This window comes from Lynx canadensis, chromosome C1 (assembly GCF_007474595.2).
Source record: "Lynx canadensis isolate LIC74 chromosome C1, mLynCan4.pri.v2, whole genome shotgun sequence".
NCBI classification, from domain to species: Eukaryota; Metazoa; Chordata; class Mammalia; order Carnivora; family Felidae; genus Lynx; species Lynx canadensis.
In genome coordinates, this window is record NC_044310.1 from 85,234,574 (window position 1) to 85,286,696 (window position 52,123).

Consider the following 52,123-nt stretch of genomic DNA (forward strand, 5'->3'; position numbering starts at 1 on the left):
TGAAGGACCCTGCAATGCAGACCTTTCTTACATCTTCAGCTCTAAATGTCTCCAGCTCTGGATACAGCAGCATCCTCGAGAAAACAGACATAAACACAGATGTTTGCAAAGGCTGAGAGGCAACTGGAGAATCCAGTTTGAGTTGAAACGTAGGCTTTCTTCAATCTCCATGTTTTGCCGTATTCGGGGCTCCAGTCCTCAACCCGCACATTTCCTACCACGCCCCAGGGTGCCTCCGGGGCCACCAGCCCTTCTCGGGAGAGCGTGGGATTTGACTGAATGGGCTTGGCACCGCCTCTTTTAAGCACCGCGTGGCGCGCACGCGCACTGCCGCTGGGCAGGGAGATCCCGGGTTCTGGACACTGAGTGCCGGGGTTCGTTTCCGCTGCCTCCGGTTTTCCGAGAGCGGGCGCTGCTTTCGCGCTTCCGCTAGGCCCCCGCGGCCCCCGGCGGGGACGGGGGTTTCGGAGCTGCGGTGCCGGAGCGAGCGTCTCTTCTTCCTCCCACTCGGGCGGAGGCTTTGTCGCTGCGGGCCGGGCCCCAGGACGCTCCCAATGGCCGGGCAGCGGGTGGAGGTGGATGGCGGGATCATGGAAGGGGTGAGTACGGGGCCCGAGGCAAGGCCGGTGGCGCTGCAACCCAGGCTGGGAAGGAGAGCGTTCTTGTCTGATGTTCTCGCTCTCCTCTCCCACCCGCACCCTTGGCAGGGCGGCCAGATCCTGAGGGTGTCTACAGCCCTGAGCTGTCTTTTGGGCCTCCCCTTGCGGGTGCAGAAGATTCGAGCCGGCCGCAGTACGCCAGGCCTCAGGTAAATCGGGGGCGCTGGGGGGCGGAGCCGCGGGACTGGGAGATGCGGGTGGGCGGGCGCAGGGCTGGGGACTGGCGGTGTGGCTGGAGGGGCGGAGGGGCTGAAGGGGCAGAGGGGCTGAAGGGGGGGAGGGGCTGGGGGGCGGGCTGCAGTCCTTGAGGTCTGGGGTTTGATCGGACTTTGGCGCTGGGGAATCGGGAGCCCGGGTGGTGATGCTTGGAAGATCCTCGTCCTAAGGTTGAGGAATGTGTAGCCGGGCCTCAGGGTCCCGGGGGGAGCATGCTCAGGCCTGGACGGGTAGCCATAACCAGGGCTGTGCAATCTGGAAAGCCTCAAGGGGCAAGTTGGGAAAATAGGCCATGTTTTCTCCATATGGCTAGAGTTCTCTCGCTTCCTGATGCGTTATCTTTTAAAATGTTTTCCCGCGTCATCGGGCATTCCGAGTACCTGGAGAACTTGCAGCAGCCAGCCGGCAAGGTGGATCAGGGCAGAACAGCCTGCGTGGCCAGAGAAAATCCCACTTTTTAACCTGCTTATTTTAGAATCATAGCTCAGGAAAGGGCCCTGAGATGTTATTCTAGCTTTCCTTAAGACCTCTAAGAAGCTATGAATACAGCCAGAATTATTAGTTGTGGACAGGGAAAAACCTTAACATTTGACCTTGTTTCTTCCGTCTTGGGAAGCTAGGCGTGCCACTAGCTAAATTTCAGGTATGTGCTCCTGTTAGAAGGGGACCCAGGTTGACGCCAAACTGATTCCTTTGGGCATTGTAATAATAGATCAGCAATCTCTTAGAGTGTTATTTTATCCACATTTCATTTTGAAATTATTAAAAGGCAATTATTGATATATGTGCACATTCATTCCCTTAGTCACAGCAGTCGTTTGCAGCAGTGAATTTATTAGTTTGCTAGAGCTGCCATGACAAAATACCAGACTGGGTGGCCTAAACAACAGAAATTTATTTTTCTCATGGTTCTGGAGCCTGCAGGTCCAAGATCAAGGTGGTGGCAGGGGTGGTTTCCTGGTTTCCGGGAAGATTCTTTTCAGGTTTCTCTCCTTGGCTTGGAGATGGCCTCTCTCTTGCTGCCTCTTCACGTGGGCATCCTATGGGCATGTGTACCTCTGCTGTCTTTGTATGTGGTAATCTCCTCTTTTTATAAACATACCACAGAGAATAGATTAGGGCTTACCCTAACTCTTTTTAATTTTTTTAAGATTTTATTTTTAAGTAATCCCTATACCCATCATGGGGCTCAAACTTACAACCCTGAGATCAAGAGTCACATACTGTACTATCTGAACCAGCCAGGAGCCCCCAGATTGTCTCTCTTTAACATAATCATCTCTTTAAAGGCCCTGACTCCAACTACACTCACATTCTGAGGCAGTAGGGGTTAGGGCTTCAACAGAAGAATTTTGGAAGAACATAATTCAGCCTGTAACAGGTACTATAGATTATTGATGACATGCAAGTGAGATTGGTGGCATTTAGTTTTATCAGTTTTCCTCTTTGCACACTTCTCATTCGCAACAATGTATCAGCATATGTGTTTTAGCTAAAATAAGTGGTCTGGAAGGACCCCTAAAAGATGCCTACTAGCAGGCAGTCTAGCTAGGTACATAAAAACCCAAAAGAAGCTCTGACACTGAAGATAATGGCACTTGTTGTGGTTAGACCTTGCTCTTTTCTTGCCATTGCAGTTTTATAAATGGGTCATAAGATGTGGGGATATAGGCAGTTTGAATGCACACGTTTTGATGCAGTATTATGACCTGAAGGCCTCAACACTTATCTGGACTGGAAATGATTCGAGATTTGTGTGATGGGCAGCTGGAGGGGGCAGAAATCGGCTCAACAGAAATAATGTTTACACCGGAGAAGATTAAAGGTGGAGTCCACACAGCAGATACCAAGACAGCAGGGTATGTGTCACTTATATTCCAGTTAAATATGGGCTTTGGAGCTAGACCTGGATTCACATGCAGGTACTACCACTTACTAGACAAGTTGCTTAACCTTTGAGCTTTTGTTTCCCCACGTTTAAAAAATATTTTTTTAATGTTTATTTTTGAGACAGAGAGCACGAGCAGGGGAGGGATGGAGAGAGAGGGAGACACAGAATCCGAAGCAAGCTCCAGGCTCTGAGCTGTCCAGCACAGAGCCTGATGTGGGGCTTGAACTCACTAACCGCGAGATCATGACCTGAGCCGAAGTTGGACGCTTAACCAACTGAGCCCCCCAGGCGTCCGTTTTCCCCACATTTTAAATGGAGAAAACAGTAACCTTCCAGGGTTACACTTTATGTAGTTTTGGATAGCTGTTATTATATCTAGAATTTTCTTATGTGCATAGTATAGCATATTTGTTTCTTTTTATTATTTAGAAACTGAATATCTGAAAACGACTAAGTTTTTATGCATTGTAGTAATAGTAGTTTTTGCATTGTATGTAGCATATTTAGTTCTTGGCTTACAGCTAATTATGAGTCATATTCTACTTTTAGTCTAAGTATTTTTGTTGTCTTTTTTTTTTAATGTTTATTTATTTTTGAGGCAGAGGGAGACAGAGTGTGAGTGGGGGAGGGGTATAGAGAGAGGAGACACAGAATCTGAAACTGGCTCCAGGCTCTGAGCTGTCAGCACAGAGCCCAATGCAGGGCTCCAACCCATGAACTGTGAGATGATGACCTGAGCCGAAGTCGGACGCTTAACCAACTGAGCCACCCAGGCACCCCTTGTTGTCTTTTAATAGATAACTTATGCTAAGCTACCTTGTTTAGAAATTTGTAGGTTTGATCTTGGGTTTTTTTCCCCCTTTGCAAAAGTAGATATTTAACAATTAAATTGAGCCTTTATCCTTTTCCAGGAATTCTTCCTTTTATCGACAAAACATAGAGAGCACTTTTTGTGTTTTCTGAGTTATTTGGCTGATTGCTGTTGTAAACCATATCTTTTTACCAAAATCCTATCCATTCACTAGGAAATTGGATAAAATAGGAACTAGTAATGGAAACCTGATGCCAGTTTGTTTCAGAAACTGTTTTAATAGATTTTGATTATTTTAGTTTATGAAAATATTTAGTGATAATTGATACTTGAGTAATGCTGTGAATAGACCTCTGTGAAAAGGGACCTGCTGCCAGGCCCAAGGCAAGGTTTGCCAAATGAGAACTTTCTAAGGGGATTAAGGAATTTTGAGGTATCTTTCTTTATAGTCTGCATATTATTTTGGGTATTATCCTGTACAAAAAAGGGAAAGGGGATTGTATTTAACCAACTATCTAAAAATGAACTAAAACAGAATTGTAAAATTTTGAAGCTGCAAGAGGGAAATTAGAAACCATGTATTTCCAATCCTTCCTCCACTTAGTGAATGAGAGAATGGTATTAAGTGATTTACGCAAGGTGATGGAGTCAGAGACACAACTAGAATTAGAATGTAGGCCTTTTGACTTCTAATCTAATAGACTGTAAGAGAGATGAGTTTAAAGTTGTGAATACAGCTCAGTTTAGGAGACTAAAACCAGCTTTTTCCTGGCAAGAAAACTTACCTTACTTCTTCACTTTCTAACATTTTTATCCTTAACTGTGATTACAGTACCATGTGTTTTCTCTACTGTCTACCTTTGTTTTTGCAATTTCCTATTCCTAAAATTAAGATTTTCTGTACTATTCTTAGAATCTGATTTTATCAGGGGAGTAGGGAGAACATTTAAATGTTGGGTTCCTCAGAGGGAATAAACACTGAGAAGTTTAGTAGTTTTAACCTTACAGTTTATTGTAAACTAAACATTTTCTAGTTTTTTCACTTGCTTCTAGGCTTAACTCCTTGAGAACAGGGATCATATTGTATACATTTTCTCTTATGATATCTACCACATTATGCAGTCAGTAAATTTTTACTAAATTAGTGAAATGCATTGTCACTTATAGAAACTGTTTATTTCAGTACATATGCATTGTTACTATAAGAAAGTTAAGTCTTTTTGTATTAGAGCCTATGTCTAATCTATGCTTCATCTATGTCTATCTATGCTATATATGAATGTGACAGCTCATTTAGAAAATCTGACCAAGTGTTTCATTTTATAAAATATATTCTATAATTATGTCTCATGACTTCTCACATTATTTTATTAGAATGAGCAAACAGAGGTGAGTTACAGCAAAGATTATTTCCTTTAAACTTATTTCCATGTAAAATATTCAGCTGTCAGTCTTTGTGAAATGTTATCCTATCATATCATAAACTCCATAATGGTAGGATCTGTATCTTAACTTGATATTTGGAACAATGCCTTGTGCATGGTAGAGATTCAAATTAAATTATTTAAGTATTTCTAGACCTTGACTTTGTGTGTGTGACTGTCACTGTATGAATGTTATTACAATTTAATTGACCCTATTTCCTCTGGTGTGTTTTTAGACTTTGCATTAAATGCATTTTCATAAATTGTACTTTCAAGAATCCTTTTATGAAAATGTTATAAAAATTGGGGCACCTGGGTGGCTCAGTCGGTTGAGTGTCTGACTTTGGCTCAGGTCATGATCTCACAGTTTGTGAGTTGAGCCCTGCATCAGGCTCTGTGCTGACAGCTTAGAGCCTGGAGCCTGCTTCGAATTCTGTGTCTCCTTCTCTCTCTGCTCCTCCCCCGCTCATGCTCTGTCTCTCTCTCTCCTTCAAAAAAATAAATAAAAACATTTAAAAAAAATTTTAAAAATGTTATAAAAATGGTGTCATTTAAAAAAACAATCTTTTTTTACTTTGTAAATTAAAGAAAGATCATACAACTAATGTTTGATTCAAACCCAGATTTGCTGATCATTCAAGGCCAGTTCCTTCTCCTATAAAATACTGTCTTTCTTTAAGATTCAGGATTTTATCATTCAGTTCCTGGGGTGGTGGTGTTTTTTTTTTTAAAGTAAGTTCTATACCCAGCGTGGGGCTCCAACTCATAACCCCAAGATCAAGAGTTGTTGCATGCTGTACTGACTGAGCCAGCCAGGTGCACCGCCCCCCTCTTTTTTTAATGGGGTATTTTTTAACTTTAGACTTGGGTATACACCTGCCTTCCCAGTTGTCTGTGCCTCAGTGAATGGTGCTGTGTAGTAATACCATGATCTTAAGACTTTGAAAAGAAAATTCATTGAAGCCTGTTTTGTGTTCTCCTTAGGAGTGTGTGCCTCTTGATGCAGGTCTCAATGCCCTGTGTTCTCTTTGCTGCTTCTCCATCAGAACTTCGTTTAAAAGGTGGAACTAATGCTGAAATGGCACCACAGATTGATTACACAGCCATGGTAAGGGCTTGTGTTGTTATTGATGAACTAAAGATGATCTCATGTATTCTTCTGAATTTCCATTCTCTATTGAAATATATCCTGAGTGGTTTCTGTGTATGCCTGTTTATTTCTTTATGGTGTGTAGTTCTGTTGTGGGAGAAGGTAAGAGATTGTGTTTACTTTAGATTTTGTGTTGTATCTTGGAACAGTGCTCATAGTGAATTCTTTTAAAACCTCAAGTGTAATTGTTGCGTGAATTACATTACTTATTATATAAATCAGTCATTTTATAAATACAGGAATTATGTTTTGGAAGAAAAACTTCAAAACAAAAATTAAACATGCGTTTGACAAGAATTGAGGAGGATGCGGAGAAATTGGAACCCTCGCACAGTATTAGTGGGAATGCAAAATGGTGCAGACATTATGGAAGACAGTGTGGAGGTTCCTCAAAAAATTAAAAACAAAACTACCATATAATCCAGATATCCCACCTTTGAGTGGGATTATCTTTAGGATCTTGAAGAGATATTAGCATTTCCGTGTTCATTGCAGCACTATTCATAATAGCTAAGATGAGAAAACAACCTAAATGTCTGTTGATGGATGAATAGATAAAGAAAATGTGGCTTATACATACAGTGGAATACTATTCACCTTAAAAAAGACATTCTAGAATATGTGACAACATGAATGAACCTTGAGGACATTATGCTAAGTGAAATAACCAGTCACATGAAGACAAATACTGGCATGATTCCACTTGTATAAGGTATCTAAAGTAATCAAATTCATAAAATCAAAGAGTAGAATAGGGTAGAGGGAAGAGGGCAATGGGGAGTTACTAATCAAGAGGCATAAAATTTCAGTTAAGCGAGATGAATAAGCTCTAGAGAGCTGTACAACATGTACCTATAGTCAACAATAGGATATACTGCATTTAAAAATTTGTTAAGAGGTAGATCCATGTTAATTAGATAAACTATAAAAAATTAAATACCATGTTTTGACTATAAATTTTCAAAATGATGACACTCAGTGTTGGCATACTTAGTAGGAGAGAGAAGTGGTATCATCTTTCTTTTCCTCCAGGTTTATCGAGGTGTAATTATTTATAGTAAAATACACCTTTTTAGTGTAAAGTTCTGTGATTTTTGACATATGGTTGTGAACCAGCCACCACAATCAAGATACAGAATTACCGTAAGAAATTACCTCAGACCCCTTTGTAATCAGTCCCTATGCCCCAGTTCTTGGCAACTACTCATCTATCTTCTGTCTTGGTTTTGTCTTTTTTTCAAAACACCGTATGTAGGAGTAATACTGTATGTAGCCTTTTGAGCCTGTTTTTTTTCCCCCCACTTACCATAATTTGTTTGAGATTCATCAATGTCACTTGTTTTAGCAATAAAAGAGAAGTAGTATTCTATTATACGGATGTCCCAGTTTCTTCATCCATTCATCTGTTGAAGGACATTTGGGGTGTTTCCAGTTTCTGGCAATAGGAATAAAGTCTGTATAAACTTTTACATACAGGTTTTTTCGGTGAATATAAGTTTTCATTTCTTTTGGGTAATTACCAAGGAGGGGTGTTGCTGGTAATAGTAAGTATAGATCTAATTTTATGACAGATTGCCAAATTGTTTTGGCTTCCAAAGTGGCTGCATTGTTCTGCATTTTCACCAGCACTGTATAAGAGTTTCAACTATTCTGCGTCTTCACAGAACTTGATATTTAATTTAATTTTTTTGCCATTTTAATAGATGGTATAATCTTTTGGAATTCAATTTAATAGGGTGTATAATGAAAGTTAATCTCTCTTCACCTAATAATTCCACTTCAAGGAAATGACCCTAATTAAATGTTACAGAATGCAGCCAAAGATAAATGAGCAGAGCATTATATACTATAATCATCATTATATAATATATATAATTATGCAAGTGAACACTTGGGGAATGGCTCAGTAAATTATGCTAGAATTCCATACAGTTATTCAAATACTGTTTAGGAAGAATTTTATGATGTCAGGAAAAGGCTTTTGTTTATAATGTTAAATGGAAAAAATGAGGATAAAACCTTGAATATGCAGTGAAATTTCAAAGTATAAAAAAATTGAGAAAGCAGAATGGAATGCTGTTTATCAATATCCCCTAATTTCTTATGTATTATATTGCAAAGGATTAGTTAGGAAATACTGTCCTGTGGAGTAAAATAACCACTGGGATCAAGGATCGTGAGTTCTGGTATTTTTTTCATTAGATAGACTTGCACAACCCTGATTAATTAAATGTTAAAATTTTAATTTTAATTTACATGTCAGTTATTTTATTTGAGAAATAGAACTACCCTACACATTTTTATATCAGTGTTTATCTGTAATACCTTCTTGTCAGCTCAGTGCAGAGCACTTTTGTTTAATAATACTGTTTAATACTTGTTGAATCAGTGAATATTTGTGGTTAACGTAACAATAAACTGATTTTCCAGGTTTTCAAACCAATTGTGGAAAAATTTGGTTTCCAATTTAATTGTGATATTAAAATGAGGTAAGTTACTTATTTGTTAGCCCTTTGACCCACTATTTGTGCTAAAGATGGTGGGAAGCTTAGACCTTAGAGAATTATTCTGGAACCCACTACTTCTTGTAGAAAATAATTATGTTTTATGGCTTAAAAACAGTAAGCAGCAGGCGCATGGGGACTTGAAAGCAGATATATATGGTATTTACTTGTTTCTTCGGAGAAATATTTTCAAGGGAATTGCTACACTGAAGGACCTTCATACCTAGTGTTGTTCATGTTCAGCACAGATTGAATACTTTCTATGCGCAGACAACTGGACTAGGCACTGCAGGGTCATAAAAGGGATTCTTCCCACGGTGCAATCAGAATTGTTTCCCTAAGAAGCACATTGGACTTTCAGGTTATTTCCCTTCAAGGCTTCCCTTCTGCCACATAATAACAAGGCCAGATTTCTTGGTGTGGCATTTAAGTGTGCTGCAGTCCTGTTGCAGTTGGCCTTTCTAACTTCATTCCACCTTCTCCATGTGTTCTTTTTTCTTTTTTTGGAAGACAGAGAGAGAGTGAGCATGAGTGGGGGCAGGAGGTAGGGGCAGAAAGAAAGAGAGAAAAAATCTTAAGCAGGCTCCAACGCTCAGGATGAGCCTGACTCACAGCTTGATCCCATGACCCTGGGATTATGACCTGAGCTGAGATCAAGAGTTGGACACTCAACCAGCTAAGCCACCCAGGTGCCCCTGTCCTCCATGTATTCTAACATATGATTGCTTACTGTTCTTTAAACTTACTTTGTGCCTTGGGCTTTCATGTCTTTGTTCATGTTTTTCCTTCCCTGCTCTCCTAAAAACTGGAAATCCTATATTTTTTTCAAAATTTAACCTGTAATTTCTTGTGTGAATTGTCCATGAGTGTGTCTCAGTTGGAATTCATATTTGCATCCCTCTTGTAGTCTTTTTTACAGCCTGACTTGTGTTCCAGTAAGTTGTATGTAGAGCCATCTCTCTACCAGATGAGGGAGCTCCTTGCAAATAGGAGCAGTTACTCTCATCTGTATGTTCCCATCCTCTTCTATAGAATAAGTGACACTAAATATTTGAGTTAAAATTTTGTTTGTGTTGACTTAATATTCATCGTATTTTATTGAGTATCTCCTACGTATCAGACATTGTTTTAGGCACTGGAATATTGCAGGAAGAAAATAGACAAACTCCTGCCATCAAGGAGTTTATATTCTAAAACAGCACTGTCAAAAAGAATTTCTCTTCATTGATGGGTATGTTCCCTATCTGTTCAGTAAGGTAGCCACTAGCCACATAAGACTGTTGAGCATTTGAAATGTGGCTAGTGCAACTGGGAAGCTGAGTTTTAAATTTAATTTAAATTTAAATAGTCACATGTAGTTTGTGGCTACCATATTGGACAGCACAGATATAAAATGTTGCTTGGAAATTTCAAACATGAGTTGTATGTTTGGATATAATTCATGTGTTATTTTATTTTAAATGTTGAGCTATATTTTTGTCATATAATAAGTTTATGTGAGTATTTGTCACACTCTTTGTAGGGGCTACTACCCAAAAGGGGGTGGTGAAGTGATTGTCCGAATGTCACCTGTTAGACAGTTGAACCCAATAAATTTAACGGACCGTGGCTCTGTGACTAAGATATATGGAAGAGCTTTTGTTGCTGGTGTTTTGCCATTTAAAGTAAGTTGTCTAGAAGTGTATGTGGGTCTTGGTAAGCATTATATCATCTAAATTTTGAAATTATTGAAAGTACTTAATATTTTTTTTTTACGATTTTATTTTTAAGTAATTTCTACACCCAGCATGGGGCTAAAACTTAGAACCCTGAGATCAAGAGTCACATGCTCTATGAACTGAACAGGCCAGGCACCCCAAAAGCACTTAATTTTTTTAATGTTTTATTTATTTTTGGAGAGAGAGCGCAAGCGAGCATGTGAGCAGTGGAGGGGCAGAGAGAGAGTGGGGGACAGAGGTTCTGAAGTGGGCTCTTTTCTGACAGCTGATAGCAGCAAGCCCGATGTGGGGCTTGAACTCATGAACCGCGAGATCATGACCTGAGCTGAAGTCAGATGCTTGACCGACTAAGCCACCCAGGTGCCTCAGAGCACTTAATTTTTTAATAAATCTTTTAATTAAAACTTTCCCCTGAACTTATGTGTTACACTTGAAGATCAAGCTTTTTCTTAATCCCTGTAAGAGATATTCATTACTGTATGTGTCTTTGAAGGCTTGAAAACAACTGTCAAAATAATCCTTATTTTATTCTCTTTTTCTGTCTTGCCAAAATAGGTGGCAAAAGATATGGCGGCGGCAGCTGTAAGATGCATCAGAAAGGAGATTAGGGATCTGTATGTTAACATCCAGCCTGTTCAGGAACCTAAAGACCAAGCCTTTGGCAATGGAAATGGGATAATGTAAGACAATGTACTTTTTCCTGGATACTGATTGAGAGCTCTGAAGTAATTATCCTGTTTAAATTAAATATTTGTAGTTCTTTTGTTTAAGTTTTACAGTTTTAAAAAGGCACATTTTTAAGGATAGTCCTACCCAAACCAGTAGTGTGATGAATTAAGATGATTATTTTATTCTGGATTTTTTTTCCTGAGGATGGTTTGCCTTTTATTACATTGTAAGAGCCCTTTTGCTGTTAACATTTCTCTTAACATTTAAGAGAACTTAAATGTTTAAGCTAATCAGAAGTTAGCCTTTGAAGCTGATCCTGAGAGAAATATTTCTAGTTGTTTTTCTGTACTTCAAATGTGAAGTCCATGTACATGTAAATATTAGATATGGCAAAGTTCTGTTTAGAAAAAATTATAGGGGTGCCTGGGTGGCTCAGTTGGTTAAGTGTCCCAACTTCGGCTCAGGTCATGATCTCGTGGTTTGTGGGTTCGAGCCCCGCGTCAGGCTCTGTGCTGACAGCTCACAGCCTGGATCCTGCTTCAGATTCTGTGTCTCTCCATCTCTTGGCCCCTCCCCTGTTCATGCTCTGTGTCTCTTTGTCTCTCAATAATAAATAAACGTTAAAACAAATTTAAAAGAAAACATTATATTATTTAATTACAAGTTGTTGATTTAATATAAAAATGCTATTTTTTTAAGTTATTTTTTCATGAAATTATTTATTTTGAGGGAGAGAGTATGCACGCATGCACGTGTGCAAGTGGGGAAGGGACAAAGAGAAAGGGAGAGAGAATCCCAAGCAGGCTCTGTGCTGTTAGTGCAGAGCCTGATGCAGGGCTCGACCTGAGCTGAAATCAAGAGTCGGACACTTAACTGACTGAGCCACCCAGGTGCCCCTAAAGATTTCATTGTTAAGTAATCTTTACACCGAACTTGGAGTTCGAACTCACAACTCTGAGATTAAGAGTTGCATGCTCCACTGACTGTACCCCAAATTTAAGACTGCTTTAATTGAGTTTTTGAAGTATCAGAGTATCTCTTATGGATAGAAAGTCTCTTTTTTGGAGTTTCTACTAAAGGTTTTAAATGCAGATTTAAACATTCTGCATTTGATACTACTATCTAAAAACTGTAAAATGAAACCAAAAATTTCTGTAGAAATACAGTTTTTTTTTATTATTGAAGTATAGTTGACACACAATGTTACATTAGTTTCAGGTATACAACGTAGTGATTTGACAATATATTATGTTTTATTCACAACAAGGGTAGCTTCCATCTGTCACCTTATAGTGCCATTACAATACCACTGACCGTATTCCCTTTGCTGTGGCTTTTATCCCTGTGACTTATTCATTCTGCAACTGGAAGCCTGTATCTCTCGCTTCTCTTCACCCATTTTGCCCATCCTCCTATCCCTTCCCCTCTAGCAACCATCCATTTGGTCTCTGTATTTATGGGTCTTTTGTGCTTTTTGTTTGTTTTGTAGATTCCACATGTAAGTGAAATCATGTGGTATTTGTCTTTCTTCATCTGACTTATTTCACTTAGCATAATACCCTCTAGGTCCATCCATGTTGTTGCAAATGGCAAGATCTCATTCCTTTTTATGGTTGAGTAATATTCCATTGTGTATACCACATCTTCTTTGCCCATTCATCTATTGATGGACACTTGAGTTGCTATTGGCTACTGTAATTATTGATAGGTATATAATTATTGCCATTTTGTTCATTGTTTTCTGGTTGTTTTTGTAGTTCTTCTCCCTTTCTTCTTCTTTTGCTTCTCTTGGGAGTGATGACTTTTGGTAGTGTTCTTCCTCCTTATTTTCTGTGTATCAAAAGTTCTAGTTTTGTGGTTCATATATAACATCCTAAGGATATAGCAGTCTACGTTAAGTTGGTCACTTACATTCAAACACGTAGGAAGACCTTTTCACTTTAGATAATAATAAAACACTTTATAGTATAGTAGAAATGGTATCATTTAGTGTGAATGATGTAACTTCAAGGAGACCCATTCCTTACCTGTGAATGGATTAGAATCTAGTGTGACTTTTGTCAGATGAGCTGAAGGGTACTAATGCCGTGATGAAGATGGAGAGTGCTAATCATCCTGCTCTCTGTGTGGAGAATTTCACTTTTGCAGTTTACTAAGTAGATCTGATTCTACATATTTAATAACCAATATTCCCCTGGTTGTATTTGTGTGTAATTTTAGAATATTTATTGCATAGATAGTAATCCTTTTTTTTTTTTTTCCTATTTAGCATTATTGCTGAGACATCTACTGGCTGTTTGTTTGCTGGATCATCGCTTGGTAAACGAGGTACAGATAAATGAAGTGGGTTCACAGTTCCCAGTGCTAGTGTAAAAATTTTTAATTACCTGTCAGGATTAGAACATTATAGCATGATAGATGACAAGTATAAAAGGATATGATTAACTGGTTCTGTTTTAGAGTCAGTTAAATTTTTAGTATTTCTCCTAACTTTATACTTTGAAAAATTTCAAACTGATAAGAAAGTTGAATGACTAATTAGCATCCATACACTGTTCTCCTAGATTTACCAGTAGTCAACTGTTAGCTACAAGTTGTGTATGTTTCTGAACTATTTCAGTGTAAGTAGGAGATACCATATCTCTCCCCTAATACTGCATCATGCATGTCCAAAGAACAATACCTGTCTAATCATGATACCATTTTTACGCCCAAAGAATTTGTCTTTTATATTCAACCTAGTCACTTGCCTCCAAAATACTTTTTAGAGCAGTGGGGGATTTTTTTTTTTTTTTTTTGGAGCACTCCCAGCAATTGGTCATCATTTCTGTTTAGTTTCTTTTCTACTACAGAAAATATCACCTTTTTTTTTCCCCTTTCATGATATTGACGTTTTGAAAAGTCCAGGCCATTTTCTCACAATTTGGACTTGTCTGATTGTCTCATGATTAGATATATTCAGATGAAACATTTTTAGTAGGAATATTGCATAGGTGGCTATGTACATTCCATTGTATCACAACAGGGTTAGTGATAAGGTCAGTTTGTCCTTTATTGGTAAAGGTGACTGTGATCATTTGGTTAAATAGTATCCTCCAGGTATGTCTGCTATAAATTCTTTCTCTTTTTATAAGTAGTAAGTCATGTGGGATAATACTTTGATACCATCTGATTATCTTATTCCTATACAACTTTCATCCAGTGGCTTTAGTGTCCATTGATGATTTTTCCCTGCATCAGTTATTACATTGGTAATTTCAAAAAACAGTATTTTTGTGAAAGGGAAGTGTAGTTAAGATTGAGCATATTTGGAAGAAGAGAGGTGTGTATACTTCTGACTGTTAATATTTGAAGTTACTTTTGCCATCGAGGCAAGGCGACTTCTAGTTGAATTTCTTGATGTTTGTTTGGTACTTGATTGCTTTATTCCTACTTTGTAGATCTTTAAAAGATGCTTACCCTTGCTGTGCTGTTTTACCACATTATTATTGCTGAATACAAAAAAATTCAGATAATCTTATTCTGCTCATTTAGTAGATGTAGATACTAGTTGGGTATCAAATCTTAACAACGTAATAGAATAAATAAAATTAATGTCTCCAGTTGATCTGGCTTAAATGAATTCTATTTAAAACTGTGCTATTTAAACTATGGTTGGTGGACAAGTAACATATCAGCATCATCTGAGAGTTTGTTAGAAAAACACATTTTGGGACTTATTCCATACCTATCAAATTAGAATCTCTGGAAGTTGAGCCCAAGGATATATTTTAACAAGCTCACTGCATATTTCTGAAGTACAATGAAGTTTGGGAAGTAGTGATCAAAAATACGTATTTAGAGTACACTAATTACTTGTTAGGGACAGTGAAGAATCAGTGTGGATAGTGAGCTACTGCATACAGGATCTATGGGGACTTGAGCAAGCAAAGATAATGCCAAATATAAAGCAGAGACTGGGAGCCCATGTAAGTAATAAGTGTTTGGCAGACATTGGGTAGAATATGAGTTCATTGGGCACCAAGATGTGCCAAGTACTATGTGCTAGGGTCATAGATATCTGAGCCACTGTCCTGTTTCCTGGCTTAGTCTGGTAGAGGAGACAGACCATGGTATTCCCAGGGCATCATAGGAACACAGGGGAAGAACAGCTAATACTCCTGTGGGGGCTGGTTGACCCCAAATCTGGCTTCTTGCATTCAACAATCCTCTAGTATGTTCTGTAGATAAGTAGAAATTACCCAGATGAAAAAGTGAGCTAAGGAGGAAGGACAAAGGACAGTGCTGACAAAAACAAGTGTTCTGTGTTTGGGCAACTACAACTATGTATGATGAGTGTAGGGTCTGGAGCAGGGAACTGGAGATGAAGTTAGAGAGGTTGACAGAGGCCAGATTTTGAAGGACTTTGTTGACAGGTCATATAAAGGAATTTGGGTTTCGTCATGAAGACATAAAGATTAAAAAAAAATTTTTTAAGTTTATTTTCACAGAGAGAGAGGGGGAAGGCAAGGGCGGGGCAGAGAGAGAGAGAGAGAGAGAGAGAGAGAGAGAGAATCCCAAGTAGTCTTTGCATTGTCAGCACAGAGCCTGACATGGGGCTTGAACCCACAAACCGTGAGATCGTGGCCTGAGCCAAAAGCAAGAATTGGGTGTTTAACTGACTGAGCTACCCAGGCACCCTGAAAGCATTAAAGATTTTAAGGAGAAATGTAATATCAGATCTTTAGAAAGGTAATTCTGATAGCTATGTGGTTGATTACAGGAAAACCTTATTGGAGGCAGAAAGACAAGACTGTTGCAGCTATTTAGGTCAGAAATGATGAGGGCCTATACAAAGGGATTCAGTGATTGGGGGTAGAGAGGTGAGTACTGATGCAAGAATATTAGGAGGGGGAATAGATATGGCCAGTTGGATACGGGAAGTGAGGAAGGCAATGTGAAGAATGACGTTCTAGATTTCTACCTTGGGTACCTAGAAACATTTCAACTTGCGACATAGGAGGTAGAGTTAGTTTGCCAAGGTAGATGATAGTTTTAGGTATATCGCACTGAGATAGTTTTAGGTATATCGCAATGTAAATCAATCATTACTTTGTTATTAGCAATACTTAGAATTAACTTTGCTGACCAGCCCTGAAAAAATTGCTCATATTCCAACAACACTTTTCTTACTTTGTCATTTGAGACCACTTTTACTTTGAAGTTGTCTTTGGACAACACAGTTTCAGAATGCACAGTATTTATTTTTAGAATTATAATGGTAGGAGGGAATAGATGATAGAGCAATATACTTGCTCTGATTGGCTTCTGCTGGTGCTCTCCCTTGTTTCCTGTCAGGCACAGATGTCAAATGAGATGGGATTAGCAAATGTAAAAGCAGCTTGGGGTCTTGTCTCTTAGTCTAGATAGTATATATATTAAGGATATCAGAGAGAATGTCAGCTTCCGTTATCCCCTTTCATTTCTTATTTAAATTAACTAGAAAATTATCAGACCCTGAATCCTAACATCTAAGAGTTATTACCAGAAGTAACATTGGCTAGTTGTCCATGACATCATCTGTGGTAGAAGCAGTAACCTGTAACTGATGAGTCATGTTTGTCACTATTTCAGCCACTAAAACTATTTTGATCTTAGTTTACTTATCTATTGAGTGAGAGAATTAGCCTGGAGAGTCTCTCGAGTCCTAGCTTATACTGTAGAATTTAGTACCTACTTATCCTCTGGTTCTCTAATATGGAAGTGTATTTTTATGTTGTCTTAGCAAAGGAAACAGTTCCTGTTACTTAGTACGGGACACACATAGTAGGTACTCAGTATTAACTGTTATTATTAATAGCTTATTTTGAACCAGTCATGGTATTATATGCTTTGTAAGTATTATCTCTAATTTCTTTAACAAGTTTTACAACTTAGGTATTACCATCTCCATTTCCATTTTCATTTCCATTTGGAAGAAGCAACCTAGTTTACCCAAGAAGTTGAGATTCACACCACATGTTCCAAGCTACTTCATTCAGTCATGTACTTGACTGATTGGTGTTGTAAAGATAGTTAATTTATTATATTATAATGACTGCTGTAATGAGAAACAGTTAAAATTTTGAAAATTCCACTTTTCTGGGAACTCTTACCAAGGTATACATATAATCAAATGAATTTCCAAATATAAAATAGGAGCAAAAATTAACCACATTCCCATTCCTTGAAAGACATTTTTATTTGTAGCCGGGGCTTCTTTTAGTTTAAAGTAAATACTTTAAAAGCATCATTTGACATTCCACTGCTTCTGACACACTTATTTTGTATTCAGCATTGTATGAAGATTTGGGGCATGTGTGGAGAAGCAGGGAGTGGGGTGTGGGGATAAGTATTCTGTCTTATTTTCAAAATAAGGTAATGCCTATTTAAATATTAAAGGAATAAAATTTTACGATAGTTGATATGAGAATTTTTATTAGCTTTTCCTTACATGAAACATAATTCTCTGACTTCTAAAAAATACCCTTTAATTCTAATGGATTGTTTACAGACTAATTATAACATGTATAAATTGCAAATTTCAAATTTTGACAGGCATAGCGTTATAGGATTATAGCTTTTTTTTAATGAAAAAAATGTTTTTATTTATTTTTGAGAAAGAGAGAGAGAGAGTATGAACAGGGGAGGGGCAGAGAAAGAGGGAGACACATAATCCAAAGCAGGCTCCAGGCTCTGAGCTGGCAGCACAGAGCCTAACGTGGGGCTCAAACCCATGAGCTGAAGTCAATTTCAACCGACTGAACTCAACCGACTCAACTGACTGAGCCACCCAGGTGCTCCCATAATTAATACTTTTAAAATAGGGCCAAATACAGCCTGGTTTTTCCTCCACTAGGTTCATTTAAAGATATAAACCATTTGCATGTGCTAAGCTCTCAGAAGATTAAATATATTTAAAAATCTTGGGTGAGTTGGTTGGGTGAGTTCAGAGTAGGCGCCTAAAAAAAGTTATACCAGTGCTAACTGAGATATATTAATTCAACTCTTTGATTCTTAGTAATTGATGTGCTTTGTTGTGTGTTTTTACATTGTGTCTGTTGTAGGTGTAAATGCAGATAAGGTTGGAATTGAAGCTGCTGAAATGCTGTTAGCAAATCTTAGACATGGTGGTGCTGTGGATGAGTATCTGCAAGACCAGGTAACGATGCTTTTAGGATAAAACCTTTGAATCTATTAGATTTGAGTATTGGATAATTAGATTGAATATACATTTTATTTTATTTATTTATTTATTGAGTTTTAAAAATTTGTTTAAGTAATTACTACACCTCATGTGGGGCTTGAACTCTTGACCCTGAGATCAGGCGTCTCATGCTTCTCCAGCTGAGCCAGCCAGGTGCCCCAGACTGAATATAAATTTTATCACTTGGGAATGCAAGCTGGTGCAGCCAGTCTGCACAGTATGGAGGTTCCTCAAAAAAGTAAAAATAGAACTACTCTACGACCCAGCAATTGCACTACTAGGCATTTATGCACGGGATATGGGTGTGCTGTTTCGAAGGGACACACGCACCCCAATGTTTATAGCAACACTGTCAACAATAGCTGAAGTATGGAAAGAGCCCAAATGTCCATCGATGGATGAATGGATGAAGAAGATGTAGTGTGTGTGTATGTATATATATATATATATATATATATATATATATATATATACAGTGAAGTATTACTCAGCAATCAAAAAGAATGAAATCTTGCCATTTGCAACTACGTGGATGGAACTGGAGTGTATTATGCTAAGTGAAATTGGTCAGTCAGAGAAAGTTAAAAATCATATGACTTCACTCATATGAGGACTTTAAGAAACAAAACAGATGAACATAAGGGAAGGGAAGCAAAAATAATATAAAAACAGGGAGGGGGACAAAAACATAAGAGACTCTTAAATATGGAGAACAAACAGAGGGTTACTTGGAGGGAGGGGGGGTGAGCTAAATGGGTAAGGGGCACTAAGGAATCTACTCCTGAAATCATTGTTGCAGTATATGCTAACTAATTTGGATGTAAATTTTAAAAAATAAAAAAAAATTTTATCACTGACTTTGAGAGACTGGCATGTCCTAGTTCAATCAGTTTTTAAATATTTTTCTGGAATTTATATTCCTCAGATTTCAGTTTTCATCTTGACCTGGCCATGGCATTTGGTACAGTTGGTCATTCTTTCCTTCTCTAAATTCTTTGCTCACTTGGTTTCTGAAGTACTGTTTTCTTTTCATCTCCCTGACCATGTATTCTAGTCTTTTGGTAGTTTGTTACTGCTGTTTTCATCTTCTCAACTTCTAAGTTTTAGAGAATCCCTAGGCTCAGGCTCATGCCTCTTTCCTTCATCTGTATTCACTGGCTCAGTTGTTTTGTCCAGTCTCATAGCTTATGTCCCACCTGTGCACAGACAACTCCCAAATTTATATCACCTAGTTCAGTCCTTTCTCCTTAACTCTATCCCTTGTGCCTGTCAGCATCTCCACTTGGATGTGTCATAGACCTCTTAAACTTAACACATTTATTCATATGGAGAAATGCTGGTGAATATTTCCAAGTAAGATCTTTTTATGGTCCCCTGTCTTGATAGATTTTCTTTTTCTGTACCATACTTTTCTCTCCTTAATCTCAAACCATCAATCTGCATTTAGAAATGTATTCTTTAGGATTTCTTAACTGGTTTCTTTCCTTTGTTGTTGGTTTTTTTTTTTTTTTTTTTTTTAGATTTTATTTTTTAAGTAACTACACTCAGTGTGCAGCTCAAGCTTACAACCCCAGATCAAGAGTCTCATGCTTCACCAACTGAGCCATCCAGGTGCCCCTTAACTAGTTTTTGTTTTTATTTTTATGTTTCTTTTTTCTTTTTATTTCTTTCTTTTTTTTTTTTTTTTTTTTGAGAGAGAGAGAGAACAGGGGCAGAGAGAGAAGGGGGAGAAGATCTGAGGCAGACTCTGTGCTGACAGCAGAGAGCCCAATGCAGGGCTCAAACTCATGAACCATGAGATCATGACCTGACCCGAAGTTGGATGCTTAACTGACTGAACCACCTAGGTACCTCTCCTTAACTAGTTTCTTATTTCCCTTATTTCTAGTCTCTCCTTTTTTGCCCAAGTGTACTCTATACTCTAAGGAATTCTGTATTAGTGTATTTGTTTACCCACTAAAATGTAATTTTAGGGGCCGCTGGGTGGCTCAGTCGGTTAAGTGTCCGACTTGATTTCAGCAGCAGGGCCTCCTTGGGATTCTGTCTCTCCCTCGCCTCCTCCCCTCCCCCTCACGTGCATGCTCTCTCTCTCTCTCTCTCTCTCTCAAATAAATAAACTTAAAAAAAGTTGTAATTTTAGACAATGGAAGAAGCTTGTCATATTATATATTCCACCTTGTAGAGACAGTTGGTCTGATATATTAACTTTTAACTCTCTGTTTTATTCTTAAACACAAATTTTAGAAAGGCTGTATTGACAACTGCTACTGAGCATTTCTGTACCACAACACAGACTGTGGGTGACAGAGGTTTTCTGTCATCTTCTTAGGACTTCTGGAAACCTAAAGAAGTAGAAATGCTTTGAGCTATTTTGATTTCTAGTAGTATTTTCATATGGTAAGCAGTAGAATTTTAACTCCAAATATTAGTAAATGTGTGAAAATTTTCTTCTTTGTTCTTTTTTTAATAGCTGATCATTTTCATGGCATTAGCCTGTGGAGTTTCCAGAATAAAAACAGGACCAGTTACACTCCATACACAAACGGCTATACATTTTGCTGAACAACTAGCAAAGGTGAGTATTCCTTTAGAAAGAGTAATTGATTTTTATCATAGCCAGTTTTGGGTCAGATTGTAATAAACAGGATACTTGCTATTCCTCACCTAGTACTTCTTGTGTGGCAGACACTGAGCTGAGTCAGCAGTTGCCCTGAATCATCTTACTCTGCATAACCGTTTTATTTTTTAAAGTTTATTTATCTTGAGAGAGAGAGAGCATGTGTGCGTGCAAATGGGAGAGGGGCAGAGAGAGAGGGAGACAGAATCCCAAGCAGGCTCTGCACCACCAGCACAGAGCCCGATGAAGGGCTTGAACACACTAACCATGAGATCATAACCCTAGCCTAAATCAAGAGTTGAATGCTCAACCCACTGAGCCACCTAGGCGCCCCAGCTCTGCATAACCATGTTAGGTTGCTGTTTATTTTTATTCCCATTTTGCATGTGAGTAAAGTGCGGTAAAGGGATTAAATTAACTGCTCAAGCCCACATAGTTTGTTAGTGGCAGAGCTGGGCTGTGAACAGACCTGGGAAAGCACACGGCAAAGCGCATGTGTATTGCTGCCTTATAGGGTAAAAATACTTCCATGAGAACTATGAAATCAAATCATAAGGAATTCATGGTTGGCCAGAAACTTAAATATTTACATGAAATTTTACATGTTTCATTTTCTTTTGATTCTACGGTAGAATAGAATATTTGCTGAAATTTTAACACCAGTCCCCTAAACTTTTATAAGAGTAGATTTATAATTTTTTAGTGAAACAGGGTTTATTAGTATATAAGCTCATATTAATACCTTTTCTGCAGGATTCTTAATTTTAAAAAAATGACTAAATTTGTATGTTTTATCTGAAACTAATGTAATTTCCTTATAGCAAATTTGGAAAATAAGGGGAAAAAAACCTACCTATAGTCCCTTTTGCCAACAACCACTGTTGACATTTAGGTATTTTCCTCTTAAAAGTGTTTCTCTTTTCATTTTTTTTTTTTTTGCATTTACCGCATATAGCTTCATTTCTTGCCTTTTTCAGTAATTGCATGTTCCTGTTTTGCTATAGTCTTTATAATGTAATTTAATAAAGTGATCTATAATTTATAACTCAGAATTTTATGAAGGAAGGTGACCTTAAGTAGTTTTAAAAATTATAAAAATAATGCACATTATTAAAAAAAATAGCTATTATAGAAGGGTAGCAAGCACAAAGTTGGGAGTTGCCCTGCTTCTAACCGTTTATTTGTATGATTTTTAATAACATACACCTTTTTTCTTGTTATTAGAAAGCATAGATAGATTTTGATTCAGTTGTAGGAAAAGGATAATAGGAATTGAAGGTAAATTATATTTCATGTCAAGAGATAGTTAACTGTACTTTTTATTATTCCATTTATGCTGTGTTATCATTTTTTCTTTGTAAACTATGATCTCCTTGATGGCAGGGACTAAGTTGCATTCATATAGTCCTCACTTTTTATAGTACTTTGCATATAGTGGACACTAACATGTTATTTGAAGTGAATACATAGCGGAGAGTGCTGTGAATTGGAATTTATAGCTCTGGTTTCTTGTTCTGCTTTGTGGTGTCTTACTGAGTGACTTGGGGCAAGCTGCTTTTTCTTTCTGTGCCTCAGTGCAGATAATTCATCTGTAAAATCAGAGACTGGTGCATAGTCCATTAAGACTCCTTGTAACTTTAAATTTTTGTAGTTTCAGTATATTTATATATAGACTAGAAATGATTTCCTTGAGTGTTCCTGTGTTTCATATTTACATAATGCTTACAATTTGAAATGTATACATATATATAATTACACAAGTAATTGGCTATGTAGCTCAGAATTCAGTGCTTATTCATTCAACAGTAATTTTCAGTGTCTACTATATATAGTATACTGTCACATAATCCTGAAACTGGAATAATTTGTGAATATCACTATGCAGTAGGCCCCAGAATGATGGTTTTCAAATTGTGTTTCATAGAATCCTAAGGTCTTAGGCGCATTTGAAATCCATTTGCTACAAATTCAACCTACTCAATTGTTTTGATTTTAATTGTTTTATCAGAATGAATGCAGTAGCTTTAAAAAAAAATCATGTTTCCAGAATGCAGTGATAGAAACCAAATATTTCAAAGCCAAACTTCAATTAGTTAACAAGTGAAAAATACCATGTTAAGGCCAATAAAGATGAAGGGCATCCCCCCACCTTCCTTCTTTGAACTAGATTTTTTTGAATAGCATATTTAGGGAACTGACAAGAAAAATTTGAGGGGATTTAGAAACTTGATCTTGACAAGATCAGAGAAGTATAAATGCTTCAATGCTATGTTTTAGAAAAAATATAGGAAGTAGGTAGTAAAGGGGTGTTATAGTTAACAATTGGGATTTTGAAAATGGTATTTACCTAGCTACAAATATCCTGGGGATTTTGAATCAGTGGATACGGAGCAGGGCCTAGGCTATACATTCTGACAGAACTCCACAAGTATATATTACTTTTGAACAAGAGTCATGCTTCTGGAGCAAAATATTTTATATTTAGGTTATTGAATTTCTCATGAGTCATTTGATCTTTGTGCCTCTAGCTTCCTCAATAAAATGAGTTTGATATTAATTACTTGCCTATTTATGTTGGACTTAAGGGCTTTCTATCTCTCTTTATATTACTTATATACTAAATGCTTCTCTGGTTTCAGGCTAAATTCTCTGTGAAGAAATCAGAAGATGAAGACGATGCCTCTAAAGACACTTATATTATTGAGTGCCAAGGAATTGGGATGACAAATCCATATCTATAGGGTATTTGCCTTTTAAATAATACCTCAATGATATATTGCACTAATTCATTTCATAAATATTACATAGCAGTGAATAAGCAGTAACTTATTAAAGGACCTGACTTAAATTTGGAGATGAAGTACAGAGTGTTATAGATTTGCTGAGAATGCTTCATCTAATTAATCTCACTTTGACTATCTCCTGAGATAAAGACAATGAAATACAAGAGTTGATGGATATGTATGATAGCTGATTTCAGTATTAAAGTATGGAAATAGAGTATTTTTTCTACCTGAAGTGTGTTTTTCTTTCTTATATAATAGAGTAAGTCAAGGCTGTAGATTTGGTCTGTAATTTGTGTCTGGTTTTAATTAGGTTACTGAAACCTCATGCATAATGAGACAACTTTTTGCACAAGTATTTGCTGTGTCAACAATAACATTTAATAAGCATTTTCTCATTCTAATTATATGTCTCTTCTTTCTAGTGGGCACTTGGTAAATATTGATTTTGAATCTGGTGAATGTTTTGAAAGCTGAACAGTGAGGATTGCAAAATTGAACCTTAGTAAATTTGTCCAAATTCAGCCCAGATATGTTTTTGTTTGGCTTTCAAAACATTCAACAGATTCAAAATCTAATTAAAATATAATTGAGCGCCTTTACAACAGAATGTGCTTTTCATCACTCGCTGTTATCTTATACCTAGTCTGTTTCCTCATTTAGATTACTTCCTGGTCACTGTAGGCAGTTGAAATTGTGACTCAAATTAAACCAGTTTGGTGTACCAGCTAAACATGCTGTCCTGTAAAGTAATGAGGAAGGTTTTTTTTTTTTTAATTTTTTATATTTTTTTAGAGGGTTATTTTTATTTTTTAAAGTTTATTTACTTTGAGAGAGAGAGAGGGAGGGAGAGAGAGAATCCAAGCAGGCTCTGTTCTGTCAGCACTGAGCTTGACTCAGGGCTCAATCCCACAAACCATGAGATTGTGACCTGAGCCGAAACCAAGAGTCAGATGCTTAACCAGCTGAGCCACACAGGTGCCCCAATATGAGGAAGTCTTTTAAACGTGGTTCTGTCTTAGACTTTATCTGATGATGATTAAAACATAGTTTAAGGTATGGATCCAGGGGATGGTATTATAATACATTCAGAAAGTGCTGAATTAGTCTGTATAGAACAACATAATGAAAAAAAATTACTCCTAGGTACATAATCATGATGATGATAATCAATGATTTTTGTGGCCTTGGATCGTTGGGTTCAGTTTGCTCTGAAGATGTGATAAAAGTATTGCTTACTATTTATGTTTTCATGAAGTAGGTAAATCTCATTTGTATAACATGAGATATGGAATATCTTTCTATTTTATAGTAAAACTACACTTTTAGTATAGTTTTTGGAGGGGTTGTGATAAATTTGGAGGTCTTTAGGGTAATCATATCCTTGCTGCTTCTGGCCGGGTGTGCAACAGTGTTGAAGAGGTAGGCTGGAATACAGAAATTGGGAATTTTGTAGAGCGAGATTTAGGGTCAACCCAGTATACACGATGAGTTTATGATTAATCTTGGCTTTGGTATGTCACTGTTGTTGAGTCTCAGCTCAGGTAAAATGAAGGTGGGACAAGTGCAAAGAAATTTTTGCTAAGTCCTAGAAGTGATTTGAATTTCTGTTTATTTTTCCCAAATAAAATTATATTTCTCTGTTTTTTCCCCTCTTGTTGATTTTATTTTGTTTTTTCTTTTATAATCTTAATAATGCTGTGACTGTGCATTTTCTTTACTTAAGCCCTTTAGAGTTTTTTTGTTGTTGTTGCCATTTACACTGTCTTTCCAGTTCGATTTCTGTTCTTGTCTTTTTTTTAATTGTTCATTTATTTATTTTGAGGGGGGGAGATGAGTGGGGGATGAGCAGAGAGAGACGGAGAGAGTATCCCAAGCTACAATGGCAGTGCAGAGCCTGAGGGGAGCTCGATCCCACAAACTGCCAAATCATGACCTGAACCGAAATCAAGAGTCAGACACCCAACCGACTGAACCACCCAGGTGCCACTCTGCTCTTGTCTTAATGCCTTTCTGCTCTCTTTATTTTATTTTATTTTATTTTATTTAAACTTTATATCATTAGTCCTCTCTACACCCAACATGGGGCTTGAATTCATGACCCAGATACCAAGAATTGCATGTTCTTCCCACTGAGCCAGCCAGCTCCCCCCAACCCCGCCTTCTGCACTTTTTAGATTTATTTTGCTTATATGCTATCATTTATTATCCATTGAGCTCTTACAATGTGCTAGTCATTGTACGAGGTAGGACAGTAATGTTAAGGAAGACAGGCTGTTGTACTTGAGTTGGAAATTATATTTCTATTTCTACTTCTGTATCTAAAAGTCTCTTAGATGTTTCTTTCTTCTGTTTTTTAAGACCTCTTAATACAAGTAATTCTGTTGATTTGATACTATATGTACAATGATTGTTAAGAATATTTTTTAAACCAGTGACCTTCAAATAGATATTCCTACCACTTGAGTTTCACAAAGCCTTCCCATGAATTTCAGGTTTGCAGATGACAGTAGTTTTTAGAGAATTTGTTCCTAAATTTCTCTGCTAAAATATGTACTTCCTCCTAAAATTGAGTTGCCTGCTGTCAAGGTCTTTGCAGTTTCTTGTTTTTCATAACTTCTCTTTCATAACTGCCATTCTTCCTTTTTACAAAAGAAAAGTTTATTTTTTATTTATTTTTAATTTTTTAATGTTTTATTTATTTTTGATAGAGCAGGGGAGGGGCAGAGAGAGAGGGAGACAGAGGATCAGAAGCAGGCTCTGTGCTGACAGCAGATAGCTTGATGTGGGGCTTGAACCCAGAAACCAAGAGATCATGACCTGAGCTTAAGTTGGACACTTAACTGACTGAGCCAGGTGCCCCAGAAAAGTTTATTTTTTTATCCATTTTATTTTTACAACAGTGCATTCCCCAGAGTATAGAAAAAGCTTGAAGGCATCAAATAAAAGGACAGTTTGAAATATTAGTCTCTGAAAAGCCTACTCAAACTAAGATATAAACTTGCATCTTATTTATATATTTGCATGATTTTAAGTAAAGAGATAAAAGCGTGAGTGTTTACTTTCTACAGATCAACCTTAAACTTTAAGTAAAACATTTTTCTGGGGTTCCTGGGTGGCTTAGTCGGTTAGGTGGCTGAATCTTGGTCTTGGCTCAGGTCATGATCTCATCATTCGTGAGATTGAGCCCCACATCAGGCTCTGCACTGATATCAGGGAGCCTGCTTGGGATTCTTTCTCTCTCTGCCCCTCCCCAGCTCGTGCTCTCCCTCAAAAATAAACTTAAAAAAAAAAAAAAAAAACAACCTCTTGGGGCACCTGGGTGGCTCAGTCGGTTGAGCATCCAACTCTTGGTTTCAACTCAGAGTTCTTGAGTTCAAGCCCCTCTTTTGCAAAATAAATAAATAAATAACACCAAAAACTCTTAAATAAAAGATTTTTGTAATTATCAGGAGATATATTTTCAGTAGCTTTGCCAAGGCTACTAGAAAGTTTAAATCTATTTTTTTCTTTATATATTTATTTTTGGGGAGAGAGAGAGAGCATGCACACACAAATGAGGGAGGGGTAGAGAGAGGGAGACAGAGGATCCAAAGCAGGCTCTGCACTGTCACTGTAGAGCCTGATGCAGGGCTCGAACCCACAAGCTGCGAAATCACAACCTGAGCCAAAGTCTGACTCTTAATTGACTGAGCCACCCAGGTGCCCTGTAAATCCGTTTTTTTTTTTTTTTTTTTTTCACTTTGGGAGTTTATTGCTTAGTAGGAATAAAGAATTACTTCTTTGTTTTCTATTCATTCCTACCATACAGAGTTGTGTTTCAGCATCTGGAGATTATTAATGTTCTATAAATATGCATATAATTATTAACATATATTTTAAGCCCCACACTTGCTTGATAGCCTTTTTTGCTGTTGATTTCCAGTGAGCTCTGCCTCATCCCAGTACCATGTATATATGATCTATTTTTTTAAGAAAGAGCCTCAATCTGGGGCAACTGACGGGCTCATTCAGTAGAGCATTGGACGGTTGATCTCAGGGTCATGAGTTCAATCCCCACGTTGAGTATATAGCTTACTTAAAAAAAAAAAAAAGAAAAGCATCAATCTCATTAAGAGATATATATCCATAAAATTTTACTTTTATCAAAACATGTATTTGTTATGCTCAGTTCTGTGGTCATACTAATTGTAATTAATCAAACCAGGAGAAATTTAAAGCATTTTTAAGAGTCTTGTGTTCACTGAAAGTTTTAGAACAATGCAAATTAATATGCATATTTTTATTGCAGAAAAATAGGACAAGGTGAACTTTTTTTTCTTAAGTTTTTATTTATTTATTTTAAGAGAGAGTGTGTGCTAGTGGGGAGGGGCAGAGAGAGAGGGAGAATTCCAAGCAGGCTCCATGCTGTCAACACAGAGCCAGATGCCGGGCTGGAAGTCATGAAACTGTGAGAACAGGACCTGAGCTGAAATCAAAAGTTAGATGCTTATTTGATTGAGCTACCCACATGCCCCAGGATAAGGTGAACTTTTAAGCATAAAAATATGATAAAATTATGGAGGAAGTGGAATGTATTTCTTTTCATGAAGATGGGAGATATCAAATAGCTATGGCATTTAGACTCTAGTGGGCAAGTTTGAGAGTAATGGAACAGTTTTATTTGAAAATGGCAGTATTTATTTATTTATTTATTTATTTATTTATTTATTTATTTTTAAATGTTTATTTATTTTGAGAGAGAGAGAGAGCAAATTTGAGGAGGGGAAGGGCAGAGAGAGAGAGAGAGAGAGAGAGAGAGAGAGAGAGGGAGAGAGAGAATTCCAACCAGGTTCCGCTCAGTGCAAAGCCCATTTTGGGGCTCCATCTCATGAACTGTGCGATCATGACCTGAACTGAACTCAAGAATTGGATGCTTAACTGACCGAGCCACCCAGGTGCCCCTGAAAATGTCAATATTTATAATATTGAAATGAGATTCTTTGCTGTAACTGTTGAAACTTCTGATGAAAAATTTTGATGCCCAGGTAACTGGTTAAACAGTATTTCTCTGTGTATCTGTCTGGTATTTCCAGAAGAGATTAGCATTTGAATTGGTGAACTGAGTAAAGCAGAATGTCCTTCCCAATGTGTTGGGCCTCATCCAATCCTCTGAAGATTTTGAAGAGAAAAGGCAAAGGAAGGTTGAGTTCCCCCTCCGCCTAACTGTTGGACTGGGACATCAATCTTCTCCTGCCGTCAGTGTTCCTAGTTCTTAGTTCTTACCCAGACTGGAATCTACACCATTGGCCCTTCAGCTCTTGGGCCACTGAACTATACCACTGCCTTTCCTGGGTCCCCAGTTTGCAGATGGCAGATCGTGGGACTTCTCAGTATCTGTAAATCAGTCTCTCTCTCTCTCTCTCTCTCTCTCTCTCTCTCTGTCTCTCTCTCTCTCTCTCTCTGTCTCTCTCTCTCTCCTTTTTATGTGTGTGTATAAAACCTGTCAGCTCTCCTTCTCTAGAGAACCTGGAATAATAGAACTGTTGTCACCAGAACCTGTGAGTTTGAAGGAGGTGTTCTCTGGGACTGGAAATCAGATCTCTCAAGAAGGTACATTTTAGCTGGATTAGACTGCTGGGGCATTGCAGCTGGTGCTCAGACTCTTAGTTGGGAGGGATGCAGCCAGACAGGTGCACGTGGCATGGCCCTGCAGGTGAGGGAGCACAGCGGGGCTAATATTCCTACTGCCAAGGAGGCACAGCAGAGCAGGTGGCAGGGCCAGCTGAGAGAAGCTTGGGGCCATGGTTTGCTGCTGCTGCTGCTGCTGGAGCCACACTCTTGACAGGAACTGGAAGGAAGAGTCCTTTCTCTCATCCTGTCTCCAGGCTCCACCTGGGTTTGCCTTTTGCAGAACCTAACCAGAAGACAGCGGACTTGGAAGTTATAATTTACACATGAAAATGGAACTGGACAGAGGTGTATTTGGAAAGGTGTATTTGGAGCTGAGAGATAGTAAATAGCAGAATCTTTCTGGTCAGTCATTATCCATTTACATTTTCTCTCTTACAACATTAACATCTTTTTGCTTTTGCCTAGCAAGGTACAACCATCCCTTTTACAAAGATATTTCCATCTTTTTCCTCAAAAGAGAAGCCCAAAGTCTCAACAGTCCCATTGCCATCTCTGTGTGATGTTCTTTTCTTTTTTTTTTAAATTAATTAATTTTAATTTACATCCAAGTTAGTTAGCATATAGTGCAATAATAATTTCAAGAGTAGAATCCAGTGATTCATCCCCTACATGTAACACCCAGTGCTCATCCCAACAAGCGCCCTTCTTAATGCCCTTTACCCATTTACCCATCCTCCTACCCACAACTCCAGCAACCCTCAGTTTTTTTCTCTGTATTTAAGAGTCTCTTTTGTTTTGTCCCCCTCCCTGTTTTTATATTATTTTTGTTTCCCTTCCCTTAACGTTCATCTGTTCTATATCTTTTTTTTAAAATTTTTTTTAATGTTTATTTTTGAGACAGAGAGAGACAGAGCGCGAGTGGGGGAGGGGCAGAGAGAGAGAGGGAGACACAGAATCTGAAACAGGCTCCAGGCTCTGAGCTGTCGGCACAGAGCCCAACGCGGGGCTTGAACCCAAGAACCGTGAGATCATTACCTGAGCCGATGTCAGATGCCTAACCGACTGAGCCACCCAGGCGCCCCATCATCTGTTCTATATCTTAAATTGTGATGTTATTTTCTATTACTGAATCCCATCTGAATATTCTATAACATAAAGACTAAATTATAAAGTTAATAATAGTCCTTATTAAAAATAAAGAGGGATGATGAAGGGGAGGGGAAAAGTAAGTAAATATATATTAATATATATGTAACAACCAAAGAAGAAAATTTTCGTAACTGCTACAGTCCTGTGTGTTCATTCATATCTGGTATACGCTGTATGTTCCCTTTACCCTCAGTGGGCACCGTAGCCAGTCAAGGTTCTTTTCCTGGTGGAGGTAATCCATATCCTCATTCCCAAAGGGTCTAAACCTCTGTGGTCTGTCTAATGCGTTGCTGTAGTTTTACCTTAACTTTCACTACTGGACTTGAGAGTACTCAGAGGTACCTCAGAGAAGGCCTTGGGCTCCAGACATAGTGCTCTCTGTCTCAAATGTTAGAACAGCCACTCAGTTTACCCTGAGTAATTGGGAGCAATTGCCCCAGCAAAAACAATGATCCTTCCTTTGTTATTTCAATAGCATGTGAAGCTCTACATGGCAAATGGAAGTCTCATCCCTGGAGCCATTGTTATGACCTCGTGGAAGCATTTCTCCTTTGGGAATTAAAACCTCTAAACCAACAACAGAATTTCAGGGATGGGAAGAAATTGTGGGAGATTGTAATTAATTGCAACAGTGGAGGAACCACTCTCCTTTCTACCCCTTGGTCCATGTATTCTGGCTGTGGAAGAAAGAGTACTCTTTATTAGTCTCTGGTCCCAAGAATAGCATACATCCTATAGAATAGTGCTCTGACCTTTCACAGTGTTTGTTTCGCAACTGGAACTGCAGCTGAATCTTCAGTAGGCTGTTTTCAGCTCTGCTGCTTCTGAGGAATGTCATACCTGGCAAGACCAGCATACTCTGTGGGAATGACCTGATTGGTATACTTTTTTTAGCTGAGAAATGAGTTCCTTGATCAGAAGTAATGTGTAAAACATCCCTAAGTCAACAGATAGTCACCATATTTACTGTTGCTGCATAACAGATTGCTTCAAAACCTAACAGCTTAAAACAACAAACCTTTCATAATTTTTGTTTGTCATGAATATCGCTTAGCTGGGTGGTTCTGGCTCATTATAGTGTATGAGTTGCAATCAAGCCAAGCCACTGGGTGGAGCTACAGTCATTTCAAGACTTGAATGGAGTTGAAGTATCTACTTCCAACCTCACTCATGACAAAGTATTGCTTCCTTCCAGGCAGATAAACTGAGGGCTTCAGTTCCTGGCTATGCCACATGGGCCTTCCCACAGGGCTTCTCACAACAAGGCTGCTTGTTTTCTTGGTGTGAGTAGAGAGAGAGAAAGAGCAAGTGAAAGCCCCCAAAATGGAAGCCAAAGTCTTTATAACCCAATCTTAGAAGTGGTATTCCATTATTTCTTCCATATTCTATTAGTTAGAAGCAAGCCACTAGTCCAGCTCAAGGGCATGGATAACAGGAGGTAGGGATCCTTGGAGGCCATTTTAGAGGCTGCTGACAAGAGCCATACAAGCAGAAACAGAGACCATTAGGGTTTTAGAATAGGTAACTCTTGGGGTATCTGGATGGGTCAGTGGGTTAAGCATCTGACTTGATTTCGGCTTAGGTCATGATCTCACAGTTTTGTGAATTCAAGCCCTGTTTTGGGCTCTGCACTGGCAGTGCAGAGCCTGCTTGGGATTCTCTCTCTCTTTCTGTCCCCTTCCTTGCTCATGTGCACACACATGTAAGTGCTCTCTCTCTCTCTCAATAAATCTACTTTAAAAAAAAAAAAAAGAACAGAGTTATTTCTTTTTTCAGAAATAGCTTTTGGTTTGCTACTAGGCCCTGATAGAGTTTGAACTTCTGTTCTGGGACATCTGGAGACCATATGACCTGAGCTTCCCATGATGAACTGGATGCTTTCTGACCCACCAAGATCTAAGGTTGGTTGAAGGCACCAGCAATCCAACATCAAGTGGGGATGATATAACTGAGATTAGATGCAGAATGAGGTTAGCTCTTGAAGATAAAAGCATGTTGCATAAGAGGTGACTCAGTCTCCTGCACACCTACTCCTGCTACATTTCTGCCTCTTTACTAACCTATGGTCTTCCTCAGTTTACTGAGGAAGAAAAAGCTAAGGCCTAGTTTACAGATGGTTTTGCACAATGTGTTGGCATCAACTTGAAGCAGCATTACAACCCCATTCAAGAGTGGTCCAGCCAGACAGTAGTGAGGGAACATCCTCCCAGTGAGCAGAACTTTGAGCAGTACACTTGGTTGTCCACTCTGTCTGAATTGAGAGATAGTCAGAAGTTACATAAACTGATTGACAGCTTGGCTGAAATGTTGGGGACTGAGAAAAGATTTGGCAGATGGTAATGAAGAAGATGGGGGAAGAGGCATGTGATGAAACTTTCAGAATGAGCATAAAGTGTGAAAAAAAGTTGTGCCCCATGTGAAGACTAAGCAAAGGACATCCACAGGGAGGAGACTTTCAATAACCTTGTGGACAAAATGAACTGTGTGTGTATGATAGTCAGCCTTTTTCCATAGTTACCTTAGTCCTTGCTCAGCAGCCACAGTAGTTGGGATAAAGTTATGTGTGGGCCCAACAACATGGACTTCCATCAGCAAGGCTGGCCTTCCCTCACTGTTGAGCACCTAACTTGCCAACAGCAGAAACTTACAGTGAGCCCTCTATACAGAACCTTTCCCCAAGAAAGACCAGAAAACCACCTCATGGTTGATCACAATGGAGCATCAATTTATCCTCACTTGGAAATAACTTATTAAGGATATGGATTTGCCTTTCCTGACCACAGTGCTTCTGCCAATATAACTCTCCTTATACTAACGGAAGTTTGACACAGTATTGCTTCTGACCAAGAAGCTCATTTCTGAGTCATCCTTATGTTAGGAAAAGGCAGCTTTCTTTAAAGAAGGAAAGGAAGGAAAGAAGGAAGGAAGAAAGAAAGGGAGGGAAGAAAAAGGAAAGGAAGAAAGGGAGAGAAAGATGAAAGAAACGAAAGAAAAAAAGAAAAAGAAAGAAAACGAAAGAAAAAAAAGGAAGAAAGGAGGGAAGAAAGGGAAAGAGAAAGAAATGGAAGGAAGGGAAGGGAAAACGCAGAAAGGTAATATTTCAAAATGTTAAAAGTCACTGTCTAATGGAAATTAGGGTGATATGTATATATATATATATATATAGAGAGAGAGAGAGAGAGAGAGAGAGAGACACTGCTGGTTCTCTCTCTATATATACTGCTGTTTCTTTCCATTTTTTTCACTGTCTAATGGAAATTAGGGTGATATATATATATATATATATATATATATATACTGCTGTTTCTTTCCATTTTTTTCTATATCCCAAATTACAATGTATCTGGAATAATATATTGAAATATAAAGGCCATTGAAGGTAGTTTTTAAACTTCATTCCTGAAAGATTTCAGTTTCCTGACTGAGAAAGGATACTCTATTGGAGGCTACTCTATATTAATCATGATTTCAGTTCTATTCTTTTCAAATCACTCAGGCACAGACTATTGCAGTCTTAGCCCATGATATTTCTCTATAATGCTAGTGATTCTCAAACGTCTGTGAATACAAGGATCTTCAGGGAGACATAAAATACAAACAAACTCCCTCCGCCCAGGAAATTCTGACTGGGTCATTCTGGGTGGGACCCAGGAATCTGTATACAGTTGACTCTTGAACAACTCAGGGTTGAACTGCACAGGTCTACTTAGATATTTTTCAATGTTACTTTGTTGCATGAATAGAGTATATAATACATGTAACATATAAAATACTTGTTAATTGACTTTTTCTGTTATTAGTAAAGCTTCTGGTCAACAGTAGTTAAGTTAGTAAAGTTTCTGGGGAGTCAAAAATATACGCGGATCTTCAGCTGCATGGGAAGGTATCGGTATCCCTAACATCACCCACCCCCAGAAAAGAAAAGGCAAGACCCCCCAAGCGAGTGATCCTTGTCTAGATGGTCCACATAACATGGTTTAAAGAATACTGCTTTGGATTTATAGGAGGCTCCAAGGCTGAGGAAAATCTAGGAAGAATTCAAGTAAGACTGAGGGGAAATACAGGTGCAAATTGTTATTCTGTTGTCAATAGGATCAGATTCCAGAAACACAAGTAGAAAGACAACCCCAAATCCTATTTGCCTTTGGTTCGCATTGATTCAAAATGGAGCACGTCACTGCACTCACATTACCAATCTAGGGATACAGAACAAGTCTCTATCTGCATGAGAAAGGCTGCACAACAGAATGGGCGCTATCAGATTGCTCTTTCACGACCATATCACAGCTCCCTCCCAAACCAGTGGAAACAGATAGATCTGAGTTTGAATACTAGCGTCATCATTATTAGTTGTTGGTTTAGGTGAGATGACTAAGCCCTCAGAGCCTTGGATTTTTCATGGGAAAAATATTTTTGAGCTTTTACAGAAGTGTGACTTAAATTGAAATACATAATCATTCTAGACTTCAGTTCTTTTATAGAATAAAGAGGACTAGAATCTCTGCTACTCTCTTCGGCTCTGACATCCTTTGTATATTTTACTAGAATCCTATTTCTATTATAAACTAAGGGAAAACATTCAGATGAGACTTGCAGAAAACATAAAATCACACTGTTGAGATAGAAGTCATTGAAATAATTGTTTCCTTGGCAGAAAAACTTGAAATAACCAGTGTATATTCCTCAATTGAATAATGACGGATAAGGCAATGATTATTACTTCAGGTGAAATGAGACTACATGGTGAAAATGTAGGGTTTCCCGAACTGAAGGCAGTCTTTGGCCCAGCCCCCTAAATGCTGCCTTATCAGATGAATCCTGTGAATGTCCTCAGTGGACTTTCTCATGGAAAAAGAGTGTCCAGTGATGAGAAACTGGAGTTCTGTCACAGTGACCCTGAAGTTAATGGCTGCAAAGCAGGGTGTATGAAGAGTGGGTGACGCTAAATTCCTAAGGAGCCTTTGAGCTAAAATAGGGCATGGCATCTCATCTCACTCCTGATAGGTCTCAGATTTCCCTCCTGTCTCTGTCACCACCAGAGAATACAAAGGGAAAAGATTTTCCTATCAGAGGCCAGGAGCCTAGAGTCCTGCCTTTTCCCACTTTCTCATACTTTGCTGGCACTGACCTTGTCCCCTCCAGCACACATTGTTTAGGTTTATGTAGACATCTATAAATATTGCATAGTGGGGATTCTGAGGCACAAACTCTCCATAGTTGAGATTATTTTCTCAAGTGCACTTCACATCATTCAGTTGGCTTTGTATAGTTATTAAAACTCCCAGTTATGCATACTTGTCAAACAGACTCACAGGTTTAAAGTATCAAACAGATAGTCTTCTTGGCATTCCACTTAGCCAAGTGGTCTCTATATGGACCCAACCCTTGGGCGTGTAGTTACGCTAATGGTCCTTTCCCCTCTCTGTACTATGGGACTTCCTGTTTGATGGAGGACCTCCCCTCTCTGAGGTGGCAGATAGCATCATTGAACAGACAGTAAGTAAGTAAGCCAGGTTCAAGAAAAGGCCAAGAAGGAAGCACAATAGAAAATGGAAGGGCTACTCTCAAGTCACACAGTGGGAAAAAGTTCATGACCATGAGGATTCATGGAACAATTGCAATTCAAACCAGGAAAGCATGCAGGAAACAAGAAGCAGACACAGAGCACCACAGACCAGCAGACCTAGGAACAGAGCTGAAGCCTACTTCAGAAAGGAAGCACCACATAGTGTTCTCTTTTTGTTGTCTTGCTGAATTTTTGTTGTATGAGGGATCCAGTTGACCTACTTTCCCAGGTAGCCTGGTCCAATGCAAAGCTGAAAAAGTTACCTTGCCTCCTCTGAAAGAACTTGATTCCATCCAGATCTATACTGTTCTAAATTCTAATAATGTGTCTGTACATTATTTTCTGTCTCCTATTTATTCAGGCAATCATATTGTCTGTGAGTAGTACCCCTTTTACCATCATGTTTTAAGCAATTATCTATTGAAAAAGAGGATTAACATGAAAAATATGAATAATGAAGAATTTGAGGCTTCTGTTATAAGGCTCCATCAACATAGACAACTGTTTTCATTGCTCACATTTGCCAAGATGGAGATCATGAATGGTCATGAAACTGTAGCCAAAGAGGTTCTTTAATAATTACTCTAAGATTCTCAAAGACTATAAGTTCTGATTCTCTAAACTCCCTTTGATGTCATTAAGGCAGACGTAATAGCAGGAATGACAAATTTCCCACAAAAGAGAAGCAGAAGCCTTTTTAAAAAATTTTAATGTTTATTTATTTTAGAGAGAGAGAGAGAGAGAGAGAGCATGAGTGGGAGAGGGGCAGAGAGAGAGAGAAGGAGAAACAGAATCTGAAGCAGGCCCCAGACTCTGAGCTGTCAGCACAGAGCCCAACATGGGGCTTGAACCCACCAACCATGAGATCATGACCTGAGTTGACACTTAACTTACTGAGCCACCCAGGTACCCCAGAAGCCTTTTTAAATAGGGGCCAAAGTCTTAGAGATATGGTTTATCCATGTTTCATTTTTTTTTTTTTTTTTTTTTAATCCCCAGGTGTCTGCTGAAGCAGGGCCTGAGCCTCTAGCCCTATTATAGCTAAGTGGATATTTTGACAGATTAAAGGTATCTTCTCTCCCCATCAAGCAGGACTCTAGTTCTGTGACCCTACAGAATAAGGAACTGCTTATGTTCAATAGGAAGAGGCAGGGTAAGAGAATGAGGGAAGCAAGCAGGTTCAGCAGAGGGAAGTGCAGCTGAAAAACAACTCTGAATTGTGGTAAAGATGGAAGGAAAGCAAACAGTGAAGATGATTACGTTTTCATGAAACATAACATTTAATGAAAACAGTAAAGGTTAAAAAATACAAAATGAAGTCATCCATGGTTCAACCACCATTGGGACTTAACATTTAAAAAAAAATTTGGGGTGGGGCACCTGGGTGGCTCAGTCGGTTGAGCATCCGACTTCGGCTTAGGTCATGATCTCACAGCTTGTGAGTTCGAGCCCCGCATTGGGCTCTTTGCTGACAGTTCAGAGCCTGGAGCCTGCTTCGGATTCTGTGTCTCCCTCTCTGTCTATCCCCTGCTCACACTCTGCCTCTCTCTCAAAAATAAATATTAAAAAATAATAATAAAAATAAAATTGTTTAATTTATTTGAGAGAGAGAGCAAGCGGAGGAGGGGCAGAGAGAGAATCCTAAGCAGGCTTCACACTGCTAGCACAGAGCCCGATGCGGGGCTTGAACCCACGAACACTGAGATCATGACCAACCTGAAATCAAGAGTGGGACACTTAACTGATTGAGCCACCCAGGTGCCCCAGGACTTACATTTTTGAATGAATATTAAAGTAGAGACAGATAAGTAAACATTTGAAAAAATAAAATTGGGATCACAGTCAATACAGGTGTGTCTAGCTTTCCCCCCTATTTATAAATCATGAACATTTCCTCATGTGAGTAAACATTCTTTAAAAATGTTGTATCCAAATCTGATAATCCAGAACAGAAGCAGAGTTCACCAAGCAAGACCAATGTGACATCTAGGCCACAGATGAGTCTAATTCTCTTAGGGTGAGCAGGACTAGAAAAGATACCAGAGTAAGCAGAGATGAAGGCTGTATTGTTCTTCAATGGACACGGAGTCTTCCCAGGGTCCACCCCAAGATGCTGTGAGAGACTAGAGCCACTCCTTGAAAGGAGAATTTGTGCCCTTGTCTGTGCTCTGGATTTAACTCTTCCCTGAATGAAAGTCCTAGACCTGAGACAAAGACACAGCTCTTCTGGTAAGGAAAGAGAAAACAAGGAATATGATAAAAGAGGAAAAGAAAGAGGTGAAGCTGAAGGAAAAAAAGAAGGAAAGAACAAACTTAGAAGAGACAGTGAAGCCTGCCCTGTATAATTTTTGCTTAGTTTGTTGTAAGAGAACAGATGACAGTGAAAACCTTGATAACAACTGGAAAACTAGGCAGTTTTGCTAGGTCTGACTTTGTTATACAGAGTCTCCCCTAGAAACTTGAGCAGTAAAAGTCATCTTCATGTAAATGGGAGGCAGCATAAGGTCATTGAGTGATAATGTCAATTAATCATTCTCATGTCTCATAGCCAATGCTGCCTTCTTTCTATTAAAAAAAATTTTTTTTAGTGTTCATTCTTAGAGAGACAGAGCATGAGAGGGGGAGGGGCAGAGCGAGAGAGGGACACAGAATCTGAAGCAGGCTCCAGGCTCTGAACTGTCAGCACAGAGCCCAATGCGGGGTTTGAACTCACCAGCTGTGAGATCATGACCTGAGCCAAAGTGAGGCACGTAACCGACTGAGCCACCCAGGCTCCCGACAATTATTCTTGAATGGTGGGAAGTCTCAGTAGAAGATAGTGCCACCTATTATTCTGCCTTGATAAGAATATTTTGGAAAAGAGCATTTTGTGGCAAGGATCAGTACAACTTTCCCCTTTAGGTAGGAACACAAAGGAGTCAAGAAGTTTGATAGATTCACCTCTAAAGAAAAGAACAGCAGGTATCTCACTGAATTCCATCCTAACAGTAATCTGAAAGGCCATGGGTTTGAGAACTTTTTGGATTTCTCAGTCTTTGTAACACTCTTGGGTTTTGTTTTAGTTTTTCTTTTTGTTTTTTTACTTCGGCATTTTACTTTCAATTTCCCTAATATTAATAGTAAAATCCTCATAGAGAGTTCTTGTGTTTTCTTTGAGGGCACCATGATAGGGGTAGGTGGAGAGACCACAGTCAACTCCGAATTTTGTGCCTGTTACAGGATCCCAAGAAATAGTGTGGAGAGTGTCTGAAGACTGGGTCCAGTGAGGGGATAAGCAGAACAAACACAAACACAGAGAAATGCTCTGGGTCCAAGGAAGAGCCAGGTGGAGCCATAGGAAGGTGCTTATGGGACTTCCCAGCAATTGGTTGTTTTCATACATCAGAACTGATACTTTCCTGAGAAAGAGTGTTTCAGTAATTTTTTGCCTTTACAACAGAGATGTCACCAACTATATTTCTAACATTCTAGCTGTTTCTATCCCTCTTTTTTATTTCACAATTCCGTGACATACTGAAGAGCTGGTGGTGGATTGTCAGGATGCTCTGTCAAAAATTAAGTAGAAAATGAGGGGCGCCTGGGTGGGTCAGTTGGTTGAGCATCCGACTTTGGCCAGGTCATGATCTCATGGTTTGTGAATTTGAGCCCTGCGTCAGGCTCTACGCTGACAGCATGGAACCTGGAGCCTGCCTCAAATTCTGTGTCTCCCTCTCTCTCTACCTCTCTCCTGCTCACACTCTGTCTCTCTCTCTCCCCAAAATAAATAAACATTAAAAAATTAAAAAAACAAAAACAAAACGAAAGAAAGTTAAGTAGAAAAGTTAAAGTAGAAATTTGCCAAAGAATTGCTTCGGAACTCAGAAATAATAATCCCCACCCCCACTCCCAGAGGGTCATGGAATGGGGTGAGGGGTTACCCAGAAATCACTAGGGAGTCTCCCTTAGATCGCTCCCATGGACTAGAATCATTAAGGGAAACTTCTCTTGGAATCTTGGATTTGGTGGGGAAGAGCACTCATTGTCCTGAGAGAAGAAAAGGTACGACCTGGGGAAAATTTTCTTTTGAAACTGGGTTTGTGGGTTGAAGTGGACAAGCTAATGCAAATGATGAGACTGAAAATTCAAGACAGAATTAACAATAGGCAAGATCAAGGTCTTACACTAGCAGACGGAGAGGATGGAATTAAGGACTGTAGCCTTTAAGGATTAAGGAAAGAGGAGGAATATTTCTTTTTCTCAAATTTGTGGGGATAAATAAGCAGTAGTTAGAGACACAGGGAAACACTGAGGTGACTGGATAAAAGTCACGACCTTTGGATTTAGGTGTTGAGTCTTCAGAAAGACTTTAAATGCAAATGCCACTTTGGAGGAGAGTCATATTGGCCAATTAGCTTAGATAATCACAGATCATTTTGGCATTGATCAATTTTCAGAATAATTAGCCACCACCCCAGAAAGCATAAGAAAACAAGAGGGCTAGAGGCCGTCCCTAGACAAAATTATGAGATAGATTTCTTCCTCTTCTCACTTCCCCATTTAGTACATTTATTGTGTGTTGAATTCTACTTACCCCCACTTTACTTTTTTCTTCAGAAGTGAATTTCCATGTTCTTCCCCAAGGATTTTACTTTAAGGTAAATGTCAGCCAAAATGGTAAGTTTAGCTGCAACCCTCTGTGTTTCTGGTTCAAACTGCCCTTAAGAACTACCTGATCGACTCTAGGAATGATGTAGATGATGGTGGGACCTCAAGATATGTTTATTCAACCGATTTCACCCAATTACTAGAGAATACACATTTTTTCAAGAAAACATGAGCATATAGAAAAATTGACCATATGTCCTTGACTGTAGAACAAATTCTTAAGTTTGCAAAGAATGAATTCCAAATATAACACATTCATGGACATCAGTGCATTTAAGTTAGAAATCAGTAACAAAGACCCCTTAAAAATCACATACATTTGGAAGTTAATCCATGGGTTAAAAAGAAATCACAGTAGCAATTAGAAAATACTGATAACCAAATAATAATAAAGATTGTAAACACTTGTAGGAGGCAGCCGGAGCACTACTTAAAAGAGACAAGGAAGTGCTTGGTTACATTATCACCATAGAAATGCAAGTGAAAGCAATGAGGTACCATAACACACTCACCAGAGGTTGGCAAAATTTTAAAATCTGAAGTGTTAGCAAGGGTGTGGAACAGCAAGAACGCTCACGTGCTGCTGATAGAAGTGTAAATTAGTCAACTGCTTTGGAACAGAGACTGATATTACTCAGTAAACTTGAAGATGTATGTATCCTACAACCCAGAAATTCTCTCTTAGATATATAACCAATGGACTCGTATATGTGCACGAGGGTATATGTACAAGAATGTTTATAGGATTATTATTAAAAATAGCTCAAAAAGTGCAAACAATTCAAATTCATTTATGGGGAATGCCTAAGGAAAGTGGGTACATTCATACAATGGAATATTATATAGCAGGAAAGGGAATAACCAATGAATTACTGCTACATGATGAATATCAAAATAACTCGGAGCCGAGAAGGCAAGTCATAGAGACATACATCCAGTGTAATTCCCTTTATGAACATTTCAAAATATGCAAAACTATTCTATTTTATTGGGATACAATAAATCCCAAGATAATGGGAGATCTCAATTTTTAGAAAAGCAACTACTCTCGGGTAGAAGGAAGGAAGGGACAAACAAAAATACACACAAAATGGGTTTCCAAAATGCTGATGATGTTCTGTGACTTAAACTGGGTGGTAGGCACATGGAACGTTATATTATTATTCTAGAAAACATATACATAAGTCATGTGGATGCCACTTTGTATATATGTTTATATTATATAATATATGTTTATACTGTATATTTTATTATAATATATAATATATGTTATATATAATATTAATATAACATGTTTATATTATAATATATAATATATGTTTATATTACATATATGAATCATATATTTCACAACAAAAAAGATTACTCTGGTAGCTGTGGGGAAGAGATTATTTAATAGAGTCAGGGAGACAGGTAAAACTGTTGATGCAGTAGTGATAGAAAAAAAAAGGACAACAAAGTTTACATGCCTTTTCAAATAGAATTTAGGACTTTTGAATTAACTGGATGCAGAAGGTTGGAAGAAAAAAATGGACAATTATTCAATTTTTGAACTTGTGTGACTATACATTTTTATGAATTAACAGAAAGTTTCTGAAAGGCTAGCTATAAACTAGCAACAATGTTACTTTCATTGGAGAAGTGAATAGTTCCAGACCAGGAGGGAGGGAAACATACTTTTCACTGTCTCTGGAATTCTGAACCAAGTTTGTGTATTACTTGTTCTATAGTAGCAATATGATGATGGAAATGATTGCACCTGTGTTCTGTGATCTGCTGCTGAATTAGGGTAAACAGTCAATCTTTTGTATTTACCTTAGGCCAGGGTGGGCTGACCACCCTCTGAGGTCAAGGACTGAATCTTGCTGAGGTAAAGCACGGGTGCTAGGGTTGCCCCTTCAGTAGGGCTGTGGGTGGGGCAGTCACCATGGATGACATGTTTGGTATAACATCACGAAGAAACTGGATAATACTCCCAAGGCATTCCTTGTGGCTGCAGTAGCACCATTTAAAAAGTATGAGTACAGGTTGGTCCTTGACACTATCTTACCCGTCCTTTCTGTGTTTTTTCCTTTCATAATTCTTTCCTGTACATAATCCTACGTACATGTTAGCTAGTCCTCAGTAAACAGCTGACTGATGAAGCCTTGAGGTATTAACCCTCCAAGCCATTAATGCTCTAAGGGTAGTCAAAAATCCTAAACAAACAAACAAACATAACCTCAAAATTAAAAAAAAAAACAACCCACAAATGCTATTGTGAGTTTTCTAATATTTATGTCTTTTTCATTGTACTATTTGACTAATTACTAAGGCTAATCCTGCCTCCCATTTTACAATCTCATTTACATAATATAAACATTTTGATCATTGTTTTATTTAATTTTTATTCATACCTTGCCTCATTTCACAAAATATTTGAGGTGCTTATAATATGCATATAATATGCATAAAATGGTGAGTTTCAAATAAGAAATTAAAAATCAGGCCCAGAGAAATAAAGACCAGAGAAGAAAGTCATGTCCAGGCATAAAAGTAGAACACGAGTGAACTACTAGAATTGAGTTTCAATCCTAGATCTAGGATTCCTGGCGAGAGAAAAAAAGGGAGGCATGATAGGTTATTAGTTACCTGCTCTCCCTTCCCCCATCATCCCTCCAAAGCCCACTATTTTCTTCCCCCACTGTGCCTCCAAAGGGAAGTATGTAGCTTTTCCTAACACATGATCAGAGAAGAAACTTCTCACTTGGGGCTATAAGCTTTTATTATTACCTCTGAGTCTGCATACCTTTGCATAATAAAGGCACAAAGATAAGAAGAAAATACGTTTTAGCTGAATTAAAATTGAGCAAATGGTTAACTTGTGCATTGGGCAATGAAGGAAACAGTAGGTGTAGCTGACATAACTTGAGCGAGCATGTATTTGTTTACCAGTTTATATCTCCATAGCAAATAACTAGGGATTTACGAATCCTCATTTGTGTGCTTCAGAAATATCATGCAATCAGCTGTTACGGTTGCATCATTTTAGGCGGTTTGTGTGAAAATAGTCAAAAGGATGTTCACTTGAAAATTCTGTTTGTTGAACTTTATGATTTTATGTTACATGTTTAAGTTATTCTCTGCGTGGCCAAACACCATCGTTTAATGGGCCACTGGGGAAATAATCCTAGTTTCTAAGGAAAAGTTTCCTTCAGTGTGTTTATCATTGATCTGGATGAAGACCGAGTATATTTATTGAAACAGTTATAGGTTAGTTCAAACAATGGATGACACAAGCCAGGTCTCATTGCATCTTGGGCCCTTAAGTGACCGTATCACAAGTTGTCTGAAACATACTCAAATCCAGCCAAAGGCGTTTCTGCCTGTCTGTGGAATTTTTCCACCCCACTTCCTGTTCTGAGCTTTTGTTCCTTGCCGTGTTCCTCCACTGGTTCAGCCCCCTCTCATCCCAGGGTTTTGCTGCAGGTCTTTTTGCTTCCTGACCTATTTGGACTCCCTTCTCCAGCTACGCCCTTGGCACTGTCTCCTGCAGATGATCTGGTGTTCCGACTTTGGCTCTGGGCCCTGAGGCTCTGTGGAAAAGGTGCTCCAGCCTCCCCTACTCCTGTGAGCCTGACCCAACTTGGCCTAGCTTGCTGTGCACCCTCGTGGTATGTAAGTGTGTGTGGCATGATCAGTGTTCATCTCCTTTGTGTGTGGACTGGAGTCAAAGAATGAGGAAACCTAAAGGCCACTCAGAGTTGTTTAACAAAATGAAAAAGCTCAAAAGTGCATTCATTCATTCACCATTTGTTCATTCATTCATTTGTCTGTTGTGTGCTGGGCGCTGAGAACACTGAGGTAAAAATGAGAGACGCTTTCTTTACAGAGTTGAATTAATGGCAAAGCAGGAAGTAATTTTAAGGCAGCTTTTTGTGTGTGTGATTTATTCACTATTTAGTTACACGGTGGACATAGCTGATTCAATCGAGAGCAATTTGACAAAGATGGTGTGTCCTTAACAGCAGCTATTACTTGATCTAGCACAGTATCCTCGGACTGGGGTGATTTTGCCTCTCCTCGCTGCCCCAGAGACATTTGGCAATGTCTGGAGACACTTTTGGATGTCGCAATTAGTGTAGTGCTGTATGGTGGTTAGAAGTCAGGAGTGCTGCTAAACACCCTCCAATGTATATGGTACGGTGACCCATCACAATGAATTATCAAGTCCAAACTGTCAGCTGTACTGAGACTGAGAATCCCTGGCTAATGTAGGTGTCAATCAGCATGTTTTTGAGAGAGTAACCATTAGGAAGGGTTTGTTTAGCTTGGTATCTGTTATTATTACTAATGGCTGATGTTTATTGAGCCCTTACTGCATACTAGGCATTATGGTAAACACTTTAAGTGGATTATCTCACTTAATCATCAAAAACTCTATGAAGTGGGTATTATTATCAGCTCTATTTTACAAATGGAGAAACAGGTTTAGTGGGGTTAAGAAATTTGCCCAAGATCTCATTTATAACAAGCAGCAGAGCAGGGAGTTGAACCCATGAAGTCTGGCTCTTTACTCTTCACTACCACAAACAGCATCTCTAACTTAGAGGCCAGGCCCTCCCTTCAGCTGTTCCTTAGGTCGTTAGAAATTGCTTCAGTGACACACTGAGCTGGCTCAGCCCTCTGTTGCTTATAGGCTTCTGCTGGGGAAGCCAGAGAGGAAAGAGAGATTGACGTGACAGTGTATAATTCAACCAATTTGGAATAGAGAATTTAACATTACCTTAAAACATCAACCTCTAGTTTATGATTAATGGTTCTCCCAAATGGGTGTGCAGCTGGCACATTAATCTGACTCAATTAAGGAGAATCAACCAAGACTGTTAGTCATATCAAATTCAGCTATGATTGTGTTGACACAGAATAAACCACAATACTATAAATAGCAGAATCGAGCTAGCAGGCTCTGATGTGGTCAGCTTTCGTTATCTTACACTTTGGTTTTACTTTTCATTATTTTACATGTCTGCTTTACCAAGAGCCTCTGGGCAGTTTTCGGTAAAATTTTAGGATCAGATCGTACTTTTTTTGTCAGTTGGTGTTTTCTGAAGGCGAACCAGCAGCCCACTGTCATCCATACCTTTACTTGCATTACAGTGCCTGCATACTCCTACACGGGAAATTTGATCTAGTTCCTCAACCCTACAGTTGAACTGATAGAATGTAATTGAACACTGTGTCTGCCCATGTGATAGGGCAGAATTCTTCTGTCTTCTCACCTGAGTACAACAGGCTTGTGCCACCCAGAAGAATGAAAAGGTAACTCAGAATATGTGGGGTCCTTATAGCCCAAGCGGATATCCTTATGAAGAAGAGGAAGTATGGGCCCCACAAATTGCAGGTCAGTGTGAAGTAAGTGTGGTTTTGGCCTCAGTAAATTTCTAAAATGACTTACTTCTGAGAAATATATATGTGGGTACCTATGCATTTGGCTATTTCATTTTGAGGTTCTTTATTATTGTTATTATTTTTTTAATATGAAATTTATTGTCAAATTGGTTTCCATACAACACCCAGTGCTCATCCCAACAGGTGCCCTTCTCATTGAGGTTCTTGAGGTATGTGTGGGTATGGGCATCTTTAAGAAGCCCTAGTCATGTTTAGAAAGAGCCACTTCCCTAGAATTCACCCCTGGTGGCCTGACCGTGAAAACACCCTTGTTCTCAGAGCCAGTAACAACTTCTAGCGGGTTAAATGTCAAGAATGTTGACTTTCTTTCTTTCTTTCTTTCCTTCTTTCCTTTTCTTTTCTTTTCTTTTCTTTTCTTTTCTTTTCTTTTCTAATTATCGCTGTAGTATGAACTGTTATGTAAGGAGGAGGTTGGCAGGTAAAGAGTTTTTGTGGGGAGGTGCCTTTTTTCTTGCTTGTTATCAAGAGTGGTTTATTACCTTTGTCCCGTATAATTCATAGACGCTATTGCCTTAATCACCTTTGAATTCCTGGGGTATGGCGGCCTGGTGTTTTTTGTTTGTTTGTTTGTTTTGTTTTGTTTCTTCTTTTGTCCTTTAAAAGTTACAGAGCAGATGCACAAGTTAAACTGAACAATAATGTAGTGATACTAGCTAGCAGCTACCATTTATTGACTGCAGTGGGCCAGAGCACCGTACCGGCCGCCTTACGTGTGCCTGCTCACTTCATCTGCACGACAGCTCTTTTACTTATTTATTCTCCTTCTACAGAAGAGAAAAGTGAAGTTTATATTAAGTAATACAGGTTGGATTAAGTCACATAGCTGGTTAGAAAGCAGCTAGGCTAGAATTTGAACACAGGTCGGCTGCAAGGTTCATGTGATTAACTCCTCTCCTGCCCTGAGCTCCCTTCTTAGGGTGAGCGTTTAGCTAAAGGATTGTGGAGCACAGAGACAACGCCATAAGAAGTGAAAGAGTAGAGTCAGGGCAAAGAAGCAGAACTTTCTTCCGGAAGACTAATTGGATATCAATTTGTTCCTAATTTTTCTCAGCCAGGTTCTGCTTCTGCCTTTCACAACAGTTCTAAAAGTGGCAAATTGCTCTGGAAAAACAGATGTCACTTTCTAGATAGATAATGCAATATTTGTGAATTTCATTTTTAAGGGCAGACGCTTGAAACATTTTCCTAGTGTTATAGATCTCAGGCTTATTTCAGATAGAATTTCCTACGCTGTCTTTTTCCCATTAAAAGGCAAATAGCTTAATGAAGACTCTTAATTAAGAGGCTTAATTACTACTAGTGAAGTAGTCATTTGATCAGAGATAATGGTGAGTTATATGTAATATGCTGAGTTTTAATTTCCATGCAAAATTCTATACGTCTTTAGAAGGACGTTTCATAATACTTAAGCTTTGTGGTTTTTACACAGACCGTAAAAGTTTAGGAGAAAATAGGAAATATAGATTCTTGAATGTTTTCCCATACTTCTTGACTCTTGCCTGCTTTTGACTCGGCTGTTATACCTGCAAAAGTTTCACCTGATTCATCTGCAAAAGGAGCTTGTAGAGTTGGTAGGTCTATAAACTGATGCTTCACTATAACGTATAGTAAAAGTTCACGTTTATTGAACATTCAACTATCTGGCCCTGTGCTAAGACTAGGTACCCTCACAACCCAATATGTAGGTATTAGTGTCATCCCTGTTTTATAGATGGTAAGTAAGAGGTTTAGAGAGGTTTGGAAGCTAGCTGAGATCACACAGTTAGTGAGAGTCTAGACTCAATCATAGTCTGACTCCAAAGTCAGGATTTTCAACTTTGCCTGAATGGTATCCAGGCTTCAGATTAATGAGGGTGAAATGTATGGCAACATTTTTCTTATATTCTCTGCTAAAAATTTGCATTATTTTTTAATTCCGACACAAACTTACAGCTTTAAAAAACACTATTAGCCTCATTTACTGTAAATGGAAGATCAAGCAATCAGGAGACTTAGGTTTGTGCTGCAACAGCCCAAATGCCTCAGCTTGGTGTTAGTAAGTCTCCATTGTTTTTCTAGTTTTATATACCTGAACTTCCTTTCACATGCCCTTTGCTCCAGCCACACTGGGTCACTCATCATTCCCCAGACATGCTTCACTTTTTTATGTAACAAATTTGTCAAGGGCTTAATAGATGCAAGGCACTCATTAAATTGGGGAAAATTTAAAGAATAAACAGTCCACAATCTAGTGGGAATGGCAGTCATCCATTGAGATGCCTTTATTGCAGATTTTAGTATGATAAACATCCCCAAAGAGAGGTACAGATAAATTTCTGTAGGAACACAGGAGAGGGAATAACTAAGTCTGACTAAGTCCTCTGCTACTTAAGTCTCAGTAGTATTTGAGCTGGTTCTTAGTCAAGAGGATTTCAGCAGGTAGAGTTGGTGGAAAGGGCATCATGGAAGGCACTGAGCTATTAAGGGCATGGCATATCCAGGGAAGAGACATCTTCATGGCATGGAAGAGGACAGGTATGAAATCTGACATGGCTGAAGACAGGCTTGCTACGTGTTGGGGTGGCCGAGGGCCTCAAGTTCCTGATAAGGAATGTGGATTTAGTTCTATAGTCCTAGATACCATTAAAATCCTAAGAGCTTCCCAAAACCCACAGATTCTCTAAGATCTGCTGCATCCACCCTCCCTACTACCCTTCTCTCCTTCCCTACCCTTCTTCCCTTGGTGCACTCAGCTCCATCCATCTTGATTTTCCTTGACTGCTCCCAAGGCTCACTGGTTATCATTTGGTGTTTTCTCTACCTGGAAAAATTACTCCCTAAATATTTGCATAGTGCACTACTTTCTTTTTTCTTTTAGGTCTTTGCTCAAATAACACTTCATCAGAGAGAGTCCTCTGACTGCTGTTGACCTTAAAAGTAAAACAGCCAGTTATTTTTTTTTTTAGGTTTTATTTATTTTGAGAGAGAAAGAGAGGGAGAGAGAGAGAGAGAGAGAGAGAGAGAGAGAGAATGAGAATATCCCATGCAGGCTCCTCAGTGGCAGCATAGAGCCTGATGTGGGGCTTGAACTCACAAACCGTGAGATCATGACCTGAGCCAAAACCAAGAGTAACATGCTCAACTGACTGAGCCACCCAGGCGCCCCCAAACAGCCAGTTATTTTACTAGCAAAATGGATTTATTTGGGGATAGCAAAGGAATTGCAATTCAGGACACACAAGCGGTGGCCAATTATAGGCAAGTCCAGAGATCAAAGGAGAGAAATTTTATAGAGAAAAAGTGAACATTGGAAGGTCACTGCTATGAATGACAGATTTTCCATTGAAGGAAAGCAAGAGTTCAGGGCAGTGACAGTTTCTCATCTCCCAAGTTGTGGCATTTTCTTATTGGCTGAGCTTGTTGCCAGGCAGGAAGAAATTCTTCCTCCTGTTGTAGTGAAGTAGACTTCTTTCTGTTGGGAATATGAGTAAATCTCTTCCCATTGGAGTCTGCAACTGACAATGAGTGGTAATGCATGAGAGTTCCCCCTTCTGGCCTCCCAACTCCATTTCAAATCAGGTTTCCTTTACTCCATTTTAAACTATCCTATGTAAAAATAGCATCCCCTTGGGGTGCCTGGGTGTCTCAGTCAATTAAGCATCCGATTTCGTCTCAGCTCATGATCTCACAGAGCCCGATGTAGGGCTCTCTGCTGTCAGCATGGAGCCTGCTTGGAATCCTCTGTCTCCCTCTTTCTGCCTCTCTTTCTCTCTTTCTCTTGCTTTCAAAAATAAATAAACATTAAAAAAATAGCATCCCCATACCAGGTACCCTTGAACCCAGCTTTATTTTTTTTTATAAACCTCATCACCATCTGACATGTTATTTTTTTACTCTTCTTCTCTCCCCTTCCTAACTCCCCAACCTGAAATGTAACCTCTTTAAAGGGAGATTTTTTTTTTTTTTCTGTTGTTCACTGTTCTATTTCCAGCATCAAAACAAGGCCTGGTACAAAGAAGATGCTCAATACATATTTGTTCAATTAATGGATTAGTTAAAATGTGTATTTCCAGTCTCTGGAGCCACTTAGAATGTTCTCCTTTTATGTTTTTCATCTTTTTTTATTTTTAATTTTTAAAAAAATGTTTACTCATTTTTGAGAGACAGAGAGACAGAGTGTGAGTGGGGAGGGGCAGAGAGAGAGGGAGACACAGAATCTGAAGCAGGCTCCAGGCTCTGAGCTGACAGCACAGAGCCCAACATGGGGCTCGAACTCACGGTCTGTGAGATCATGACCTGAGCCAAAAATGGATGCTTAACTGACTGAGCCACCCAGGCGCTCCTTCTTCTTATCTTATCTTTTTTTTTTTAATGTTTATTTATTTTTGCGACAGAGGGAGACAGAGCGTGAGTGGGGGAGGGGCAGAGAGAGAGGGAGACACAGAATCTGAAGCAGGCTCCAGGCTCTGAGCTGTCAGCCCAGAGCCCCATGTGGGGCTTGAACCCATGAGCCATGAGATCATGACCTAAGGGGAAGTCGGATGCTTAACCGACTGAGCCACCCAGGCGCCCCAGCTTTTTCTTATCTTTTAAGGCCATGTGCCAGAGCAACACCTGGAATGCTTGTTTAAAATGCAGATTTCTAATACTTACCCTTAGATATAATTATGCCAATAATCCCAGATCACATGTTTAAAAACAGTAAGGTCTGTGTCATTTTGGACTTTTATGTAGCTAGTTACAAACAACCAAACTCAAGTGGACTCAAAAGGAGAATTATTGGCTCACAAAATAAAAAAAAAATATATATATATATCATGTGCAGCTTCTTCAATCATGGTTGATCTAGTGATGTCACCAAGTCCTATTTCTATTCCTCTCTCTGCTCTGCCTTCCATGGGCTGGCTTTATCCTTGAATTCCACTTGATGGCAAAAAAGGTGGCCACAGTTCTAGACATCAACTTTTCTCCCCACATCATTCATCGTTCAGTGTTTTGGAAGTTGCTCTGGCATAGAGTTTGGGATTTATTCTCTGTCTTTGGCTCTGTTCTGTGAGAGAGAGGTCTACACAAAATGACCTTCAAAGGCCTAAGGAGCTGTAAGAAGGAAGAAAGAGTCCAACAAGTCCAGCTTGATAAGGAATTGTTCATTAAGGGGACTTGGGGACAGAAGCATGTCTTGGGTAGTTGCAAGATGAGTAGATCCCCACCACCCCACTCTGCAAGACCTGTGTTTATACCCTAGAGACTGGGTGTTAAGTGCCAGGAGACCACGTGGGAGGAAATGTTTGAGAAACTTTGTCATATCTCCAGAGCAGATCAAGGACATTATGACCCAAGGGTGTACTTAAGGGTGCATTAAACAAGAAGAAAGAGGGTTGCCTGGGGGCTCAGTTAGTTAAGCTGACAGATTTTGGCTCAGGTAATGATCTCTGGTTCATGAATTCAAGTCCGGAGTCAGGCTCTGTGCTGACAGCCCAGAGCCTGGAGCCAGCCTCGGATTCTGTGTCTCCCTTTCTGCCCTCCCCCTCTCATGCTCTCTCTCTCTCAAAAATAAATACACATTAAAAAAATTTAAAAAGAAAAACAAGAAGAAAGAACAATTGGTGGGAGGGGGTGTGTGTGGTTGGTGCACTCAAGAAGGCTTCAGGTCACAGAATGACCATCAGGGGAGATTTGTCCAAGATGGCGTTAGACTGGTTCACACAGGCCCAAACTGTGTTCCTTCTTCATCCCCACCCTAGTCACTGTGGCCACTATGGGGGACAGGATGTGCTGAATGGCTAAGCCGGCCAAAGCCCACCTCTAAGAGCTGAGGGGGAAGGCTGAGGTTAGTGCTGCCACAAGCATGTATTTGGGAGTGGTTGAGGGGTAAATGTTTCAAAGGCAAATTAGGGTGCTGTTGGAGGAAGAAAGGGAAAGGGGGGCAGCCAGCATAAGACTAGCTTCATTAAGCCTTTTCTTTCAGGTAATTGACTTTCTCTGTTCCCAAGACTGGTCCTGATAAACCACAATGCTGTGGGTTGGTTTCTCGTCTCTTTTTGGCAATATTTC

General features: G+C 39.0%; 1 protein-coding gene across 2 annotated transcripts; it reads left to right on the top strand.

The window, feature by feature from the left end:
- Positions 1–359: 359 nt before the first annotated feature.
- Positions 360–23,887, top strand: RTCA (RNA 3'-terminal phosphate cyclase). 2 transcript variants are annotated; one of them, XM_030327004.1, is made up of 11 exons: positions 360–599; positions 708–808; positions 2,591–2,734; positions 5,986–6,109; positions 8,582–8,640; positions 10,178–10,319; positions 10,929–11,053; positions 13,312–13,370; positions 18,128–18,222; positions 20,738–20,842; positions 23,524–23,887. In XM_030327004.1, exons 1-11 carry the CDS (start codon positions 555–557, stop codon positions 23,623–23,625), a joined length of 1,101 nt encoding a protein of 366 aa, XP_030182864.1. In that variant the 5' UTR covers positions 360–554; the 3' UTR covers positions 23,626–23,887. The 2 variants fall into 2 exon arrangements, with proteins under 2 accessions (XP_030182864.1, XP_030182865.1); XM_030327005.1 differs by lacking the exon at positions 2,591–2,734 and having other exon boundaries at positions 361–599.
- Positions 23,888–52,123: the final 28,236 nt, after the last annotated feature.

What these genes read in the sequence shown, in the direction of transcription:
- RTCA (XM_030327004.1), top strand. Translation starts at nt 555, where the DNA reads ATGGCCGGGCAGCGGGTGGAGGTGGATGGCGGGATCATGGAAGGG. An exon ending in ATGGCGGGATCATGGAAGGG is followed by an intron (nt 600 to 707) that starts GTGAGTACGGGG and finishes CACCCTTGGCAG; the next exon opens with GGCGGCCAGATCCTGAGGGT. An exon ending in AATTGTGATATTAAAATGAG is followed by an intron (nt 8,641 to 10,177) that starts GTAAGTTACTTA and finishes CACTCTTTGTAG; the next exon opens with GGGCTACTACCCAAAAGGGG.